The sequence below is a fragment of the Watersipora subatra genome, chromosome 5 (assembly GCF_963576615.1).
Source record: "Watersipora subatra chromosome 5, tzWatSuba1.1, whole genome shotgun sequence".
NCBI classification, from domain to species: Eukaryota; Metazoa; Bryozoa; class Gymnolaemata; order Cheilostomatida; family Watersiporidae; genus Watersipora; species Watersipora subatra.
Window position 1 is genome coordinate 17,261,832 of NC_088712.1, and position 72,089 is coordinate 17,333,920.

General features: G+C 32.4%; 2 protein-coding genes across 2 annotated transcripts; both read right to left on the reverse strand.

Moving 5' to 3' along the window:
• Positions 1 to 12,023: 12,023 nt before the first annotated feature.
• LOC137397148 (clumping factor B-like) lies at positions 12,024 to 13,013 on the reverse strand. The gene is made up of 2 exons (XM_068083437.1): positions 13,004 to 13,013; positions 12,024 to 12,556 (listed from the first exon to the last, which is right to left on the reverse strand). The coding sequence occupies exons 1-2, from the start codon at positions 13,011 to 13,013 to the stop codon at positions 12,024 to 12,026; spliced, it is 543 nt and encodes a 180-aa protein (XP_067939538.1).
• Positions 13,014 to 13,640: 627 nt separating this feature from the next.
• LOC137396491 (microfibril-associated glycoprotein 4-like) lies at positions 13,641 to 19,565 on the reverse strand. Its single transcript, XM_068082786.1, has 5 exons — positions 19,139 to 19,565; positions 18,403 to 18,621; positions 17,108 to 17,244; positions 15,468 to 15,594; positions 13,641 to 14,405 (listed from the first exon to the last, which is right to left on the reverse strand). Exons 1-5 carry the CDS (start codon positions 19,557 to 19,559, stop codon positions 14,272 to 14,274), a joined length of 1,038 nt encoding a protein of 345 aa, XP_067938887.1. The 5' UTR covers positions 19,560 to 19,565; the 3' UTR covers positions 13,641 to 14,271.
• Between the last annotated feature and the right edge of the window lie 52,524 nt (positions 19,566 to 72,089).

Genomic DNA, 72,089 nt, shown 5'->3' on the forward strand with positions numbered 1-72,089 from the left:
TTTGCTAAATTGCAACAAATAATCAAACATTTAATAAACGCCTGCAGGTGCTAGGTATAGGAGATATAAGTTTAGTTTACCACAAAGTGTTTTAGCAACATATGATTTTTAGCCTAGGGCAATCAATGCTGACCATGAAAGTAGCTCAGCCACATATACACACCTTCGTCTTTATGAATAAGAAGCAGAGGTCTGGCCTATTAATATCTGCTGTCTAATAGTCTATAGTTGTATGCTGTCTATAGTTTTATGGTTGTCATTTTAATATAGCAATTATCATATGTGTGCGCAAACAGTTTCACAGGTAAACATGAACTGTTTCCATTATTGCTACCTGCTGTCAATTTACCTACTTAGAGCATGACTGAGTTGAAGATTAATAAGAGTAAATTTTAAAAAAATTTAAGCAATTTAAAAAAATACCAAGTTTGATAACAAGTAGGTGAGAGTGTTAGAAATCCTCTTCAATACTTCAGTGATCATGGGCAAGTATAAAGTCTGAATCTAGCATCAGAATAAAGCACAATATAGTTCATCAAAACATATTTTAGCCAATATTGAATAAATGATGTACTCAAAAGCAAACCATTTGTAAAAATTGAATTGGTGAATAATTATATCAGCAAATAAGCAAAAAAGGGCGGATGACTCTAATGTTAACGAATGAAAAAGAAATATAACAGGTTGAGAGTTTTGTTATGTGGTGTGGCATTCAGCTTTCAGTCACACAGCTTTTGAAAATGCGTAAGAGACTTTCTTTCAATCAATGTGCATAATGAAAAAGTCAAGCAGGGTTCATTCACAGCAGATAAGTGTATGCATGCCAATAAATCATGAAAAGATTTAGCTTGAGATCTCAAAAGCTACTCAATATTTGTAGGCTACTGAGATTGGCTCATGAGGCTTATACGTGAGAGCTTGCTGTATAACAAAAACAATGGATTTAGGCAAAAAAGGTTTTATTGTAATGGTACACGGGTCACCTTAAAATATTTGAAGAATTACTCTAGTTAGACAATCCTTCATCAAATATAGTTGTTTACATGAGCAGATAACTCCAGACAAACATTTTTTAGTACAGTAAAACTCCTTACCAATTTTCTTCAGTTTTTTTTGCTGCTGTTGGAAATTTTGTCTCTGTGATGCAGATGGCAATCAGCAAACATGCGTCGAAATGCAAATAATGCGAAAGAATGCGTCGAAAAAGCAAATTATTGCTTGCAATTTTACAAAACAACAACATTTTAAATAAATTTAGACTAGCTTCAACGACTTCATATAACATAATTGCTTCATAGAAAAAATTGTAAAGGCAAATTTATTAAGGCCCTTGCCATAATTTTTCAGCAACTAATCTTGAGTGAGTTGTCAGTTGTAGGGAATATAATTTCAACTCACAAATGAGACAATGACATCAGACAACATATGAAACAGAGAATTAGAGTTATATCCAGACTCTTTGATCTTAGGTTACATCACATGACCAGACATGATAGTCAACACCTACTAAGCTTGCACATGTGCTAGGCATCAGACTTATAAATTTTGTTTACATCATTAAAACTTTCACTGAAAATTAAAGTTACACCGAGACTCCATGACTTAAGTTAAATTAATAGGTTTTCATTGCATTGGTAGACAAATTCTCATAAAATTACTCTGCATGTCGTGTATTAATGAAGGCGTTATGGAAAGATAACTCAAAGTTTATGAACAGAATTTTACGATGTACCACACAGCATTAAGGAATAAATAGTATTAAATATTTTATCATGCATACAGCATTATATCATGCCTACATATGAAAAATAAAAAATTATCTCAAGACAGCCAGTGTGAGATGAGAAAACACATAAACTCATTGAGTTATTATATTCAATAAATAAGTCATTCAGCTGTCTCATAACTGTTTACACATGTACTCCATGTTTATTCAAGCAAGAAAAGAGGTAAACCCATGCACAAATAAGCTTTAAGTAAAAATATTTGAGGTTAGATCTAACCTTGGTTAGATCTCCTTTTATAAAATATGATTGTTTAATTTAGTACACATAGATAACTTGACAGATATCTCTTAACAATTATTTTTGATTACAATAAAAAAATTTTGCAATTTTCTTCGTAGAAATTCCTTGCTCATATAAAAGAAATTCTGACAGGTTTTTGCAGATTATTGCACCTGAGCAACTATTGAAAATGCAAACTTTCGCATGCCTTCTCACAACATACCAAAAATATAAAATTAAGGAATGATCCAAAGGCTATAACACATAGATATATAATGCAACAAAATAAGTATTAACAATACATAATTAATAGTTAGTTATTTTTAAAAACTTTACATGCAGTAGTTTATAGGAAGCTATCAAGAGCTACTTTGTTTACAGTTACACTGGAGGCAGCCATTATTTATGAACTGATAATTGGCTCTTAAAAGGAGATTTTTTTTCTTTTGAAAAAAAGTTTTTTTTCTGATCAAAATGAGCTGTTTGTGATCTTTACTGGTTTGCTCAAAGATTTAAGGGTAAAACAACTCCAAGACAGTGAATACATTGCTAGGTCATGATTAAGTCAACAGGTAAGAATTAGGAACAATAGTATCACATTCTATTTCTAAGTTCTAGAACAATTTGACATCATATAAAATGTAACTAAAGGTGAAAACTTTGAACTTATTTTATGTAGGTGCCTTAGATTCTGTATGCATACTTTAGAAGAGTTCATTTGTAGAACTGTTAGAAGTAATTATTTTAAAATGATTGTTGCAGTATGCATATAATATAAATTTTTTTAGTTCTACGCATATCCGTAAACTTGGAGTTATCTCGTACATGCCACTGTCCGAGATAGATGATAGACGCGGTCACATATATCTCATATATCCTTCTATAAATGCTTTGTAAAAACACCAAGAACTAATTAAATATCAAATTTTAACGTACACAAATTGATTTGGCATGTAGAAAGCGTGCAAAGTTTACAATATACTTGAAGATTTCGAGCTATGGCTTTTAACAATGCTTTGCTTATCAGTTCTGTAAAGGAAAGTATAAGTTTTTAAATGACAATTTTAAGGTTTATGCAATCAGAACCTGAATGCCTCACAGGTACTGAATAGTGTATGACTGCATATGTGGTATAAAAGCTCCTTAAATGTAGTGATAGTGTGTTTCAACATACCTACAAGCAAAGAGGAAAGCATTCAATGCTAGCACCAGCTGAAGGAGCCAAATAAGTAGATTTCTTCAAAAAATACCCTTAAAATTACTTCATTGCGTTTCAGCTATCTTGTAAGTATTACAAAAGAATGCGAATAATAAAGCGAGAACAATCAAACCCATGCTTATGTACATTTCATCAAACTAACTTTCTAAATTTGTAATGTTCAACTCGCAAAGTTTTCAAATATTTCAGATTTTTTCACTGAAAATGCTGAAGCTACTAAAATCTAAAAAATAAATGAAACAAGATATATTTAATTCACATTTATTCCTTAATTAACTTGAACTAACTTTAATGGAAAATTAGTTTAGATTTGCAAAGTAAGGCTAAGTAATCGTCTGTACTCAGTTGAAGCAATCAAACATGGCTTCATAGAAAGTCAGTAAATAATTTTTGAAAACCAATTTCTGCACCCACAACAAGAATCATACCCTAGATCATCAAGCTTCGCATTAACAATTTTAAACAAACAAAATCTGACTCTTTGTTAATGTGTCCCATACAACAACTAAGCAAATATCGAGACGAACTTACGGATAACCTTTCAAAGGTTTAATTGACTTCACTGAGGTTTAAATTAGGACCTGTAGTATCCAAAACACAAATCGCGTCAAAAACCGTCAAGATTTGAATTACGTAAACTAAAATCTACTTTCTTGGTAGTGTCTCCCTAAAAACAATAAAGCATAATTTAAAACCATCTTCCAGAGAGTTTTTTAAATTATTTTTGACCTAATCGAGATTTAACCAAGGACCTCTCGCACTCAAAATATCTAACTATCATGCTACTAATAAATGCAAACAGATTTTCACGTTTTAGCAATATCTCCAAAGTGGCAAGGCGTATATTGAAACACACTGTCAGATTGTTTTTTAAGAATTTTGGCAGGCTAAACAAGATTTGAAGCCACAACCTCTCGCACCCTAATTACGGACCAAATTTTTAGGCTATCAAACCAATAATGAGGTAATAACCAATGACTGATTAAAATGTTAACATATTGTTTTTGCACAAACTATTTCATTTGCAAAAGCAAACACTGTGTCCATCGATCTGTGTCAACTAAATCCAAAAGCGTTGGAAAAAATGTCATGCACGGGTAGTGAATACACAGCTTTTTGCGTATAGAAAATTACAAATAACATCTCGTTCAAATGGTGTGTTTATTTTAGGTTCAACATGGTATTAAAAACTACCGGCAAAGCAATTTACATTAATTGACACGCTATGGCCTAAATAGATAACTATCTGGGTATCTTCCTAATGCAACAATATTTCCACACTACATTTAGTTCCATTGTAAAACTATCACAGATAATAACACAAAACTTTTTTGTTCGCATTTCTGTGTGCCCTAAAGAGTTTATCACAACAGAGTTGCAATCATGAATTTGAGAAAAACCTTTAGAAAACAGATGCAATTCTAATAATTCATTCGTGGGAAGATAACTGCTAATCTGACTTTTTCGAAACTTTTTTAAATTACTAGCGATACTTTGAAAACTCGGTTACCGTAACACATTGTGACTTTGGAACATTCTGCAGTCTGCGATGAACAAACTCTTTATTTATAGAAGCTCTGTTTATAATCAGAATTTCCTCTCATATTGTTTAATATTGATTCAAACTGTTTGACTGATTTTGAAAGTTATATTATAATTTTATTTGTACAACTCCTTTCGAGCTCTGACTTTTAATCGTGTGAACAGGGCAAATTTCTAGCTATAATTTACAATGGATCTTTATTCAGCAGAGTATATAGCAGTCAGGTTTGGCCAGAAAGTAAAAGTAACATTTTGAAAACAACAATAGTTTGTATTAATTTTGTGTTTCAATCTATAAAGCAATATAAATAATTATAAAATGATCAAATAATTAAATTGGAATTATGCAATTTTTCTATGTTATTTTAGGTCTAGGAGTAAGGTGGCCAAAAGCTTTTGTGCAATTATAAAACTTAAAATGGGTGAGATACATTGCGTTGTAAAACGAGGTGTTAACTAAAACTGCAATACGTTGGACGACTTACGGTGAAGAGATCTTTGCAGTTTTTCGTAGCATTCATTTTCAATTACATCTGCGCAAATCCATCAAAAAACCTTTTGTATTATCTAAAATCGTTAGGTGGTTCATAAAAAATGGGTGAAAAGTCTTAGAGTAGCCAAGTGGCTTGTTTTCATGCCTAATTTTAGACAATAATGTAAGCAAACATCACAGTTGACAGTGAGTTTGGCTTATCTTTTGCGGCACCTACAAATCATCTGAAAAACTTTTTCCTTTTGATGTAAGTAATATTAGTCGAATGTCTCGAGCTGAGGCATTCATTGAAAATTGCAAGTTAAAACCGCACTAATTAGAACCCAGTTTATTCATCGTTTATATTCATTACACACATTGTCAAGCTTTGAAAAGCCATTAACTGCACTAATTCACAAATAATTATTCAGATGACCGGGTGAGGTTTGTCTGGTTAAATCTAGAATGCTAACAATTTGTCTTTTGCAGCAAAGAATTTTGTATGCAGTAACAAAGGATGTGTCCATCAATCTATTCGAACTAATTCCACAAGCGTCGGAAAAAAATATTTCCATGCATGGGTATTGAACACCCAGCTTTATCTTATAGAAATATAATAATATCAACTTGTTAATATGGTGTATTTATTCTAACTGCACAATTTTATTAAAATTATTGGTAAAATAATTTATATTAGTTGACACACTCTGGCCAAACTTGATTATTATCTGGGTATGTTCCTAATGCTAAGATTTTTCAACATGAAGCTTTGTTCAATGTTAAATATGCGATAGAAAATCTCACATAAATGTTGTATTCACATTTCAGTGTGCCTTATAGGGTTCATCACAACATAGTTGCATTCATGAATTTGAGGTAACATTTAGAAAATGTGGATGCAATTTTAATATTTTATTCATGGGAAGATAACTGCTAATTTGACTTTTTCGAAATTTTTATAAAATTATTACAAATACATGTACTTTGAAAACTCGGTTACTGAAATGCAATTAGATTTTAAAATATCCTGCAGTCTGTGATAACCAAGTTATTTACAAAAACTCTGTTTATAATCACATTTTTCCCTCATACCTTTAAAAATTGATTCAAACTCTATACCTGACTTCTAAAAATATCCTTTGATTTCATTTATACAACTTTTGTGGGTTTCTGATTTTGACCCTGGGAACATGGCAAATTTCAAGCTATAGTTTAAGATGGATCTTTATCAGTGGAGTATATACCAATTAGGTTAGGCCAAAAGGTGAAAAACATTTCAATAACAACAATAGTTTTTATTAATATTGCGTTTCATTCTATACGCAATATAATTATTTATAAAATGATTAAATAATTTATATGGAATTATGCCATTTTGTACTATATTTTTGTTCTAGGAGTAAGGCGGCCAAAAGCTTTTGTGCAGTAGTAAAACTTGAAATCGGTCAGATACATCGCATTGCAAAATGAGGCGGTAACTAAACCTGCAATACAGTGGACGATTTATTGTGAAGAGATCTTTTTAGTTATTGGTAGCATACATTTTCAAATCCTTCTGCGAGATTCCATCTAAAACACTTTGTCTTATTTCAAATTGCTAATTGGTTCATAAAGAATGGGCAAAAAATTGCAGAGTAGCGGAGAGACTCGTTCTTATTCCTAACTTTAGACAATAATTTAAGCAGACACCAGAGAAGACAATGAGTTTGGCTAATCTTTAGCGGCACCTACAAGTCGTCTGAAAAACCTTCCCCTTTCGATGTAAGCAATACGACTCGAATGTTCAGAGCTCAGGCTTTCATTGAAAGTTGTAAGTTTAAACCGCACTAAACAAAACCCAGTTTATTCATCGTTTATATCCACTACACACATTGTCAAGCTTTGAAAAGCCGTTATTGGCAGTGATTCACAAATAATTATCCAGATGAATGAGGAAGTTTTTCTAGCTAAAATTAAAATGCTAACAGTTTTTTTATCGCAGCGAATAACTTTGTTTGCAGTAGCAAAGGCTGCTTCCATCAATCTTCGCGAACTAATTCCAAAAGCGTTATAAAAATTATTGCCATGCATGGGTATTGAACACACAGATTTATACATATTGATAATTACAAATAGCATCTTGGTAAAACGGTGTGTTTGTTTTAGGTGCAACATGATATCAAAATTACCGCTAAGGTAATTTACATTAATTGACACGCTATGGCCCAACTTGATTACTGTCTGGGCATCTTCTTAATGCAACAATATTTTAACACTACAAATAGTTCAATTTTAAACATATCATAGATAATAACGCAAAAATGTTTTATTCACCTTTCTGAGTGCCCTGAAGGGTTTATCACAACAGAGTCGCATTTATGATTTTGAAGTAACTTTTAGAAAACAAGGATGCAATTTAAATATTTCATTCATGACAAGATTAATGCTAATCAGACTTTTTCGAAAGTTTATAATATTACTACAAATATTTTGAAAACTCGGTTAACTGAAACACATTGTGATTTTGAAACACTCCGCAGTCTGCGATGAACCAACTCTTTATTTTCAAAAGCTCTGTTTGTAATCGCATTTTCTTCTCTTTTTTAACCCTTTAGCGACCGCGGGCTTACGGCTGGAAATTCCCCAGCGTACCAGTGCATTTACTATAGCGATTTGAGCCTTCGACACCACTGCGTAAAAACTGCATCAATTTTCTTCAAACTTGAGGTAGTTACATAAATTAACATGCATCCGAATCCTGAGAAATTTCTCTACAAGCTGATACTTTTTTAATGTAGTTAGCTTGCATTTGCTTACCTGCAAGAGTCGCAATTCGTTGAAGCTACGAGTTTTTTGTGTTAGTACGTCATTTTTAATTGTATTTTATATTCACTGAAAGCAATTGGCAATGTGGTATAAATAATTCTTGCATGGATTCATATGTTCACAACAATTTGCAAAAAAATTTAGTCGTCCAAGAGCATTGAAAGCGGAGTTATGAGCTCCGATGTATAGCGGGAGCGCCATTGGAAAAGCTCGAGACGCCATGTCCATAAGCGGCGCAAGACAGTCATCCGACAAGGTTGCTCCAACTTTCGTGCAAATTGGCACAAAAGTGCAAATGAATATGCATCTGCAAGCTGAGACATTTTCCTGCAGAATGAGATTTTTTCCTCCACACAGTTTGCAAAAACTTTGCAGCTAGACATTTATATATGCGCAGTTACAATTTTTTGCTCTGAATTTTTATGCATTTCTTGAGACTAGATTTATGTAAAGAATTTGCATCTAAAGTCATTGCACAGATTCATGTGTGCTGCAGCAAAGATTAACTGGATGTGTGCAAGAAGAATTGAGCCGTGAGCCTATATTCACACATTTGGTGAAGCAGCAAAAGACAGGAAGCAACATTTATGAGCAGAAACAGCAAATCATGGACTGCTAGATTGCAGAACAATATGAGAACTGAACTATTTGATTAGACTGCTGCTCTGAAGATGGCAGTGTGGAACAAATACAGCACATCAATGCACAAATAATACAATAGATTAGCAAATGTATGTACAAAAGCTAGCAATACAAATCAGTGAAGCATTTGCAAAAACTAAATAAAATACCATTTGTAAATAAATTTAGCTAGCATGGTAAGGATCAAAACATGACTCGCACAGAGATATTCCAAAAGTGACTCCGCTGCCAGTGCATTCAGCTTGCTCATCGACAATGTATACAGACAATTGGTGCACATAGCCAGAGACAGCAACGGAAAACAAATAACATAATTCCAAATTTAGATCTTTTAGATGGAATATGCTGTCTGAAGTTGAGCCAGCCTTTCCATGCCAACAAGCTTTCATCTACAAATATAAATTTATCAGATAGAAAAACAGGATAGAACCAGTCACATGTCATGGCAAAAACATTTTTTAATTTGAACAATTTATTGCCAGCAGGGTCTTCAAAATTGTCAATAAAGTGTAAACTTGCTTCTAATTTTCTTTCAATTTATAAACTGATTAAAAATCAGCATAGATAATAAAGGAATGTGGACCAGTAAGGCAATAGAGTAGGCTTTTTGAAAATACCTATATGCAAAACTAAACAAGCAACTCGCCAAATATTTATCATCAACAGGCTCCGAAGCATCGCAATGTTTTTGAAGGCCATATTTATTCGTTTCGTTAAATAAAACATTTATCATGGCCGATGTTTAAAAAGCTTTGAATAATAAAAACACTTACCTGTTTAAGAATTCAAACTTGTACTCCTGCCAGGCTGTCAGCAAAATGTAATTCTTTTGGTTTTAAATCAGCTCGCCATTATTCGCCGTTTCAATGCCGGCCGTTTCAGTCTCACTTTCGCAATCCAATTCACTCTGTTGATTTTCTTTTTTACTTTCATCGTCTTCCTCACATTCTTCTGGTCTAAAATCCTCTTCTTCACTTTCAAACCAGTTGGTATCTTCTTGTAAACGAATCTTTTTAGCAGCGCCTCAAATATCGCGTCCGCTCATGATGATCAGCTTTCCATAAAGAACGTTCAACTTCTAACAACGTGTTCATTTTGCACATGCGTAGAAGGGACTAATTATTGCTTCAAAATAGTAGTGTGATATCTTTTAAAACTCCTAAAAATATTAATTAAAAATTTTAGTGCCGTTTTTAAAATAAATAAATGAATTTAAAAAATACGTATCGAAGACTCAGATCTGACGGGCAATTACGGGTTTGGTACGCTGAGACTGCGCTCTCAGCCCGTCAGATTACGGGAACGGTATTCAAAAGGTTAAGTATTGATTCAAACTGTGCCTACAACTGACTTTTAAAAAGTATCTTTTAAATTCATTTGTACAACTTTTTTTCTACTCTGACTTTTGAACGTGTGAAAAGGGCGAATTGCAAGCTATAGTTTTCTATGGCTCCTCACTCAGTATATACCAATTAAGTTTGGCCAAAAAGTGAACAATGCTTTTCAAAAACAAGAGTCCTTTGTATTACTATTGCGTTTAATTCAATAATGCAATAGAATTTATAATACTATGATCAAACAACTAAATTAGAACTATGCCATTTTGTATTTTATTTCACTTCTAGGAGTAAAGTGGCCAAAAGTTTTTTTGCAACATTTGGTAACACTTGAAACGGATCAGATACATTGCATTGTAAAACGACGCGGTAACTAAAACTGCAATACAGTGGACAATTTAGTGTGAAGAGATCTTTGCAGTTTTCGGTAGCATACACTTCCAGATCCATCTGCGAAATTCCATCTAAAACACTTTGTCTTATTTCAAATCCTTAATCGGTTCATAAAGAATGGGCGAAAAATCACATAGTAGCAGAGAGGCTCGTTTTGATTCCTAAATTAAACAATAATTTAAGCAGACATCAGAGAAGACAATGAGTTTGGCTAATCTTTAGCGGCACCCACAAGTCGTCTGAAAAAATTTCTCTTCATTAAGTAAGCAATACGACTTTCGAATGTCTCGAGCTGAGGCTTTCACTGAAAGTTGTAAGTTTAAACCGCACTAAACAGAACCCAGTTTATTCATCGTTTATATCCACTACAGTCATTGTCAAGCTTTGAAAAACCGTTTCTTGCATTTATACATAAATAATTATCCAAATAATTGGGGAAAGTTTGTCTGGTTACGAAGAACTTTGTTTGCAGTAACAAAGACTATTCCATCAATCTTTGCGAACTATTTCCCAAAGTGTTAGAAAAAATATTGCCATGCATGGGTATTGAACACACAGCTTTATGCAGATAGAAAATTACAAATAGCATCTCGGTAAAACGGTGTGCTTATTCTAGGTGCAACATGATATCAAAAAATACCGCCAATGTAATTTACATTAATTGACACGCTATGGCCCAACTTGATTGCTATCTGGGTATCTTCCTAATGCAACAATATTTCAACACTACGACTAGGTCTATGTCAAACATATCGCAGATAATAGCACAAAACAATTTTATTCGCATTTCTGTGTGCCCTAAAAAGTTTATTACAACAGAGTTTGTAATTTGTAGTTTGTACAAAAGTTTATTACAATATATGATTTTGAAGTAACTTTTAGAAAACATGGATGCAATTTTAATATTTCATTCATGACAAGATAAATTCTAATCAGACTTTTTCAAAAGTTTATAAAATTACTACAAATATTTTGAAAACTCGGTTAATTGAAGCACAATGTGATTTTGAAATACTCGGCAGTCTGCAATGACCAAACTCTTTATTTTCAAAAGCTCTGTTTATAATCGCATTTTCCTCTCATATTTTTATATATTGATTCAAACTGTGCCTACAACTGTCTTTTAAAAAGTACATTTTAATCATTTATACAAATTTTTTTCTACTCTGACTTTTGAACGTGTTAACCAATTAAGTTAGGCCAAAAGAGTCTCAGACTGAGTCTAAGTCTGAGTGTGGGTCTGTGTCTGAGTCACAGTCTGAGTCTGCGTCACAGTCTGAGTTTGAGTCACAGTCTGAGTCACAGTCCGAGTCTGAGTCACAGTCTGAGTCACAGTCTGAGTCTGAGTCACGGTCTGAGTCACAGTCTGAGTCTGCGTCACAGTCTGAGTTTGAGTCACAGTCTGAGTATGAGTCACAGTCTGAGTTTGAGTCACAGTCTGAGTCTGAGTCACAGTCTGAGTCACAGTCTGAGTCACGGTCTGAGTCACAGTCTGAGTCACTGTCTGAGTCACAGTCTAAGTCATAGTCTGAGTCACAGTCTGAGTCACAGTCACAGTCTGAGTCCCAGTCTGAGTCACAGTCTGAGTCACAGTCACAGTCTGAGTCTCACTCTGAGTCAAAGTCATAGTCTGAGTCACAGTCTGAGTCACAGTCACAGTCTGAGTCACAGTCTGAGTCACAGTCACAGTCTGAGTCCCTGTCTGAGTCACAGTCTGAGTCTGAGTCACATTCTGAGTCACAGTCACAGTCTGAGTCACAGTCTGGGTCACAGTCACAGTCTGAGTCCCAGTCTGAGTCACAGTCTGAGCCTGAGTCGCAGTCCGAGTCACAGTCTGAGTCACAGTCTGAGTCACAGCCTGAGTCACAGTCTGAGTCACAGTCTGAGTCACGGTCTGAGTCACAGTCTGAGTTACTGTCTGAGCCACAATTTGAGTCACGGTCTGAGTCACAGTCTGAGTCACTGTCTGAGCCACAATTTGAGTCACAGTCATAGTCTGAGTCACAGTCTAAGTCACAGTCTGAGTCACTGTCTGAGTCACAGTCTGAGTCACAGTCTGAGTCACAGTCTGAGTCACTGTCTGAGTCACAGTCTAATTCACAGTCTAAGTCACAGTCTAAGACACAGCCTAAGTCATAGTCTAAGTCACAGTGATTAAGCAATCACAGTTTTTTAACTTCATGCATACATGTAGTTTCCAAATTATCCAATGATTCTCATTGTGCACTTTTACAGCCCTGGAGCTTCATAAACTGCTGATTTGCGAATTTTCAAGAATCTTTCTCTACAAAATTGGTTACTCTAAATACAGACAAATTATCAATTACCAATATTTTTATTTTAAACATACATACTAATCTATACAAATACACGAGTGCTACTGGTGTCCTTTAGAAGCATCTATAAACTCTTTTGAGTAATTTTTAAGATTGCTACATCTACACTAATATTTGGTTGTGTTGTCACAACAGATATCAAAACTGTCCCTCAAAATGATTTAGCCTGTGTGGTGGCAGGTTCTTAGCACATCCACTCTTTCCCATCATGAGCTAGTAATTTGACAGGCAGCACCTAGTAAATTAATTACTCGCATCCATTTCATTACTGTAGGTCTAACATTTATCATGTCAGAATCTATAATATAATACTACACTAACTAGTATCATTATAATTTATTTATTAAAAAACCATCAATCTGAGAGTGTTCATGCACCATCATTACTTCAGCAACAATTTTCAACCAAATACATAGTTAGTTTAAACAAAGAAAGATCATTGCCATATGATTTAATCATAGTCAGCAATTGAAATGGTTGAAATCATAAACTATCCACAAAATTTGACTACTTTATTCAAGATTACTATATTTTAAAATTTAATATAGGAGTGGATTTGAAAGGCTATATGTGCTCATATGTGTGTTAATTTAGCTGTGACAGATATTGCCTGATTTCGTGAATATACTTATGTTTGTTGATGTTTGTTAGGCTGCATATGCAATATTCGTCAAACTTTTTGCCAGACGTAAGAAAAATTACTTGTAACTGCCTCATTTCTACAATCAGCAACATATTTGATTTCTTATATTTACTTATGATTACTTTGTGCTAAAATGTTTATATTATAAAAACTTCCTCAAAATAAGCGTGCAAAGTTCTCAAACTGATGAAAGTATTATAGCTAACAACAGAACATAAAGAGCAATGTTATTTGTTAGTAAACAATGAAATGCAAAAGGGTATATATATATATATTTGCAATAAATGACATAGCACAAAAAGTGACTACTTGGGTTTTGAACTGTTATAAACTAGCACATAATTGCATTATCAATCAACCAATCAAAGACTAAAGAAGTGACTACAGAAGTGACCAAAGCAGTTTTTTCTCAATCTCACACCATAATCATTAAGTTTATAATTATCATTTATTCAACCAAACACATATATCTTAATATTGTCATTGTTTACATGCACTTATTTGAAATTTGAAGGAAACATTAACCCCGCCATCTGTAATAAATTCAGCAAAAATCTACTTATTCTCCCAACCATTATCAATTGAGTAATCAAAGACTAAATATGTGACTACAGAAGTGTCCAAAGTTGTTTTATATCAGTCTCACCCAGTAATCATTATATTCGTAATAATCATTCATTCAGAAAAAAACACAGAAATCTTAAAATTGTCTTCTTTTACACGCGCTCATTTGAAATTTTAGGCCGAAATTAACCCTGCCATTTGTGATAAATTAAGCAAAATTCCACTTTTTATCTCAACAAAGGCAATAGATCCTTATTTATGGTATTTTTAAGAAGGGTTTCTGCTGGACTATAGAGAATGTTGGCAGATCATTTAATTTCTAGTGACTCTCATCACTGACTCTGTGAAGTGGTTTGATGGGCTCCACCACATTATTCCTCCATTGTTACTAGCACCATAAACTCCATTCAGTAATGAATAGTGACAGGTTTTGAACCACCAGCCACCTAAAATACATTCATGATGAAATACCACAAAATTTGATACATTTATGATTTTAAACTGGTTGAAGAAATGATATTAACAGAATTAAAATATTGTATGATTTCTCTATCTTTGTGTACTTTTTACTGCTTTAAACTTGTAGTCTATATGAACATTTTAAGTATCTTCTCTAACACTAATTATATTATTATTGTATTTTGAACTGTCTAAGTTCATATTTTGAAACCGCATAGAGAATTTTACACTGAGTGTTAAAAAGAGTGAAAAGTTTAACATAGATGTCTTTTGGTTCTGTTGAGCAGTGCATAATTTTGCAAAGTTAGCACAAGATAAGGAAAAATCACTAAACAAAGAAAACCGATATAATAATAAAACATTTGTGCGTTCAGCTAGTAGTGATTTGTATGTGAAATAAGTTTATTATAATTTTATTGTGTATGATGAGCACATTCTACTAGAGTATTATTGTACCTTCTGCACATTCTGCTTGGTAAATTAGAATGACAAACTCACTAGTAGACTAACTTAAACAACATCTTTTTTATTACATAGATTCTTGACAGACATGTGTTTTTGGCAATCATAACAACTTGATGAGTTTTGCATTATTGGCTATAAATCATGGCATATTTTGTATTATCGCATATTGAATCTATAATGTGTACAGCTCTAAAAACGCACTTTCTCAACTACATTCAATGGGATACAAGTTTTATGCTGTTATTCAGTTTTCTGGTCTTTAGCTGATTGAGTTAATTGCCCATATTTACTTTACGGGGGGTTGTGGTGATAAACAAAGTTAGACCGATGTGGAAGAATTTAATAAAGACGATTTATCTTTATAGAGCCTTTGGTGGAGCAAAGGCATCAGCTAAATGTTTACTTACTAGCTGTTAGTAAATGATGGTTTAAAGGTTAACTATTCATTTATTTTTCAAATAATTATAAATAACAATTTAGTTTAATGCCAGTGGTAAAATATTTTATACGCAACAGATAATCTAAAATGCAGTAGAAAAAAGTTCAACAACTAACTGACAGCTCTCACACTAAAACATCTATACCTTTATAACCTTGAGCGCAGTTGCCTCCATTGGTGTCTTGATCACGGTCCGTAGTGCTGAACTTCATCCCATTATGGTAGTCCAGACCAGAGCTATCTAAACTCCCACGATAGCCATCATTACTAATCTGTTAGTAAAGAGATGTGTAAATTGTATAATAAATAATAGGAATAATGTATTACAAGTGTCTGTGTTGCTATTAAGTTATGGAAAGAAACCAAAGAACTTCTTAGATTAATAAATTTGAGTTGAGCTAAACTACCATCATTATATGACTCCAAATACATGCCAGCACTAACATTCCTAAGGAGGTCAATATCTAAGACAACGACAGTAGTCAAGAAATATATGTGCTATAAACTCTATAGACAATAACAAAGAAAGTGTATAATGTACATTCTTCTTATGAGTGACTGATAAAAAACTACTAAAGTTTTAGTATGCATTCCAAAATTGCGCAAAACCTTTCAACAAAGTTCACAAAAGCTGCTAATTTTTTCATAGTTCACCAATAGCAACAATCTTTAAGTAGAGTAACAGATTATCAAGAAATTTTTGCAAAGATTGGTGATCACAAAAAATTGGAAGCTTCATTGTGGGCTGATTAAACTGCTTGTGACATCAAAGTTTTGTTTCCAACTAACCTAAAGAAACATGTTGCAATTTGGTACTCAGGAATTTCTAAAAAGGTTTTGGTAATATTAAACTTTTCACAAACAGCTTTAGTTATATCAAACAAGAGTTTCTTGGCCTGACTAGATGTTTGAAAATATTATTTACTGAAATCAACTAGTAAATTAACATTTGATATTTTGCCAAACATTTATTATTTTGAATGAAACTTGATACCTGCTTGTACAAATTTTTGAATGAAAATATCTGCTCAGACAAACCTCTGGCAAGTTATCATTGGGTAACATGAAAATCCCAATTTTAGTGGGTCTTCCTTTTGAAATTAAATTAATAATGCATATAGGAAGTAGTTCAGTGATTGCCAACAATATTGCTCTTCTTTGTATAACCACTGGTGATCCAAATATTCTTGTAAACATAGTAGTAATATGATATAGCATTAGTATTATTAGTAAATTTTGGAGGTTTGAATAAAAAAAACTTGAAATAAACTTTTTAAACAAAAATATCTGTTCATGCAAATCATTCACACAAAAGCAATTGTTCAATGGCTACCTTGCAGAGCATAATTTTAGGGTATCTTCCTTTCAGAATGAAGCGATTAATCCATATAAGAAAGAATAAAATGACTGCCACAAAACTGTGGTCCTTTTCGGACTGTTGTCTATCTAATCAACTTTTAACTATAACAGTACTAACATAGATAATTAGTAGTATTAGTAGATCTTTGAACTTTGCATAAATAGAACTTTTAATAGATATTTAAATTATTGTGTTTGACGATATAGTATTTCAAGTGATTTAAGTAGACACCATCTTTGGTAATACTATTTGTCAGAGTACTATCTTTAGTCCTTAATGAAAAATTTAAAAAAACTCGTAAAACTGTATGAATCTTAAATTTTTTTCCATACTTTAAAGAATTATCATAGCTATAAGCAGTTTTTAAAATTTCCGCAATTTGAACACAAACAATTCATATCATCTAAAAGTATATAAGTACTTACTGCTAATCTATAACCATCTGCTAAGCCATTTATATAAAAACTTGGCCATATTCCAGACTCTGTGGTTCTATTAGCAGCTCTGAGAAAAATGGACAGCTTGGTGTTCGATCTGGTCAAAGCATGGATTTTATCTAACCCTGAAAAAATTTAAATAATATATATTAAAAAGGAAACAAAAAATGTAGATATTTTTCCCCTTATTTGTTAATTTTGGTGCAATTTTAGGCTGCTCAACCAGTCTGAATGTCACACTATTTCTATAACAACCAATACTATGCAATGTCATCGATCAAAGAATTAAATACACTAATATAAAATGTAAACCTATATAAATATTAATGCAGTACATTTAGCAATGTGTGTTTATGATGTACGTACGAAGTAAATAAGGTCACACTTCACCAACCTTAATACCTAAATTTCTTTCAAAATGTATTTCTTATGTAATAAATTGTTAAAAATAAAGTTTTATTTTAAATTTTAAGATTTTACATGCCAATTTCACAGCACTGTTCTACCACAGTTCAAATGCCAATTTCACAGCACTGTTCTACCACAGTTCAAATGCCAATTTTACAGCACTGTTCTACCACAGTTCAAATGCCAATTTCACAGCACTGTTCTACCACAGTTCAAATGCCAATTTCACAGCACTGTTCTACCACAGTTCAAATGCCAATTTCACAGCACTGTTCTACCACTGTTCAAATGCCAATTTCACAGCACTGTTCTACCACAGTTCAAATGCCAATTTCACAGCACTGTTCTACCACAGTTCAAATGCCAATTTCACAGCACTGTTCTACCACAGTTCAAATACCAATTTCACAGCACTGTTCTACCACAGTTCAAATGCCAATTTCACAGCACTGTTCTACCACTGTTCAAATGCCAATTTCACAGCACTGTTTTACCACAGTTCAAATGCCAATTTCACAGCACTGTTCTACCACAGTTCAAATGCCAATTTCACAGCACTGTTCTACCACAGTTCAAATGTTCAAATAATGGCGCCAGCTCAATAAATTTCTATCATATAAGGCAAATATTCAAAAGACAATGTTTTACTGGCAAATTTTGAATAATATTTTTTGTTCTGATAGTTGTCAACTAAGTAATCTGTATATTTTCATTATTGTTAATTCCTTTTTCTGTTAATGAGCAAAAATATCATTTGACACAGTCAACTGAAATTGTGAACGTATGATCAAATCTTGACTATGAGATTACTTTTAGTTAGTAAATGAAATGTTAGGCATTTTAAATTTTGACCAAGAATGTTTTTTCAAACTTACCTAACCAATGTTCTCCATCTATATTACCAAATCCAGCTTGGTAATCTGTCCAGTTTTGATGAAAATCAACTGATCCATTTACTCTTTTTTGAAACACAGTCCATCCATGGCCATCAATAAAGTCACACCAGACAGGAAATGGTTCACCATCTGTATGAGGTGGATTGACTTGATAAACTCCAGGACATCTATTTCCTTGCTCATACAACTCTTGACAGTCTGTATTAACAAGAAATTTGAGTTTGCTAAAAACAACTTTGCAGATGGCTTTCTATAGATTGGAATATAAACCTTTTTTGTTTTTTGGATTAAATAGTGATAGTGCTTTCCAGTCTTTGTTAACCAATAATGTTAGATAAAACTATTAGTTTAGCTCTCAGGATATTAAGGATTAATTTAATCCAAATTTCTTAAATATTTTAATATTTAGATTACAGTTAAAGTTTTTTAAAATGGCATTTCTGTACTGAAATATTGAACGAGTTAAAATGTTACATACTTATGACATAAATATGTCCATAATCTTTGAAGTAGATGAAATAAGGTAATTTTTTTTAATTTACAGTTTTTTGGTGCCTGAAAAGTTTACAAAAAAGATATTTTTCAAAAATTATAGATGCATTACAAGAGCACTTGATGGAATTCTCTAAGTGTATAAAGATCCCTTTATTAAAAAACCACTACTATACCAGTTTGATTATGGCTGATGACAGTTAAAATATAAAATAAGCTTTACCTTGAGGTGTTGGCATCTCACTAGTCACAGACTGGTCATTTGTTGGTTCATCTGTTGTAAGTTGTTCGCTTGTTGGTTGTGTTGAAGCCGCTTCTTCTGTTGCTAGACTTTGGCTTGAAGAAGGCAGGGTAGTCTCACTTCCAGCAGTAGTTCGAACTGTGAGGCACTTAGCCAAGCTATTTAGCAGCTCGCTATGAACCTCTTCGCTGACTTCAAAATGAAATGGAAAAGCGCTGTCATTGTAAATGCCATGATTGGCCTCTAAGATTGTTGGACACTCATTTTGCAAAAGTTGACGAGCTGCAGAAATACTTTGTCGCAATCGAAAAAATGTTTGTCCATTCTCGTTCACCCCAATGAGCCACGCATCAGCGACAGAAGTTAAAATAATGAGTAACGCAAGACTTGATAAAAAGGCCATTTTGGAAAGCTTGGCTCAGAATGAAGGAATCACCGATTGAACATTATTATATAGATTCCTTGTTAAGCCCTGCCCACATTCTTAGACTTTGTTCTAAGCATCACATTTATTCCACTATACATGTAGATCCAGCTTTAACAACTCACAAAGTGTGCAAAAGCTTAAGCTATGCTTTTGCTAGCCAATCAGATTGACCATACTTAGAAAGCTTCCAGGTTTTATAGTTGATGAAACGCAGTTTCTTAACCATATGTGGCAAAATAAAATCTGAGTTTAGTGAAACATCATTCAATAAAACTGCTGCAAGCGTAATGACAACTTGTGAAGTGATTAAAACATTTTAATATTAAAATATTTCACAAGATTATGTAGTGAAAAAGTAGCGGAAAATGACTTTTTCTGACCAAGTATAGGATTGCTAGACATATAAAGACTTCTAAGTTTATAAATATAAACCTGTAAAACTATTTTCTCACTAAGGGACACTTTGAACTTTCATTAAAACTAGAATGTTTGGATTAGTTGTCACTGAGTGCAAAACTCAAGCTGGATGCTCAACAAACATCAAACCGTTGCTTCTACTAGGAAAGATAAAAAGTTATAAATGTTTGTAGAGAAGTCAGTATTTAGGCCTTTTCAAACTGACATCAGGGCACTAACCACTTTAATTCATTTTGTAATTTCTATTAGTTACAACTAACTAATATTTTTGAGCTCACAAAATTAGACGTACAAGAAAGTCAGCAAAAGGTGCAACTATATGTACTTTGTAAAACTTAAAAACCATGAAGTGCTTGTCACATTGCAGAACCAATAAGTATAAAGCTTGAGACTAAAAATCCTTATGTGCAAATAACAGGTCAAAAGGGGAACTACTCGCAAGGTTTAGAAAGGCTACTATCCAAATGTCTTTTATTGACATTTTGCTAATAGCTTTGTAACAAACACTATGTTCATAGATTAAAAAAGATTGACCTAAATTTGTGCAATTGATGGACTGACAACAGCAATGCAATTTTTTTGGTTTATTATACTTTCTACTAGCTAAAAACCAATGGGCATGAATTATGACAAACAATTTGATTTGAAATTGGAGCAAAGTTCAATGAAGGGTCATCCTTCAGTGTAATTGTTGATTGAGAAATACCACACAACAGCCTAAAAAGAAAACTGTTGACAAGATTTGATAGTTTTAGCAGCACAGCTAACTTGAGTATGCCAAAATCACACCAAAACAAGGATGTTGAAAATGAAGAGAACACTCATGGCATATGACAATAACATTTTAAACTAAACTTAGATTTCTAAAAAGTAGACCAACTTCCTCATGCAGGATGATATCATGCAGATCACAAACCCATCCATTATTAAAGCTTTGTAAAGCATATGGTTGGTTGACCTGCGCATGCAGTAAGAGTCATAAAATATCTTTGTATTGGCTGTTTTTTAACTGGTTTGATAATCAAGAAAATTGCTTGATTTTTTCATAAAAACTAAACAGATCAATGAGTCTGTGTATGAAAGTCTTGAAATACTTGCTATATATTTAGGCAACAATGTAACACAGAAAATGACTGATTTATGATAACAATTGCGTTTGTGCGTGTGTTTAGATTGAAATATTTTGCTAAAAGTGAACATGTTGCACACAACAAAAAAGACTCAAGTACAAGTTTATTAAACTAAGGACATAAATGGAATTATGAAAACAGGTTTTATGAGCAGCTAAAAGTACAAGCTAATGTGTTTTCATAATTGTCCAGTCATTATTATTGGAACATGTACCATTAAAAAATATTTATGTCTTTGTTTTAAATTCAAATAAAATTGTAAAAGTCACACTTTCGTCCAATTTTTAGGTTATACCAAACAATGTTTTACACTGATTAGTCACTAGTCAAGCAAAGTGGTGACTGTGTTAGTTGTAAGAGTTGCCTGCTCTATAGAAATTATTCAAGGAAAATCAACTCATCTGTGTTTATCTGATATTCAGTTTATACATACCTTTGTGGTTAGTTCTAAGACAAAAGCTCTTCATTAGAGTAAGTGCAGAGATATATATTGCATAATTGACTCTGTTTAAAAACAATCCAAGTTTGTTTCTTGGAATGGGTCTTGAGGTTTACAAGAAGCCTTCGCTCCAACTTTTCAAAACTCTTTCGTAAATAATTTTTCACATTATTCTGTAGCATACTCTGTAGACACTATTCAAGGTAATTCAACTCCTCTGTGTTTATCCAATATTCTAGCTTCTACACACATGTGTTCTTAGTTCTGAGACAAAAGCTCTTTATTAGAGTATGTGCAGAAATATATATTGCATGATTGGCTGTCAGGGCTGTCACTTAAGACTTGCATGTTCAGTTCAAAAAGGTGCATCAACGACACATTACCAAAACAGTGGCAACAAAAAAATGCATTTCATTGATGTGAGTGTGTGTGTGTGTGCGTGCGTGCGTGCGTGCGTGCGTGCGTGCGTGCGTGTGTGTGTGTGTGTGTGTGTGTGTGTGTGCACATGTGTGCATGTGTGCATGTGTGCATGTGCACCTGTGTGTGCCTGTGTGTGCCTGTGTGTGCGCATGTGTAGGCGTGTGTGTGAGTGCATGAGTGCGTGCATGCGTGTGTGCATGTGTGCTTGTGTGTGCCTGTGTGTGTTTGTGAGAGCGTGTGCATGCAGATCATTAGTCAAATAACTATTGAATAATACACAAATAACCTTTTGCTTGAAAATTGTTTCTATTTAAAAACAATAGCCTAAAATTTACAAGATTTTAAAGGTTCAAAGAGACTATCAATCAAATTTTATTTTTTGTAAAAATAAATTTTGTAGTGGTTTTGTTGTAAAAATATTTCTTCAGAACAAAATACGTTGATATTTATTGGTGAGATTGATGGGCTTACAGCTACGCCAAAAAACTTTATGGAAGCATATTTTTCACTAGCTAAAAACAATGAGTGGTAGATTCTGGCAGACAGATAGATTCAACATCAGACCGAGGTTCACTAAAGGGTCAGCCGTTTGGCTAAATCTAGATCGAGAAACAGCAAACATCAGCCTAAACAAGGCTGTTGTCAAAGAGATTTGATAGTTTTAGCAGCTAAAACGAGTATGTCAGTTTTTACACCAAAACAGGGATGTTTGAAGAGAGAGCAAATGCATATCTCATGACCAAAAGTTTTTACACTAATCTACCGAAGCCAAACTTCCTCATACATGGTGATATCATGGCTTTCTCCAAGTCATCCATTATGCATGTTATATGAAGCAATATTATTCTTGAAAAATTGGTCCTAGTAGAAAGCTGCAGCAATAGTCATAAAAAATCTTGTCATATTTGTTCTTATCATATTGTACACACAATATAGACATTTACCAGAGTTTTGACAGCCAATTTCAAATGTTGGAATTATTTTGCTTCTTGAAAATTAGCATAAGATAAAATACTTCAAGAAATATATCTATCAGATTACCTCAATACTCAGGATTCAATTGAAATGTAAATATTGAGAAAAACTAAAAACAATCTAAAGATTATTTTTAGTTTGAACCATTAAACGGAAAATGCAATAGCTATTTGCAAAACCTTAAAATCCTTGAAACTATTATAATTTTAAACCTTCCCTATACATTTAGATTATGTATACATCAAATCTAACTCTCCATCAGTCACAGTAATAGAATAGGTTGTAGCTCATAACATTAGTTTACCGAAAGCAGAAGAACCAGTTTGTGTTTAAGGAAGAACATGTGTGCTTGTAAACGGCGTATTGTGTGCAAAGATGTCTAATGTCTAAGCTGACTAAAGAAAATGTTGATCATCAAGTGAATGTCATGAAAACTTTGCTGAATGTTTAAGCTCCATTGAGAAGATATCAATATAATAATTGTATATTAGCAAATATATTCAATGATTTGTGATAGCAATAGCATTTGTGCCCTTGTCTGAATGGTCCTATTTTGCTCAAAGAAGACATTTTGCTCACAACAACATAAAAATACAGGTATTTTAAACTGAAGTTTTGCGGTTGAAAATTTTTGCTGACTAATGAAAATGTTGATCATCAAGTGAATGTCTTGAAGGTTTTGCTGAATGTTTAAGCTCCATTGAGGAGGTATCAATATAATATTTGTATATGAGCAAATACAGGCATTTGCAAAAGTTTAAGACAACCCTTGATTTCTCCGAAAAATTAAGATTTTCGGTATTACACCAAAATTTTTCTTTTTTGTTTACGCTATGATACAAGTTAAAGAATACATAGGCTATACTGTGCAACAGTTACTACAAATGCTGCTAATGTCAATATTTTGTATGTCGTCCCTCGTTTTCTATTACATCTTTAAGTCTCCTTGGCATGCTCTCAATAAGTTTTTTACAATAGTCATCGGTGATCTCAGTTATCAAACTGTCTTAATTGCTTCATATACAGCTTAATCATTTGGGGTTGCTCTTTTGCCTATTTGTCCTTGACTTTGCATCACAGATTCTCAATTAAGTTGAGATCTGGGCTGTTAGATGGCCAAGCAAGAACTTTGACTTTAATCTTTTTCAGATAATCTATCACCAACCTATTCAATCTGTGGCAAGGTGCTCCATCGTGCATAAAGACAATGCGTTCACGCACTTCATATATAAAGCTATTATATTGTGTTCAAAAAGTTTTTTTTCCTTCTCACCGTTCTTAGTGATGTTTTTATCTAAAAAGTACCAGCCTGCAGTCTCTTTGACAAACATCGTCTTCCATGCTATATGACTCGGTGAATGTTTTATTCTTATGACAGCTTTATCCGTTCTCAAAGCAAGTTACTACTGGTCTACAAACGTGTCTCTTGCATAATTTAAACTACAACAAATTGAACTTATCTTAGAATAACATGTTTGACCAGTTTTGAATCGTCCAGTGGCTATATCTCTTGGTTACAAATATTTTGGCTCTAGCAGTCGGTGTCAAGGCCTGTTTTTACTCATTTTCACCATGTTGTTTAAACTGATATATGCCACCAAACTGAGCCAAAAATTAAGTAAAGCATTAATCTTTATGCTTGGCAATAATGAACCGACTTAAGGAGCGACTGATAGGGTTACAAGAACAACTGAGGAGATTAATTGAAGTCAGAAGCTAGTAACATCATTTGATAGAAAATTTCTTCAAATTCACCAAGTGGTTTTAAACTTTTGCGAATTACTGTATATCCAATGATTTGTGATAGCAATAGCATTTTTGCCCTTGTTTGAATGGTCCTATTTTGTTCAAGTACATAAATACTTTGGATTAATGACACAAATGAAGCTAGAAAAAAGATTAAGACATTCTTAAGTATGGAAGAGAGCAATCTGAAGTATGTTACTGACAATTGCAGTTGATACTGCTGATTTCTATATGAATCGTGCAAGTGAGAAAACCTGTTTAATGGATAAGTAGCTGTTGGTGTGAAGTTCTGTCGGTGTGAAGTAAGGTTATCTATTGAGTGCCATTTTGAAAACTGATAGACTGTGTTACCAATTTTTTCAGCAAATCACAGAAGCACAGGATCAATCTCTGTCCATTAAAATTAAGACTCACACATTCATTTCAAAATAGTGTATCGATGACACATCAAAATAGGAGCTACAAACAACATGACTTTCATTATGTGTACGCAGATCCTTAGTCATATACAATGTAACTATTGTACCCTGATAAGAAAGTTCATGGCTTGATAAAAATCTTTTAATGAGGAAAAATAGGCCAACATGTAGAAGATTTCAAAAAACTCATTCAAATGTTTTTTTATAAACATTTTTGTAGTATTTTTGCAGTAAAAGTTGTTTTTCAGAACATAAAATCGCTGACATAATATGTCAGCGATTTTCTGTTTGTACTGTTTGTATGTTGAAATTACAAGATAGAGAGAATACCTATATTTGGTGATTGGTATTTTAAGGCATGTTTACAAACATCTTCCAAATTATTTACATTGTGATCCATTGGGGAGGAATAGATATATGTTCGAATTATAGCAATATATATTAATACATATATATGTATACAATATAATACAATATTTCTATTGTATTATATCTCTCGATTTGTTATAGCATTAGCATTTGTGTCCTTGTTTGGATTGTCCTATTTTGCTCAGATAAAACATTTTACAAACAACAACATAAGTATACAGGTATTTTAAACTCAGTTTTAGTTGTTGGAGTAAAGATCTATTAATCAGGTGTAAAGAGCCGATTTTGGGCATTATCAGTTTGCACCATCAGCTATCTCAACAAATTTCAGCATCAGTTCTATTTTTATATTTATTTACTGAGACCAGAATGTCCATTTAAAACAGGTAAATCGACGACACATTGCCAACGTGCCGTTTGAGCTGTTTCAATGTGTGTGTTTGGTGCAGTTTAGTGCAGTCTGATGTGCGTGTGTGTGCGTGCACGCGTGTGTGCAAAATGTTTGTAAAATCTAAACAATTTTTGTAATCATTTGCAACAGAATCTAGAATGATAAGCAAACATGCAAGACAGATTTTTTCAATTTGGCTCTAAATTTTAGCAAAGTTTTTGTATAGTGTTCTGAAAATAATTAGGCATAAAGAATTATCTTGCAGACTATGTTTTCATCTGCATTATTCCACTGGAAAATAATAGTTTTTGCCTACTGTTTGAATAGATCATTGGCTTTTTGTTGTCATCAATTGGATGATGATCTGTCTCTGTGACAAAACTAGAAATATTCAAAGGAAGATTCATAGATGCTATTTCTAGTTAGACCCCTTTGCAAATAAGAACAAAAACCTATCATAAATAATATTGCAAATTACTAGATAATTACACAAGACACTGAGTAAAGCTTGACAAACAATGTTAAAATGTTCGTACCTGGTCTATAAATAAAACATCAAAACTCAACTATTCTTACAAAGGTATTAATATTTCGTTACCATTGTTAAAGTGAATTATACATGTTTTGTGGAGTGGATAACCTGCATAGTGCTAGCTAGCATGTCATCTGTGTTATTGCGTATCTTTGTAAAACATTATCTGTGTTAAAACATGCTTTTGCATGCTCTGAAGTCAAATAGGATGTGCAAGTCACAGAAAAATAGTTCATAAGTTTTTTTTTTCAAATTGAACAGAATCCATACCAATTTCATGTTTGAAGTACAACATAATGACACAAATTTTAATACGTGTAATGGGAGATGCAAGCGTAAACTCTATTAACGTGACAGAAAGTGATCATCACCAAATCGATACATCTGTCTGCCAGTAACTGGCACATTATCAATTTGCACAGTGGATATGCACAGAGGCAATGACACCTGTAGAGAACTTTTAAACGATATACTCGAGTTACTAGAGATTTTATTATGTATAAACTATAGAATATGCTTCAGAAGCAACCCATTGATTGTTGCAAACCCATATGTTTTTAAACATGTACAATTACATGTAAATTGCTTTAAAAGTTTTTGCCACATTCATAAGCTCAATTTAGCGACATGTTTTCAGCGTGTTATCATAAAAAATCCTGATGGTGTTAAGATCTTCTGGTGTTATATTCAAGCATTTCGAAATGAGGTTTAATTACCAAAATTTAGCCAATTACATGGCGAATGGTGATATTGTAGATAATAACTAAATAAAATCAACTAATTGCCAAATCGATATGCTTTAGACCAAATATTCGTCCCTTCTATAGTAAGCAGTCATTAGGTAAAAAAATTCATAATAATGTAAGCTGCGTGAAGAACCCCCTGTTAGGTATTAATTTTCGAGCAGAAGTGTTATTTGGCAAAAAAGAAGGAATACACAACTGTCTTCATATCATTGCCATTCAGTAAAGCTCTACTATATGCAGTTGCATCCACTGTGATGGTACATGTATACACTTCTTCATCAATCAAACCTTCTTGATCGACTTGAACAGAAATGATTATTCGAATATATTCGAGTAATAATAATTATGAAATATTGCGCTGAAAATTAATAGTTGTTGATAATATGCTTATTTTTCATTGGAACGAAACCTTTGTCCTATTTATTGAACCAGCTACGAATATTTCAGGATAATAGTTAATACACTACACTTACAAGTACAAAAAAGTTGGATAGTGAAATACGACTTTTTTCACCACGCAAGTGCATGCAAAAAACAAAGCAGAAGATTGTTTTAGCGCTAAGGGATTTCTGAGAAGACATACTTGATGCTACCTTTCAAGTTTTTCGGAAATGTCAACTTGTCATAAGAAGCATGTCAAAAACTACATTAGTATGTAACCTTCTGGATCAACAGTAACAAAATTTTTTAAAGACTTGTAGAAAGAAGGACAGTTATTAAGTCAATTCAGATGAGTGCCATTATGTTCAGACGTAAACAAATTAATTGGGGACGATGATAAAGTTGTGGGTACTTTCAAATTATTTCACAAAGTTGTATCTGAAAATAGTTTAGCAAAGCTATTTTTACCGAACTGTTGAAGAATAACATATTGACGGATTGAGAAGATAAGTATTTATTTCCACTTAACCCAAACATGTAAAATAAAATAAACAAGCATGAATTTCTCACTGATCTCAACTCACTTACAATAGGTAATTAGGGGAAAAGTTAACTTTTTAGCAGGTTCAAGTTACCTCAATTATTTTTTTAATATTGTCCTAGACTCCAAACTGATATCAACAATTATAGTTAAACAGCATTTGTGCACTGTTTTATATCTTTTAAAATTAATCGTTCCAAACCTTAATGGTCTTGCTCAGCTAATGAGTGTTTAAAAATAACAGTTAGGTACAAAATTTAAAATATCAAGTATAACATTATAATATATCATTAATTTTGAAAAATTAAGTTACTCATTGTACTGCCGAGAAATCAACTGTAGGCATGAAACCGTTTCACTCCTTGTATGGCTGTAAAATTAAAATGTTAAGATATTTCTGCTGTTTTATACCGCCTGCCATATGCGTTGTCTAATAGTTATTCATAGTTTAGAGAGCAAAAAAAATTTTATGGTAACATATATGCTATTAAATATTTTTAAAGGCTAGTTATGGACCGGACTCTTTCCGTGACTAATCCAACGGTGATGTCATAATTAAAAGATTGAACCTTAATGGTTCTAATTGGGCTGCAGCTTTGAACCTTGAGGTAAAGTCTAGTGAGCAGAACCAAAACTACTTGTTCATATATATGTATACATACTGTAAGTATAATTTTTTTGATTTCAGCAACAAGCCCAGCCATAAATGTAAGATTAGACAACTGAGTGTACCCCTTGTCTGTGTACATGCACTGGTTTTGTTGTATTGAAGCATCATAAAGTTTAGCCAAAATATGTTAATATTTCCTTGTAGAAATGGTATGAGAACATGACCATGGTTTTAAAATGTTTCAAATGATTTTTCTTCAAAGGCATGGCTACAACTAGCTTTTAGTTCCTGTTGCGATGGACATATTTATTTTTAGGGTGAATGTAGGCTGAATTGAAAGTGGCAGGATCGGTTGGCAAACATCCATAATGATGACTCACTAGACATGTTTATTTGGTACAAGCCAAAGCAAGTGAGCTGATGTTTCTGACACGTATACGCATTCAAAATCAGGAGAAAGGTTTAAAAGGTCAAGTCAAAGGCCATCATTGCCCACAGTTTGATTACTGCTTCAGACTCACTGTTCATCAGGCCATAACATCATGTGGTTTGAGTGACTCAATACTCTTGGCAGTGAAGCAAAAATGCCTGACTAAAGTTTAAATGTTTTGATAGATGAGGAACAATCTGCAGCAATGTGGCAAATCTATTAGGTGTAGATTTGTTATTATATGGAATAAAGGCCAACAGCCTCACACGTGATGTTATAAAAATGATAAGCGAGTCTACGTCCATGTCATATTTGTTAGGCGGATAATCAATCATCATATGCTCGCTAGCCTAAACTCGGAGTAGGCGTTGCCAAGGGTCTATGTAATCTTTACTCCTATATCAAACACAAAACCAGATAAAACAAAATTATCAATTTCAACACCAAAGTAAATTTAGGAGCTTTCAGCTGCTTCTGATGAGTGAATGTGAGACATAATCATTGAGTAAACAATAATACCAAAGAAAAATATTATTAAAAATACATCGAAGTTATATTATTGTTGAAAGCGTCAAAACAATCACTCATGTTAAATCTAATCAGTTGGAAAAAAGCTGATTTTGCAAGCTGTTAATAGACTATAACAGCCATTGACCTTAGGAAATATATTTACTTGTGCAACTAGCCTGTGCCATGTCTTGCAACTCAGAGTGTCAATAGTAAAAAGAATGATTAATCAATATATTACATACACTATAACAAATTAAGATGTGTTTTAGCTATTCAGTTAAACAGCTATTGTCTGAAGAGGCCAGGTCAACTAAAAAAATGTACAAATGCGCTGTTTCAATTTTTGATCCGTATGTACATACTTTTCACAATTGTCAAGCTTTTGGGTGCACTTGATTGAAAAGGCAAGTTTCAACACCAATAAAATACATGTTATCCCTATTGATAGTTATCTGTTAGGTACACCTGCCTATCTGATAGGCACAACTTATTAACAATAATTACACAAAACAAGTACATAAACAATGCGTGTGACAAAAGTTATAAATTATTTGTAGACTAAGGATTGCTTGATTTCTTCTGTTTTAGTTAACAAAAATCATTCAACCAACATCCTTAACCAATTATTACCAAATTTTACAAATAACAACTAATTATTTGCTATGGCAAGTTTGCTACAGAGGGTGTTATAGAAAGTTCAACAAAGTAGTAAACAATGGATATATTAAAAATGACAAATCACAAAAATAAAGAAAATAAATCCTAGAAAGGAAGAGTGTGCACTTCAGTATATGTTTATCAGCAGTTAATATGTACAGAGAAAAACACAAACCTTACTAAAGAGTTTGCAGGATCAACTAAATTCAGTGTAGCTAAAATTATCAACACAGTATGAACAGCAATGAACAATAAATTAAAATACTACGAAAGCTTTTGAAACCTTTTTTAAAATGTACCTGTTATTGTGAAAGTATATCTTATTGAAGAACACTGAATTATACCAGGATATTTTTTTTCTCTTTATGATGAAGTTAGCAAAACTTCCAAAATTATAAGTGTTAAGAACTCAGCAAGATTTAAGCTTTAGACTAAAGAAATTGCCATAAACTGTCATAGAAACCTCTATGCGTATCAGCATTCTAAAAACAAACCAATATAACTCTATAAATTTTTTTCATGTTTAGATACAATTTTTTTGTTGCCACTAGCTACTGATGATACTATATACAGTAGCAATGTATCAGAGGCTAATAAGTCCTCAAGCATATTTTATAATAGCAAAAACTGTAAAGTAGAAACCATTATACACTACCGTGTTGTTCATTTTACTGTAAGACATCTTTTTTAACATATTCATTTATAGTATATTAATGAAATATGTTAACAAACTACCTTTACGTTTGAAAAAGAAAGTCATCACCAAAAATTCTAGAATAAACTCATATCTGTGCAAATAATATAAAATTATAGTTCAATAGAATCAGAGTTATAAAGCATTCTCATGTTTCTTAAACAGATGAGCTATAACAACTACCAAAGCACGTATTTGTTACCTAATCTAATTAAAATCCTGTAAATCAAGTCATTTTTACCTGCGTTTTACTTTTTACTTGAGCTATCAATAGAAAATGAGTGACAGCGTTGAGCAGGAGTTCAATCTCTAATCAGTCTCCTACAGTAAATGATCACAGGATATCATTGCAATTACACCATCCAAGATTCTCATTTTATGGCGAGCAGTTCTAATACACTACAGCGGGTCCTACCACACAAAGTTGTCCTCAGAATAGGCACTTTTAAAATCACTGTTGTCACTTTTGAAATCACTGTCGTCACTTTTAAAATCACTGTCACCTTTTTCAAGTTAGTAACCAAAACAACTTCTTTCTTCACATTCGTTCTTTTAATACAAATATCCATTTTGGTGGCACTGGGTTGCGTTAAAAACCTGAAACTTGCTCAGTTTGAACTTCTGCTAACCAAAAACATGGCTCAACCAATGACCTTCACAAACTCATTAGTGATGTTTGGGAACGTTGCTGATTACTCCGCAAAGAGTGACGGCTGTCTTAGGTTTTTAGAGCTACATTTCTTGTACTGAAAATAGACCGAGATTGTCTTTAATAATCACTGTCAGTTACAGGCTTGGAAATGGATTTGCTGTCAATGTCGTGGCATTTCATTGCTGTTTACTTTAATGACCTGGCAGTCTATAAATGCTGGGCCAGATGCTTCAAACCAAAACTAGTGAAGTTTTGTTTGAACACGTTGATTTATGGACAAATAATAAGTTAGTAAAGGTACGGCTATACGTAACAAATTTTCTGTTGGTTCTAACCGAAATCACAAAATGATTGAAACACACAGAATTATTCTGTGCTGCTAGAATCGTGTTAGCGAGCACGATTTCAGCAGCTTTTGCAATTGGTATAGTCCAAGAAACGTATAATGACACACAATAACAATATAAGTGCAATTCAACATAGTACACGCGATGCAACAGCTTAGATTGCGTTATTGTATGTTTTTATTGTTTGGAGGCTATAGCTACAAATTGTTTACTTTTTAATTACATTTCCTTTTTAGCTGCAAAATGTTGCCATTTTTAGTGCAATCAAGTCGGTTGCATCGTATTTGCTATGGTGAATTTCCGTAATATTTTTCTGTGTGCCGCATTATGGTCTCGGACTACATATATCTTAAAATTTGCTAGAGTCGTGCTCGCTAGCCAACAATAGCGCAACTTAAACAGTCACATCATGTGTTCTATGTTGAATTGCTTTCGTACTTTTATTGTGTGCCGCGATACATGTCTTGAACTATACTAATTGCTAAAGCTGCTAGCATCGTGTTCGCTATTAATTTGTTTAATCTAGTTAATTAGTTAAAAGCGTTTTGTCGACGAACTCGGTGGGCATGCACAGCTCAAATAATTCTGTGGATTTCGACCGAATAATTCTGCGTTTTTCGTGATTTTGGCCAGAACTCAGAACCAACGAAAAATTCGTTACGTGTAGCCGCACCTTTAGTAATCCTACTTACACAATCACTATGTTTCTATGGTGTGCAGTACTGCGATGCAGCCCACTCCAAAATCAAGGGGATTGTACGTTTCCATGCTGCGCAGTGGTTTTCAGCAAATTAGCCAGATAAGAGAAATTGTATAAATAGAATCGCCTGATGGAGAAATAGAATCGATCACAGATACCGAACGTCAGAAACGGTCTTTTTATGCTTCTGTCGTCATTATACTTTTATTTACGATACACATTTACAAGGTTTTACAAACCTTAACACAAATTTTACAAAGCAATATATTTTTAACAAGTATTTTTAAGTACTATAATATTTAAAAGTTAATTTAGAACTTGTCACCTTTTTTCAAAAGTATTGGCATCGATAACCAACTCTAGGAAAGTAATCACCTCATCAACCTTGTGGGTGCAGACCATAATTAAATTTAGGTGAAAGAAGATCGGAAGAATAGAAAAAAAACAAGATTAGCTGGATAACCTTTGTACTAGTTTATGGCCCTCGAAGAATCCGTCTCCATGGCAAGAGAGCTATGCGCAGCCACTGCGCAATCGCTGTTTCCTTGATGCGAATTTGCACTGGCTTCGCACTGATCAGTGTACAGTGATTTCAGTGCGAAGACGCTGTTTCCATGATTCAGAGATAGCACAACTCCGAAGCACTGCGCATCATGTAAACATAGTGATTCATCAACACCTCTTCACCTACATTGATAAATGGTCATCTCGTCTGCCACTTTTTAAGTATCCCTGTCGTCGGATCGTCAGAATGGTCACAAAACATGAGAGGACCCCCACTACAACCGCGTCTACTCTCTTATAATTCATGACATCATAAATATGTCATAACGGTAATACATCAGAGAGTCTATGAACATAAATATGACCTTACAGAAACATTTATGAGGGTCGATCAGAATAGTTATTAGTTATAGTTTCTTATATTATAGTGAGCAGTCGTAATACACTACATAAGCGTCTACTCTTTTTTAGTTCATGTTTAGATATTATAAAGATGTGGTGTATGTAATGGCAATAAAACGTCACAGATTCTGTGCATTTAAATATGAGCTTACCCAAAAAAACTTAAGTCGATTTAATCAGAACACGTCAATATTTTTTATCATTTGCGACTGTTTTTGCTGCTTGAGGTGGACTCGCTGCAGAATGTTTCAGGATTAAAATCGACAAAACATGTTTGCAATTAAAATATTCACATGCGCTACCCAACAATTTTACCAAAATGAAGAATAACTGAACATAATTATAGCAACCACCTGTGACAATCTCAAGTATGAGTGCAAGCACATTGGTTACTATGATAAGAGCTATTTCAGGCTGTCTGAAACATCAGTTAGATGTTGGGAGACAAGGCTACATGGCACTCGATTCAAACCCCCGCAATTAGCTTACTTGCCAGGCACACTGCAACCAGGGCTACTCGACTAGCTTAATGGAATCTGAAATAATACTCATTTTAACAATAGATTTTTTATTAGTTCTGACAGCCCAACTACTTCACAGAATTCTAGAATAGTTGTACAGCTACTTATTACACCTTATAAACTCTCATGACGCATCATATTGACAAGTACTAGTAAGTAATAATGATAGATGAAAACGAGCTTGTTGTGACCCTAACAAACTTTGAAGCTTGACATGCCATTAAAAAGTAATTGGCATACCATTTTTGGCATGCGTTTTTAGGTTATGATTTCTTAATCTGAGTTATTACATTGTTCTAAATGTTTTAGCATTGTAGCTAAAACAGACATAACAAGTTTTACACTAAACTTGCATGTTTGTTGCATGAGGTAGGAAGGAGGAGAAGATAAGAAGAGGAACATAAAGAGATACACAGCGATATACCAAATACATTATCAACCAAGCTTATTTATGAAAATGAAGTTCAAACTTGCCCATGTAGAATGATATCACTCATATTAGCAAGCCCTCTAGTGTGTCAGCTTTGTAGAGACATGGACTTACTGTGTCTACATGAAACTACTGCTTTTACTACCTGCTGACAGGTAGAAACATAAAGTAGACAACAACTAAAACTGTACAGTATTCAATATTTCAGAGTACTAAAAGAGAAAAGCAACTTTTTTAGCTCAACCAATACAGAATTAGGCGCAGTTATGCTTTTTCTTTTCAATGAGTTTGAGAGATAACTCTGAGTTTACTAGGTAAAAGGCAGGCTAAAATGTTTAAGGCAAATAATTTAAAAAATCTGATGCATTGCTTAAGGTTTTTTGGCACAAACAAAAATATGTCTGAAGTAGAATAAAACTCGTTAGCAATGATGGAATTAAAATTCATGTACCTGATTAGAATGTTTTTGGCCATTAAACAAATTATGGAAAGGTTCAAAATGCAACAAAATTGGTTCCATGAAAGGTATAGATTTCATGCTAAATCGATATACATGTGTAGTCAGCTAGTACTATTTAAAATTCTACACTTGTATATTATATGTGGGCATTTGCTGGTTAATCAGCACGATAATCCCCCCTTACTTGACAGCACACCCTAAAGAGTATTTGCCCGTCATACACATTATGATGAGTGCATTTTCTGTAGCCTAATGACTTTCAAATAGGCAGATAGGATAGTAGGTGTCTATAACTGAACCATTGCTGTTAGAGTCAGCGCATTGTGACTTTTTGCTACGGAGTAATAGCTTTGCCTGTAGCATAATTTGTATTGTGCAAGTAAATTTGTGGTCAAGTCCAAATCCAAAGTCAAACATCAATTGTCCACGGATATCCAAAGAGCTGGAAGTTTAGTGGAACTCAACTTAGTACTGCTACAAAAAATGGTTTGCTTATCCATATACATGAATATGTAATATATGTTGTATACTACATTCATAAGTCTATAGAAATAATTTTACATAAAGGTTTATATATATAAAGGCATATAAAGATGTATGGGTGGGAATGTCTAAGCATGGCTATCCTACCGTGCCAGGGATGAGGGAGTTTGACAAGTTCCTATATACAGTTCAGACATTACCTGTCAGCTTTGCTTCATTTGACTTGTGTTCTGCCTTTATCGAGGCAAACCAAATTTAATTTGTAATTGTTACTGCCTCCCTCACTCAAACGACTACTGGAATTCTACATGCTCGTATATACCAATACTTTTCAGTTTCCTTCTCTGTATATTATACATGTAAATACACTGCATAATATACAAGGACGTATAACAATACATAATAATAATAATATAATTGTAAATGTAGGCATATATATAGGTGTATGCACATAGGTTGCAGCTTATTTTTAAGTTTTCTATTGACTTTGATGTTATATGGTTTAGAATGTATATATGTTTGTTCATATGTATGTTATAGAATAAGAAAATGATCTAGTTCTATACCAGCTAAAAAATTATTCCATTTCTGTAAACAATGGACCAACTGCAGATACATCTACTTATTTTTTGACACCAGAATTGTTAGTTTGTTGTCAGATGGCTGCTGTCTCTATGTTCACAAAATCACTAGTTTTTTGCATCCCATTATGCCACAGAAAGCCATCGAACTTGTTGTCTCTACTTGTCAAATAATCTGTTGCTAGCAATTGTATTGACAGCATTTAGCTAGTTATATCTACTAATTAAATCAGTAAGCATATGGTCTAAAGACACCCTATTCTCCCTTAACCCGTTAATGGCTAGATTTTTTTACACTCTTTAAAATATTCGCTATCATAGATATATAATATATTCTCTATGATGGACATCTCGTATTTGATGATGCTACATTTGCAAATATTCTGTGAAATCGATTGACTTTGTCCAACTGCATTGTTAAAAACATAATGAAATAGAAATGATAATAACCTGGTCGTACACCATGAAGATAATATGTTACAGTTTCTATTATAAATATTGACAACAAGAAATTATTATGGTTAATATTACTGGGTACACTGATATTAGTGATAGCTTGTAGTTCAATAGATAGTAGTCGCTAGTAGACAGACTAACCTGCTGCATTTTATGATTGGCTGCCGCACAGTCTATTTCTCTTGTCTTTTGTTAATCATGCAAATTGACTAACCTACAATTCATTACTGTTGTCTATGTACCCAATAATATTAGCCATATGCAAAATAGGCAAATTAAATATTCCATGGTGAATTTGAGCATAGGTTGCAACAGGTCGAGCAGGTTAAACATAGGAACCAAACCAAACTGTAGATAAATTTGTGGTTTGTGATGAAGCTATTTACAACAAACTATTGAAGAGTAAAAAATGTTGTATCAGAATGAGACACCAAGTTTGTTCTAATTATTTGTCACTTGAAAATATGCTATACTTTTTAGCTGATTGGTTAAACAGAGCAGGTGAATCTAGAATCTTATAATGACTTCCAATACATGTCAATATTACTGTCATATTTTATTAAAACAAAAATCATCTTAAAAAGCCTAATGGTGACTGCCTTGATTATGGTTGGGAACAATTTTTCCTATCTCAGATTAGATATCTCGATTCTTTAACTTTTGTAAAAAATTTGCAAAAAAATTTAATTCATGTTATTTGGTTCAGCTATCAGAGGCAATAGATAGTTGTTACCTAACTTAAAGGTATCGCCACCCATGTCAAAAGGGAATTCTTGGCTGGAATTCATGTATGGAATTCTTGGCCAAAAGTGCGAAATATACAAAAAGTACAAAAATAATCATTTAAAAATCTCAGAATTGACAAAATTGTACATTTACATCAAAATTATCAACAAAACTCTTCCAACTTTTACAACTAGCTGAAAAACTTATTAGGAAGCATATTTTTAACAGTTTCCACAAATTTTTTATTCTTAAACAGATACAGTGACACACATAAACAGTACAAACTTAATACAACATTGTAAATATGATACATTTAATTAGATGTCTCAAGAAATGGCAAGTCTCTTATCTCCCGAAGTGATTAAAATTCATTCTACTACCAATTGAGGATTATGTGTTGATACGTGTGTGTATTACCTTTGCACAAACCATAAGGAATAGTGAACCAAAATAATTCTATCAGGAGTGTATGTGGTAATAATTCTCAATTGTTTGTAAATTATTGATTAAACAATTTCTTTTTCTAAGTCACAAAATCATACTACCAACTATCTAACAAAAATAATGTTACAAATAGTAACAAATTTCTATAGCAAGTTCAACGAAGTAGTAGGCAACAGAGATGTAAACAATTGCAAAACATAAAATAAAGGAAAGTTAACCCTAAAATGGAAGAGTGTGTATGACATTTTAGTTTACATTTATCAGCAGTTAATGTGTATAATAGAGCAGAACACAAGCCTTACCAAAGAGGTTAGGAGTCAGCTTACTTTAGTGTAAAAATATCAGTAGTGTATAAACAGCAATGAAAAATAAAGTAAAACAGTAAAAAAGCTAGTTTTAAAACACATTTTTAAATGTAGCTATTTTTGTGAATGTGTATTTTATTGGTCAAAACTTAATTTTAACAAGACAATTTTTTTATTTAATGAAAACTCAGCAAAGTTTCAAAAATTCTAATAGTGTAGAGATTTAAGCCTTTAAAGTTTTACGAGAAACAAACTGGCTTAACTCTTTTGCTGAAATGCTAATTTCGTTCTTTTGAGCAAATTAATTCAAATGATTTTCAAAAAGTTTTTAATTACTGCTAGTATTTAAGCAATATCTTGAGAATAAATACAGAAATTGTTTCGCTGTTAAATTACTGCTGCTTGCGTACCAAATAATTTTACCTAAAAACAATTTAAATGTGACACAGTTGATCTTGACATGAGTTGTTGCTTATTTATGACAACTAAACAGAAACTGTAAACATAAAACCTATTTGAGATTTTTATTGAAGCTAATAATACAAAACTGTCTGAATAAGAGGCTATGTTTCTTTTGACTAATTGGCAATTGATTTCTGCTAAATTTCCCAACTGACTGGTAAAGAAGCAAGTATATCTATAGGATTTCAGAATGACCTCCACAGAATATCAATTTTAATATTTCATTGTTATTTAAACATGAAATGGTCTCAAAATGACTGCATAGTAATTGGTCTGTTAATTTTGAAGAGAAAACTGCCTCTACATCTCTTATCTCATGTTAGATAACTCGATTCTTTGGCTTGTGTAAAAAAATAAAAGCGTATAGTTCATACTTACCAGTTGAGCTACTAAATGCTGTAGATAGCTAGTTGGTACCTAACCAAAAATTGCGGCCACACATGCGAAAAAGTTTAGAATTCGTGGCAGAAATTACCAAGTATACAAAAACACAGAAAGCGTTGAGCAGAACAAAACACATACCTCGCTAAAGGGTGTATAGTGCTGACAGAATAAAGAGAAGATGACATTATCAGTGCATTACTAGCTACTACTAATATATTACGATTTCTAACAGTGCATTACAAATGTCTGTTGTTCAAAATTTCTAAATGATTTTAATAAATAATTTTAGAGAAAAGGCCACAATTTAGGACCCAAAATAAGTTGTCTTTTCGTGTTTGTTATAGAAGTTAATAAAACTCGTACTATAATATTGCTGTAGTAACAGGTAACTAGTAAACAAAAAATATTGTAGTTTTGAGTTTTTAACAAGTTTTTAAGGCAAAATGAGGCCCGTCCTTTGACTTTCATATGGGTCAGTATACACAAATTTAGTCCAAAAAATTCATGTCACAACTTTCAAGGAAAGACAACTTTGATGAATAGCTCAGTAGCCTATAATTTTTGCTATTCATAATAGTGAATTTATTGTAGAAAATAATCATTTGCATCTTATTTTATTTACTGATAGTTAAAGAATAGGCACCAATACTGTAACACACTACCTGTACTATGTGGTTCATTTTAGTGCCTAAGGCCGGTTTCAAGGCATTCGACACAAATTGTACAATGAGTTCAAGTATTATATTTGTCTGCAGTGGTCTACTACTATGAAATGTGAATGTTGCTAAAAACACAAACTGCATCAATTCACTGCTTTATGAATTGTATGTGTTCACCGATTAATTTTTTTCTTACTGTTCACTGTGGTTCGTTTAATATATTGGTAAATTCTTGTATCGAAGCAGTTAATAGTTTTGAAATAAAAAAGGTTACATGTAGTATATTTTGGGTGCGATTAAATTTCTAATTTGCGATTTGCAGTAAATGCATGTATAGAAACCTTTTAAAGCTTTAGGGCATTGTCCAATCATTCAGATGTACACAATGGAAAAACAGTAAACGAACTTGGAATATTGTTGCTACTTTGGTCACAGATCCAATCTAACTGTGTTGGTTTTTATAACATAATACTGTAGTTGTGTCAGTTTTTGAATTATACACTCAATGGTACTCTGTTATTAGTGTGAGCAACACTGACACTTTTTCCTGGGTCAAAATTATTTGCCTCTTCATTCCTCCTTTCAAGAAGACTTTTTAAAATCGATATTCATAATATAGAGTATAGAGTTTATGTTAGGTAGAAACAGAGACTATAATTGAATTATTTGCAATCCTTAAGTTCATAAAAATTACACAAATTGTATTTATTACCACATTTCACTAGTCAATGAGCAACTGCACACATGATGCATGAATTCAAAGAATGGGCATGTATCAATGATAATTGGTTTTAACTTCAGCTGTATCTGTTATAACTAACCAAGTTATTTTTGTTCACCTACATGTAGTTCATAAATATTAAAAATAGCAGTGTGTACAGTGATATGTGCTTTGTGAAAAATGATGATTCTGACATTTGTGTCATTTTGGTCAATAGATAATAAAACAGGTCTAATATGAAATACTCCTATGTAGAAATAACAGGCCAGTGTGTAGAAGATTTCAAAGGTTCAAAGACATCATTCAAAGCTTATTTTATAAGCATTTTTGTAGTAACTGCTGCTCTGCAATAACTTCATTAATTCAGGACATATATAACGACTAGCATATCTTGGTAACATTGATCGGCTGACCGCTACACCGAATTGACATCAGGGAGCCATATTTACTACTAGTTAAAACAATAGGTGATAAATTCTTGCAGACAGATTGATTCAACGTCAGAACATGGTTTGCTAAAGGGTCAACTTGGAGATTAAATGTGGTTTGAGAAATATCACAAATTAGCCTTAGCAAGCTTACTTTAGAATAGATTTGATAGTTTTAGTGGCTGAGATTAATATGTCAGTTTTTACCCAAAAATAAGGATTTTAAAAAAATGATGAATAGCTTATGGCAATAACATTTCTTAATGAAAAACAAAATTTGAAATAGACAATCTTTTATATACTCGCTGGTATTAAGGCTATTGGCAAGCCATCAATTATGTAAGTGTTACACAGCCATACAAATCTTAACAGGCCAGGCAATGATAGTCATAAAACATCTATGTTATGCTTTTCTCTAATGAAATTGCGCATGAAATAGAGAAAATTATCAGATTTTTTACTATCAAAATCAGGCTTAGGAATATTTTTTTCTATTTGCTTGAGAATCAGCAACAAGTAAAGCATTTCAAAAATATGTCTATTACAATACCACAAATATTGGAGTAAATTAAAGCGTTAGTATTGAGAAGGGTAAACCAAAGATTATTTTTGTTCAAACCAATAAACAGAGAATGCAATAGCTACCGAGAAAGCTCTCAAACCATTGTAACTGTCATGATCATAGGCCTTACCAGTATGTCTAGATTATTATATTATCTGCACATCCGGTTTAGCACTAAATATGTCTCAATTATACTGTAAAGGAGGTTGTAGCTCATAACATTAAGTAAACACAGACTAACTGACTAGCTTGTAATAAAAAGCTCAAATATTTTTAATTTTGAAGGAAGACGATTCTGGTGCTGGTGCTTTTTTATGCTGTAATTACAAGATAGAGAAGATACTTTAAATAAATATTTGGTATATTATGACATGTTTATACGCATAGTCTAAATTTTTCACATTGTAATTGAACAAGTAGACACTGTAAATGATGCATCGTGTTAAAAGTCAACTGACCAATGAAGTTTTTTGTCCAACAAGTGAAGTTTTTGTAACTTTTAGATGATTTTTAAACGCTGCTAGAGAAGTGTCGTTATAATCCTTGTAATGTAACAAAGATCATCAATGATTTGTAATATCAATAGTTTGGTGCACCCGTTTAGATTGTTATATTTTAATCAGAGAAAACATGTTACACGCTGCATAAATATACATGTACACAAGTACTCTAAAGCTAATTGTGGTTGTTCATGTAAATGTCTGGTCATCATGTGTGGAGGGGAAATATTGGGCACTATTGTCTCACACCATCAAGCATCTCAGTTAAACTTAGCATTGGTTATATATTTCTATTTCTACATGCTGAGACCAATATGTTAATTTCGTAAAGGTCAATTGATGAAGCCTTGCCAATGAGTCGGTTAAGCTATTTCATCGGTGTGTGCGTCTGTGCGAGCGTGTGCGATGTGCGGTGTGCAGTGTGCGGTGTGTGTGTGTGTGCGGTGTGTGTGTGTGCTTGGTGCCTTGCTGTGCAGTGTGGGTGTGCGTGCGGGCGTGTGCATGTGTGACACGGTTTGGCACAGTTTGTGTATGTGTGGTGCGACGATGTGTGGTGTGACGGTGTGTGGTGTGACGATGTGTGTGTGTGCGTGCGTGCGTGTGTGTGTGTGCATGACTGTTTGCGCGTAGCCAAACCTTAACCATATCTGTATTCTACATTATATAGAGTATGCTGGACTTGATATACTAACTTCATTCATTTTGATGAATTTTAAACATTGATTAGGAATTTAAAGTTTTTTTCAGAAGCCTTATACTATAATAACTAAACTGAAGTTAATTCTAAAAACTTGAAATACCCTGAACACTTTTTGTAACTGCTTTTAACAAGACTTAGGACAGTAAAAAAACAAACATAGCACATTTTTGCAAATTAGCCCTATTTTTAAGCAAAGTTTTGTATTTGTGCCGAAAAGATTTTAGGCATGAACAATTATTTTGAAGAAGGTGATTTCGTTAGCATATATTTCACTAAAAACTAGTCTATGCCTACTCTTTCAAATAATTATTTGCTTCTAGCTGACATGTAGATGCGCCAAATAAATGATAATTATTTTTTGTCGTATTAAAAGAAATATTTAAGTGGGTAGGTTTGAATGTGTTATCTCCAGTTAGAACCTATTGCAAATATGAATAAAAACCAATCAGAGCTAATACTGTTGCTCACTAGAAAACTATTGTAGTAATGACATTGAACAAAGCTAGAAAAGCAACTTTAAAATGTTTGTACTGATTTAGAAACACGCCATCAGAACTGAAGCATTCTGAAAAAGGTATAATAATATTTAGTTAGCCTTTCTAAAGTGTTGTATGTTTGTTTGTAAAGTAAAAAACTTGAATAATTTTAACTCGAGCTTGTCAATAGTGCTATTGCTAAGTGAACATTATTTTTATGGTCTGAGATCAAATATGATGCGCTGTCACAAATGAATCACCGTTAGTTTTTTTCAAAATCACACATTATCCACATCATTTTCATGTTTAAAGTACATCAGATTTGCGCAATTTTTTGTGTCTGTAATAAAAGATGCAAGCAGATACTATATTAATGTGACAGGAAGTGATCATCACTACTTTGGTGCATTTGACGGCCAGTAACTAGCAAATTATTAATTTGTACAGAGGGCAGAAAACTAAGTTTTTCGGATGGAAAATTGTCGTTTGATGGCGATGACCACAGTAGCAAGTTTTTTTTTTAAAAAGGTGTTGGTAGAAATTTCATTATGTGTAAACTATAATATGTTGCAGAAAAAAACCATTGAATATCACAAGCAAAAATATTTTGCAACATGTACATTTATATAAAATTGATATGAAAAGTGTTTACCACATTTATGTGATTTTTTAATAAGATATATTTAGTGTGTTATCATATAAAACTGCAAGTGTTACATCCTTTAAGTGTTATAAACAAGCATTGTTAATATTATGATCAATTGCAAAATATTAAACGATAACAAAAAAAATTGATAATGTTAAGAATAATTATGGAGAATCAACCAATCATCGAACCCATAAGTTTTAGACAAATTTTCTCCGGCTGTATAGCAAACCGACTCGAACTAAAAATATCAGTATTTGGTGAACCATACAAAGAAGACCTTCACTGCTATCACTTTTTGAGTGGAAATAATAATAACCAAAAAATAAATGATTAGCGTAATGTCTTGGTACCATAGACATTTAATAATGTTCTACTCACGGCAGTTGTATCCACTATGTCGGTACATGCATACGCTTTTTCATCAGGCACCATTTCTTCACTGACAACCTGAAATGCCACAGTGTGTTCACTTTTCACTCCCATAGCGATACTGTGTACCTAAGAAAAATTGCTGAAAGATTGTGTTGTTGGCCTTTATAAATTGTTAAAAGATAGAAACTCCATATGATATGATACTTTGTCATAGCATGAAATGTTTGTCCTATTTTTGAACCAGATGAAAACCTTTCGTAGTAATATTTAACACACTAAACTTACAAGTTTAAATATTTCTATTGTGAAATATGGCTCGTTGGAACAAATGAATACATACACAACTATAAAATAACAGATGTGTTTAGCGGTATAGGCTTTCTGAGTGAATGGTGTTACCTTAAAAGCTTTTATAGACGGTCACACTGCTATAACAAGTATGCCAACATAATTAGTATGTCAACTGTTGAATCAACATTAGGAAATATTATAAAAAGAGAAAAAGACAGCAAATGCAATTACGGACAGTTATTAAGTCAACTAGGGTGACTGTTATTATGTTTATGGGTAAAACATAAGATGTTGAGGATGGAACAATGTGTGTATATTTAAATCAATTTGCAAAGTTGTCTGTAGAAAAAGTTTCTCAAAACTATTTTTTAAACTGTTGAAGAATAAAATAATGAACGATGTAAAATATAGTTGTTTTGTTCTATTTATCCCAATTCAGTAAAACTGACAAAACATGTAAAACGTCTCCCACTTACCTCCAATCAACTTGCAATAGGAAATCAGTGATAAGGTTAATTTAAAAAAATCTCTTTCAGAATAACTCAATTCTGTTTTAGTATTGTTTAAGACAGAGCAGTAATATTAACAAAAAATAAACAGCATGTGTGCACTGTTTCATTTTCTTCAAAATAAATGGTCTATAGCTTTAAAAGTCATGTCGAGCTAATGAGTGCTTAAATGTAGCTGTCTGATGGATAATTTAAAAATTCAAGTCTAGCAGAAATTCAGTCAAAATATACCACTTATACTACTGACAACAAATATACTGACAGCATGAAACTGTTTGATCCTTGGGAGGACTATCAATTCAAAAATAGGTAAGATTTTTTGCTGTTTTATCCTGCATGCCTTATGCGATGCCTGATGGTTATTCATAATTTAATGATTATTATAGGGATCATGTTTGATATAAAATTTATTCACAATATTCTTATGAGCCAGGCTGTTTCAATGACCAATCATTAGATATTTGGCAATTAAAAGTTTCGAACCGAGTTTTCTTCCAGCTCTCATCAAATCTGTATTTGAAAAAACTGTATAGTCTTCATTCGGCTGCGTGATTAAACTTTGAGGTGCAGTCTAGGTAACAGAACAGAAGTTGGCCCCTTGTCCGTATGTACATGTATGCCTTTATGACTATTTTTGCTACTTCAGCCATGCGCAATAAGTACAGTCATAAGTACAAGGGTACAAACGACTGTCATTCTTCTCATGATTTTTGCTAGGTAACATCATTACCTTTGAGCAAAACATGCAAATATTTTTTTGTAGAAATGATATGAGGTTTTGATCATGAATTAGGATGTTTAAAAAAACTGTCTTTCAAAAGCATAACTACCACTAGTCCGTAGTTCATTGCTTGTTGAACGATATTTTAGGGTGAATCAAGGCTGAGTTGAAATTGGCAGAGTTGGTTGGCTAACATCCACGCTAATGACTCACTGGAAAGGTTTACTAGCTACAAAACGAAACAAGCGAGATGGTATTTTGGACATATACACCATTTAAAATTAGGACAAAGGTCTGAAAAGTGTCAAGTCAAAGGTCATCTTGGCTTTTAGTTTGATTATTGCTTCATAATAACCGTTCATACGCCCAAAAAGACACATAATTTGCGTGACTTGATAGTCTTGGCAGCAAGTCAACCAAATGTTCTACTAAAGTTTAAATGTTTTGATAGGGGAACAATCCACAATATGGGAAATGCATTAAGAAATGATCTGCTTTTTTAAAGAATAAAGGTCAAAACCCTCATGCGTAATGGAATCCAGAAGATCAGTGAGCCATCACCCATATCAACTTTATCAAGGCACATAATCAATAATCAAATGCTTGTTAGTATCAACTAGTAGTAGGCACACCAAGGGTCCGTGTAATGTTCACTCTCATATTGAGCACAAAGCAAACAAACTCTGTCAGACATGATAAATGGAAAAACAATATTACAAAAGAACAGAAGCATTAAAAATAATCTTAACCAATATTATTGATAGAAAGGCTTACGGCAAAGACTTGTGGTAATTATAATCAGTAAAAAAAAAACAAAGCTGCTTGGTCAAGCTTTCAATAGATTAGAGCAGCCATTAAGCTAAGGAAATACATTTACTAGTTTAACTAGCCTATGACATGACTTACAACTCAGAGTTTCAATAATGAAATGAATGGTCAATCATAAAATTATAGAAACTAGAACAAAGTATATCACCTGTTTTCTGTTAATCAGTTAAACGGTTATTCTCAAAAGAGGGCCAGTTACCTAGAACATAATATTTTCATTAATGATATCTCAGTTTCTGGTCTGCGTGTAACTTTCCATAATCATCAAGCTTATAGGTGCATATGATTAAAAAGGCAAGCATTAGCACTACTAAAATACATTTTCGCGCCGACAAATGATTATCTGCTTGATACACCTGTCTATCATATAGGCATAACTTATTAACAGAGTGATTATACCAAATAATTTAATTTGGAGTGCATGAGGTAATAATTCTAAATCTCTTGTAGTTATTGGCTTACCCAATATTTTCTATTTTATGTTAATAAAATTAAACGACCAACTAACCTAACAAAGTATTAATATTAACAAATATGGCAAATAACAACTAATTTTCATAGCAAGCTTAACAGAGTAGTAAGCAAAAGAGATTTAAACTTTCTTTATATTTATAATGTGCAACTAACAGTTGCACATTATAAAAATAAAAAAAGTGCATCGTATAATAGAAGAGTGTGCACTTTAATTCTGTGTACATTTATCAGCAGGTAATGTGTTCAGAGCAGAACACAAGTCCTTGCTAAAAGGTTTGCAAAATCAACAAAATTCAGTGTAGCTAAAATTATCACCAGCGTATTAACAGCTATGAAAAATACATTAAAACAGTAAAAAGCTAGCAAATTTTGTTTTCAAATTTAATTGTTACTGTGAAATATATCTTATTGGAGAACACTAAACTGATTATGGAAACTGGTGTGTATCAGCATGCTAGAACTTAAACATTCAAATTTTAAAAAGTTTTCTTTAAGGGAAAGCATACAATATATTTTTTTATGTTTTCCATTGTTACGGTTTTACCAAATTCAGTAGTAAAGTCCCAGAGAGTAATTACTCCTAAGGATTTTTTCTAAATGCAAAAGACATAAAATATGAAACATTACACACTATCGTATAGTTCCTTTTAGTGCCGGACATATTTTTAGCATGTTAATCTAAAGTTAATTTATAAAATATGTTAATAAACTATGTTTGTGTTTTGACAGAAACATCACCAAATATATTAGTATAAACTCATATCTGTTTAAATAATACCTATTTATAGTTCATTAGGATGAGACTTAGTAATATTATGTGTTTTCTAATAGACCTGAGCTGCCACAACATCTTAAATACATATTTGTTACCTAATCTAATTGAAATCCTGTACAGCAAGCCATAATTACCTGTGTTTTACTTTTACTTGAGCTATCAATAGAAAATGAGTGACTGCATTGAACATGAGTTCAATCTCTAATCAGCCTCCTAAATGATCACATGGTATCATTGTAATTACACCATCCAAGATTCTCATGTTATGGCGAACAGTTCTAATATACTACAACCGCGTCTACTCGATTATAAATCATGACATCATAAATACTGTATGTTGTAACTGTAATAAATCAGAGAGTCTATAAACTTAAAGATGAGCTGACAAAAATTTAGTAGGTTTGATCAGAATAATTATACATGTTGGTATTTTAAGATTATTCACAACTGTTTTTGCTGTTTGAGGTGGTCTCACTTCATGACGTCTCAGATTAAACTCGACAAAGTTTGATAGCAATTAAAATGCTCATGTTCGCTACCCTACCGCTTTACAAAATTGAAGAATATTTGTACATAAAACTATTACATGTGACAATTTCCTACAGCACATGGAATTTTCAGCATATTTGTGACCACGTAAAAGCCATTTTCGGCAGTCTGAAATCACAGTTTGATGTTTGAAAAACAGACTCCATGGCACTTGATTTAAACTCTCACATTCAGTATATTTGTTAAGCACGCTGCAATCTGCTCTACTCCACTAGCTCAATGTATTCTGGAATAAAACTCATATCAATGCTGGACTTTTCACTATGGCTGACAGCTCAACTACCTCATTGCACTTTAGAATAATTTTACAGATAGTTAGCAAACCTGATATACTTTCATAACTGCTCCAGCTACCAAGGTACTAGTAAGTAATAATTGTAGATGATAATATATATGAAAAAAAATACATATATATGGAATATGATTTGCATGCCATGCCATGTGTGGCATGCGTGTTTAGGTTGTATTTTCTTAGATTAAGTTATTACAGCATTCTAATTGTTTTAACATTGTAGCTAAAACCGACATGCCATGTTTTACTCTACAATTGAGACAATCGAGGAACTGAATTAGATACATAGCAATATAATACATATGACAAAAATCAAACTGACTTCTAAAATGAGGGTCTAACTTATCCATAGATGATGATATCATTGATATCAGCAAACAGGCAAGTGGTTTAGCTTAATGAAAACATAAGATCAGTTGGAAACTGCTGACAGGTAGAAAAAAAAACAGTAGGCTCTATCAATAGACTCCATAGTATTCACTTTGTTACGATACGCAAAAAGACAAAATTAAATTGTTCTAGCTCAAGCAGTGCAGATTTAGCATCAACTATGCTTTTCTTTTGAAAGAGTTCGAGGCCAAAACTGCTAGTTCGCTTGGAAATGGACAAGCAAAAATGTTCTAGGCAAATCATTTAAAAATCCAATGCAGTGCTCAAGGTTATGTGGCACATTCAAAAAATACTTCTAAAGTAGACTAAAACTGGTTAGTAATGATGGAACTAAAATTCACTTACCTGATTATAATGTTTCTAGCCATGGATATTGGTAATAGATAGGTTTGAGTGCAGCAAACACATTTCTCCAAAATGCATAGATATTACGCTTGATCAATACATATGTATGTAGTCACCTAGTACGATTTAAAATGGTATACTTGTATCTTGTATGTTGGTATTTGCTTGTTAATCAGCCAAACATACTTTGTTCACATAACAGTGCATGCCACGGAGAATTGACCTGTCATAAACATTATGATGAGTGCAATCTCTGTAGCCTTATGACTTTGAAATCAAACCACAGGATAGTGGGTGCCCATAACTGAACCAATACAACTAGATTAGGTGCATGGCCAACTTTTGCTAAGGAGTGATAGCTTCTTGTTATAGAATTGGTGTAGTGCAAGAAAAATTTTGGGTAAGTCTAAAGTTGTTTTCAGATATCAAAATAGCTGAAAGTTTAGCCCCGCTAAAGTTAGCACTGCTACAAAAAACTGTTTTGATAATTCATGTTCATAAAATATGTATGATAATTTAAATGCATAATTATATATAAATATTGTAATACAAATAAATAAAAATGTATAAAGGTGTAAATGTATGTTTATACAGTATTGGTAATAATATATAAATATTGCATATTACTAATAATATTACTGGGTAATGTTACTGGATACACCAACAGTAGCGATAGATGATAGGCCAGCCAACTTGCTAGGAGTATCCAAAGACAGGGGAAATAAGTAGTACAGCAGCCAATTATGTCTGAACAAGTAAATAGTGAACGTAATATTAAGAACTTTTGCAATTTGTTCAATATTTAACAGATATAGCGACACACATGAAAAATACCCATGCAATTTAACATAGTATATATGATGTGATCAATTAGATTGTGCTAAAGAAGTCAACTCTTGTTTATCAGCTGCATCAAATTTACTTTGTTTCTACTATCAAACAGTAAAATAAATTTTAGTTTTGGTGGCAAAAATAAAATTTAATGTTATATGTTTTACAAATTCTTGATAACATAACTCTCCCTGCCACAATTGGACTAATCATACAACAAAACATCTTAACGAAGAATTAACACACCACATATTTTCTTACTACCTTATAGCTACAAAATAAATGTGCTAATAAGTAATGGAAATACAAGCTAGATTGTTGGTTAAATGCAAGTTTTGATTACAGCAGTGTGCACAGTGTGTAATAGTAAGTATGTCGGCGGATACTATGTACAGAATAAAGCATGTACTTCGGTAGAGAACTTGTAGAGTTGACAGAAAAAAGTGTATGTGACATTATTATCAGTATGTCATCTGTTACTACTAAAACATTATGCATGCTAACAGGGCATTACAAACATCAATTGCTCAAAATGTACTGACAGTCTCATAAGCATTCTAGACTTGCCAGTTTGGGACCAAAAAGAAGTTGTTTTCTCATGTTGTTTGATTACAGTTAGTAAAACTCTAGTGATGATTTCACTATAGTTATAGGTAAATTGTAAATGGGTACAGCTAATAGTTTAGATTTTTCAACTTATTTCAAAAGTTTGCTGAAAAAAGAGAACAGTAATCTGACCTCTACCTGCTTCAATACACTGAAACTTAGTCCAAAAAATGTTGTTATATCACAAAATTCTTGCTACGGGAAGACAACTTCTGATGAGCAGTTCAGTAGCATACAACTTGCTCTTCATAGTGGTGCAACTATTGCAAAAAATATAATCTGTAATTTTTTTTTTTAATAGCACTCATGAAATAAACACTATTACCAACTATTATGTTGTTCGTTTTAGTGTCTGAAGGACATTTTCATGGCGTCTCCACAAAACTGTAAAAAGTTGTAGTATCGTATTTGTCAGCGATGAAATAATACTATGAAAAGGCAATGCTGCTAAATACACCAACAGTGTAATTTCACTGCTTGGTTAAATGTCTGTGTCTGCGTTTAACTTTTTCTTATTACCGTCTTTAGTTTTTTACTGTTCTTAGTGTTTTGTTTGTTATAATCAAAAATTCCTTTCAGATATTATTTAAAAGGTTGGACTTGGAATAAAAAAGCTAAATTTTGTTGGTTTTGGATGCTATAAAAATCTTTCATTGAGAGTTATAGTATCTAAGTTATTGTAAGCATTGAATTCTTTAGGTCACTCGTTAATCATCCAGTGATGCAAAACAGACATCCGCAGTAAACAAATTTTGGAATTAATATGCTAAATTGTTGCTAATTTAACCTCAGCTTTACTCTAACAGTGTTTATTCTATTATGATATTATACTGCATCTGTGTCATTTGCTATATCATTAGGTCATTGGTATTTAGTTAATAGTGTAAACAATGCTGTCACTTAATCAAATGAAAAAATTATTTGTATTTTATTTCTTCCTTAGCACACTTTCTAAAATCAATATTCATCAAACAGGGTGTCTATTTACTGTTATGTAAGAACATAAACTATAATTGTACAATTTGCATTCACTAAGGTCATTAAAAGTAAACAAATGGTGTATATGGATACATTTCAGTAGTTGAAAAAGAATTGGTTCATATCCTGCATAATTTTAAACTGGAATCTTTTTACGTGAATAATTTTTTGTACTTCCAAGCGCTACTGACATGAAAATGGGTTTTAGACCATTCTGGGGGAGACTTTATAATTCTTCTGATTATTTTATGTCTATCATGCAAGAAAAAATTAGGTTATCCTTGCCTACAACGATCGGTCATGTAAAAACTACCAAAGCTATGTATTATAAAGATGGATTGAAAGGCAGAATAATACCCGTTGTCATATCGTGCTGTACAACTAAGTTATCAATCGACACCACAATGAGCTACAGTATACTTTCTATCACAACGAGAGGCAGCACCGAGCATACCTTTAGCTGATGCTTAAAGACTGTGTGAGAACATTTATTAGCTTCACAATTATTGATAGCTTCCTTTTTCTAGTTTTTCACTTGACTCAATCATTCAACTCTCTAACATTTTTACCATTATAAAGATATTTGACATTATTACATGATCAAACACATTAAATATCATTGAATAACTTAAATAGCTTAAAGACCTTAAAGCACATATACACAAGCAGTAGCTATTATTGACACACATTATCAAGATAATTGCAAGTAATGGTATAACACAATTCAACATTAAAACAATCAAAAAACTTGCAAAAAAATTTAACCGTCAACTGACATGTAGGAAATAGACATTTAGCAATGAAACATATGTCTGCAGTAATAAACTTGCTGATTTTATGCAATACTTTGATAAAGCAGTGCCTATAATTGCATGGTACATTTATTCACCCGCACTCGTATTATTCCTTAAAATTTTGAAACACTGGTATGTTGCAATAGCAAAACTTCTAAAAAAATTTCAAAAATAGTATCAATAAAGCTACAGACATGTTTTATGAGGTGCCGAATGTACAGGCTAATGTTTTTGTAATTGATCAGTCATTGTCTTTGTAGTAAGTAGTGTAAAAAGAACATAACTTTTTAATTTAAAACTTTTAACTATATTTTTTTTCTGAAAATGTGAAATTAACAGCTTTGTCAATTTTTCAAGTGAGGCCAAACCTTGTTTTACACTTATTAGCTACTAGATAAGAGAGTTGGTGACCTTGTTTGCAGTAAGAGTTGTCTATGCAATGAATATTTTTCCAGGCAAATTAACTCGCTTGTGCTTAACATTGTTCAGTTTCTGCATACCTTTTTTTAATTCTAGCACAAAAGCTCTTTATCAGAGTAAGTGCAAAACTATATATTGCATAATTGATTATGTCTAAAGTAAATCTGAATTTATTTTTGAAACAAATCGTAAGATTAACAAATAACTGTTGATTTTAAATATATATATATATATGTTTCAGATTTAGTCATTTGTCTGTTTGTTACCTGTTGGAATATCTGTTTGTCAGGCTATAGTTATTCATGTTTTTTTAGTTGAAAGCTCACATCTTGCTTGATTTGAACTCACAATAATTGCAACCGTAGGTGTGCTATCCAATTGTCTAACCACCAGTCCACGAATACTTTTATGATTCAAAGTTATTACTGAATACTTTATACCCTTTTTACTGATTTCATATGCTAAATGACATATTAATTAAAACTCTATTAACTACATAAAACACATTAGGGTTTTATGGAATTATGAATTGAAACTTTATAAATTGTAGTAACTTTACGAAACAAGATGCTGTTTTGTGAGTTTGTGATTTTTTTGTGAGGTTCAGTTGCCTAACCAGTCAAGGCCAATACATTTTATGAAGGCAATTGTATTGTTTTGATTAGGAATAGCTTTTAAATTTTCCCCATTCAGCAAAACAAAGAGAGTCTGATATCACATTTTTACATTTGTTCTATTATTGAGAGGTACCAGTATAATCATACTCAAAGTTTTGATGGATATCTTCTGCTTGAGCAGTACCCTTTTTTATAAGACGAACACCCACACGCTTCGCTGCAACAAATTGTTATTATTAATTCAACAAATTTAGGATTTTTATTTTGTTTTATCAGTTGTTAATATTGGTATTTTCACCAAATCATAATTTACCCGTATTTTAATCGTAGAAAAACCAAAATTATTTAGCAATTACTTGTTAATTATTTCACATTTACATTTTAATATTTTTAAATGTAAACTTAGTTGGTTTTTTTGTTTATTAATATATTTAAATTATCCTCATGATATGAAGTTTGTCAGTTACAGTGGTCTGACAAAGTTTGAAAATCTTTACAGTTGTTCAATTTCTTTTCTTAGTTAGTTTAACCGGCACAAAACACTTTGTCCATCATATGAAATTTGAAGGTTAAAATATTAATGGTTGTTATATGTTGAATAAAAATAATTTTACTGTGCAAAGACTTTCATTTCCGGACAACAACGAGCATTCATCTAGCTTCTTCATAAAGGTCTTTACACATTAATTCAAATTTTATTAACTGAGTAGTTTAATTACAAGTCATACATTTCTAATAAAGTTTAAACAGAAAGCCATTTGTTATGACTGAATGATTTATTGAAAGCGGCTTACAAAGCAGCTCCTATTCCTTGAGAACTTATCTATCATTACAAATAAATGGACAGAATATAGAAATTGACAGCTCATTTCTGAGGTAAATTCAATTTTGTATATTCGAGTTGCTGTTTGATCATCAACAGTACTTTCACCAAACTGGTGTTACTCAAAAGTATTCATAATAATTTTCAGATAGTGTTCTAAGACCGATGGATCAACTCAATCTAAATTGCTTTTATTACTCATCAGTTTGCACTGTTTTAGTCAGAATTTTTTTTACAGATGGCTCTACTATTACTAATGTATTCACAGACATGGCTAATAATATGTAAACTTGCAGTAAATCAATAGGGTTTGTGTAAAATAAATCAAAATTATTATTACCTTTGCAAGGCTGAAGCCATTATATGTTGATTACAATATTTATCAGCCTTGGTGTGGTCATGACAACAGATATTAAAACATATTTTCAGCAATATATTTAATCTGTGTGTTGGCAGGATTTAAAACATCCACTCTTTCAATAAACAACTTTTTATTATGACTGACAGCTCAACTACCTCATTGAATTTAAGAACAGTTGTACAGATTCTTCTTACACCTGATGTACTCTCATGACTCCTCAAGTTTATTTTTACTGTTTCTAACCGAAATGAGCCACCACAACTACCGAGACCCGTTTTTGTTGCCTAATTCAATTAAAATACTGTGCCATTGGCCATTTTGAGCCTTTCTTTTTTATTAAAGTCATCAATGTAAAAAAGAGCGACAGCGTTGAAAAAGAGGTCCATTTCTAATCTGCCTACTAAATGATCACATGATATTATAGCGATTACACCATCAAAGATTGTCATATTACAGTGAGCAGCTCTAATACACTACGCTGTGTCTACTCTATTACAATTTGTGTTAAGACATCATAGATATTTTGTAACTGTAATTATACAACAGAGAGTCCCTGAACTTAAGATGAGCCCACAAAAAATTTTTTTGTTGGATTTGATCAGAAAATGTTGATATTTTCCTATCATTTGCAATTGTTTTTTGCTGTTTTAGAGGGTATCATTTCAGGAGGTTGTAAGAGCAAACTTGACAAAACTTGATCACAACAAAAATGCTTATATGCACTTTCTCACAACCTTACCAAATTGAAAAATAAATGTACAAATAGCTCTTGCGTGTGAAATTCTCCCACAGCACTTGCTGCTGCCAATTTATCAGTTACTATAATAAAAAATATTTCCAGCAGTTTTAAACCTTGGTTAGATGTTGGAAAAAAGACTGCATTGCACTCGATTCAAACTCCAACATTCAGTTTACTTGCTAGGCAGGCTGTAACCTGTGCTACTTCACTACCTTAATGCATTTACAAATAATTGTACAGATACTTATTGCACCAGATATACTTTCATAGCTCATCAGAATGCCAGGTACTAGTAAGTAATAATGGTAGATAAAAATGAGTTTGCTGTGACCCTAACAAACTTTGAAATTTGACATGTCTTTGTACTTTTTTTTCGCATGGCAGGTGAAACAGCGTGTTTAGGTTGTGGTTTCCTAATCTAAGTGAATAGATTGTTATAGATGTTTTAGCATTGTAGCTAAAACCGACATGAAAAGTTTTTACCCAATTTTGGTTGTTTGGTGAACAGGGAGAAATGCACAGCAAGATACCAAATACTTGATAAACCAGACCATTTTTTTAGATTGTGGCTCAAACTTGCCCATGCATGATGATATCATTGATTTCAGTCTTTGAGTGTGTTAGCTTTGTAGAAACATAGAATTAGTTGGCAACTGGTGACAGGTGGGAACAAACCATAGATATAATCAGAAAACTGCATAGTATTTACTGCTTCATAGCACAAAAAGAGAAACTCTGAATGGTTCAGAGTTCACCTTAATGGTTTTTAACTCAACCAATGCAGAATTAGGAGAAATTAAGCTTTTTATATTGAATGAGTTTGAGAAAAAACTGCAAGTTCAATTGGAAATAGACAGGCTAAAATGTTTTAGAGAAACATGCTTTAAACATCATCTGCTCAGAGGTTTGTGGGATATCAAAACAATAGTTCTGCAGTTGACTAAATCTCATTAGCAAGGATGGAATAAAAAGTTGCGTACCTGATTATAATGTTTCTGGCCATGGATCTTGGTAATGGAAATGTTCTGAGAGCAATATGTAACGATATCCTAAAAAGCGTAGATTCCACGCTAGATCAGTATTATTAGATGTACATGTATGTAGTTACCTAGTACATTTTAAATTACTACACTCAGGTTTTCTATGTGGCTATAGGCTTGTTCATCAGCCAAACAGTCTTCTTTCACTTGACAGCTCTTGCCACAGAGTATTGGCTTGTCGTACATATGATGAGTGCAATCTCTGTAGCCTAATGACTTTTAGAAAGGACCACAAAATAGTTGGTGCCCATAACGGAACCATTACTGCTAGATTCAGTGCATGACCGTTTTTTGCTAAGGAATGATTGCTTCTTGTTACATAATTTGTGTAGTGCAAAAAAACCTGTCAGTGAGTCAAAATTTGTCGACAGATTTAAAAAACTGGAAGTCTAGCGTAACTAAATTTAACACTGCTACAAAAACTGTTTTAATAATTTATATACAGATTCATGTTAAGTATATATATAATAAATTAAATGTATAATTTTATACATATATTTTGCCATAAATATATATTAAAATGTATATAAAGATATATATTATTGTTAATAACATATAAATATTATACTGTACCTTCGAAACAACTTTAATCTTAAGTTTAACAGTCAATCCATCACTTGTAGACATGAGAACAAATTGTTATGATTTGTTTTGAAAGATCAATTCTCTTGGAGTGATCATGTTGACACTATTTGTAGTAAGGTCACAAAGTCATTGACTCTGTTCCAGTTTTCAAGGCCATACATGAACTTAAAATCTGCTATCGCATTTTATTATCAGTTTTTATTTTTCCATATTATTTATGGTATCCACATTTATTATAATCTAGCTGCAAGATATGTCCCTAATGATTTACATTGTTGCAAAAAAAGAGCATTTAGACTCATTGCAAATCTACATCATATTCCTGTATATATTATTCCAGCGAATGATCTTTCCAAATCCCTGCATCTTCTTACTCTGCCTATGCTAAATAGTCATTTTACTTCAATTCAATGTTTCAAGATTTTACATGGTTTGTTTCCTCGTTTTTTTCATGACAGTTACCGGTTCCAAACATATTTCAACTTACGTAATCAGAACAAATTTCATACAATCACTAACAATTATTTTTAAAACATCATTACCTGCTGCGTTAACAATCTTCCACCTAATATTCGTTCTCTTAGCAGAGAAAGGTATTTAAACACTATTTGTCAAACTATTTGTTCAATTTTTATGGCAAACTTTTCCTTTTTTCCATTTTTCTGGTTGTTGTGTCATTATTGTTGTATGGCCTAATTGGAAAAAAAAACATTTATAATTGTGAAATGAAATAATTGCCAATAAAGTACTATATATACATATAATTATTAATATACATATATATATATATATGTAAATAATATATATATATATATATATATATATATATATATATATATATATATATATATATATATATATATATATATATATATATATATATATATATATATATATACATGTATATCTACATGAAATAGATTCAACACTATAAATAGCAAAATATATAGGCTACTGAGCAATGCATATGAAGTTGTCTTCCCTTGGAACAGACTTGAAACACAATTTTTGAAGTAAATTTCAGTGTAATCAGACACATAGTGATCAGACAATTGCTCTCTTCTCGCAGTGGTATTTTGAACCCTGTGAGAAAATCAGAACTATTATATTTTACTATTTCACATTAACCTATTACCACAGAAATAATATAGTCAGAGTTTTACTAACTTTTTTCAAACAGCATGAGAAGACAACTTCTTTTACAGCCTTTTGTGACTTTTGCTCTAAAAAGATTTATTAAATTTTTTTATGAATTCGGAACCAATTGATATTTGCAATGCACTGTCAGAGTTTGTAATATATTATTAGTAGCTGGTGAGGCACCGGTAATAACGCCACCCAACATTTATTCTTTCAACTCTGCATACCCTTTATTAAGGGATGTGTTCTATACATAGTAACTGCTGATCTACTTACTATTACAGAATCTGCACACTTTTGCATTCTAACTTTTGATTTATTCTAGAATCTAAACTATGTTTCTATAAAGTATTAGTCCATTGATTTTGTAGTAAACAGAAAGTTGGCAACTATAGAGTGCGTAAATACTTTGTTATGATATTTTGTTGTATGATTGTGGCACTTATAACAGGAAAAGTTATGCCATAAATGACCTACAAAACATATAACCAAGAATTATTGCCTTTCGTATCCCCAACCTATTGCTCTTCAGTTTGAGAGTAAATAGCCAAAACAACGTAAACAGAAGGCAACTGGTTAAAAATGTGCCATCTCTAGCGCCATCAAACTAATTGCACCATATTTCCTACGATAAAACAATCTTATTACATCATTACATTACATCTGTTTTTATGTTTCTATGAATTATGTTAGTAATGTTTTTGCGTGTCGCTTTATCTGGCTCAAACAAAGCAAATTGGAAAAGCGGTTAAAGTTCTGCTTGGTAATAATTCGTTCACCCAATTGAAAGAGTTTCGTCAATAATTTTGGTGTACATGTACAACTTAGACATTTCTGAGAGTTTCGGACAAATATTTCCGTGTTTTTCGTATATTCCAAGATTTCAGCTCACGGTTCCAAACTTTTCAATATGTGCGGCTGTACCTATGGTTTAGCTAGCAATTGGTTATCTATAGCATTTGATAGCTGCACCAAAAATATGAATTTGATGCTTTTGCTATTGTTTATCAAAACCTTTTTGAGCTAACCTATTTAAGGATTAACAACTGCTATAAATTAATAATAATAATAGATATCATTATAAGATCCTAAATAGGCTCGTACCGTTTTTAATCAGTTTGTAAATTTATTAGCTGTTCAAGCAACAGAAAGTTTAAACAAACTTGGTGTTTTATTCTGGTACAACCATTTTTTTTCTTTTCAATAGTTTTATGTAATTAGCTTCATCACAAATCATTAATACACCTACAGTTTTTGTTTAATTACCATAAATAACTAACAACTTATGTGCAAAATAACTGTTGCACATTTAATTTGCCTATGGTTAATATTACTGAGGCTCTGAGCATAGCAACTGCTATTGTAGGCTAGCCAATTTAACGACTTACAAATGACAAATAATAGGCAGTACAGCAGCCAATCATAAAATGTGATAGGTCAGCCTTGCTACTGACTACCAGCAGACTGGTTGTCACTTTGCATAATTTCTTTTCCTCTCTTAGTAACTTTTCAGCAGCATGAATTGTTGCAATAGATAGTCAATTTTAAAAAAAAGTTTGTTGTACAAGTCAATTCATTCAACAAGTTGACAACCAGCCTGTTTTTAGTCAGTAGACAGGCTGATTTACCTCGTTTCATGATTGGCTGCTGCACTGCCTAATTTTCTTGTCTTTCGTTGGTCTTTGCAAATTGGCCGGCCTACCAGCTAGTAGTAACGTCAGTGTACATAGTAATATAATCAAAATTATTTTCAGTGCCAAAATTTATAAAATACATGTATATTGTAACAGCTTTTCTTTATGATGTACTACTAGATTATTTTCCTTTATATTGTTTTATTTTTAAGTAATTCACTTCACCAAAATCAATCAATCTTACAAAATAAATGCAAATATTACACTACCATATATATGATATTGATCCTACATGATATGTTATATTTGATACAGTAACAATTATTTTACTGAATATACGAAAACATAGCCAAAATTGAATTAGGGAAAACTGGTTTTTTAAGATAGTGTGCTTTCTACTTATTTCTGTAGATATAATTTTGTCAACAAAGTTGCTAGTAACAGTTTATTTCAGAAGCAGATACAACGAGTTTAATGCCTTTAGGTGGCAGAACGGGCAACTTTCCTTTGTAAAGATGGTGTAGAGTTTGAAGAATAATAGGTAGGTGGTGTTATTAACAGCCCCTCTCTAGCTAGTACTAATATAAAATGATGACAAACACTAACAATGCATTACAAACATCAATTGTCCAAAATTTATAAATAGTTATAATAAACATTCTAAAGCACAGGCCAGAGCATGAGACCCCATAAGAAGTCGTCTTCTCCTACTGTGTAAATGAAGTTAGTAAAACTCTAGGAAATTTTTGCTGGAGGAATAGGTTAATATTAAATAGTAAGAGCTAATAGTTCTGAGTCTCAAACAGGTTTTAGAAACTTACTGAAAAACCACAACAATTATCTGATCTTTATGTGCCTGATCACACTGAAGTTTAGTCCAAAAATTTTGTGTCAAAATTCTGTGCTAAGGGAAGACAACCTCTTATGACCAGCTCAGCAGTTTATATATTGTCCTATCCATTGCATTGTAGCTATAGTGAAAATAATCATTTTCAAGTTGTTTTATTTACCGAAAAACATGTAATAGAAACCATTGCAAACTAATAAGTTTTTCATTTTATTGTGTCATACACAAATTCATAGCATCCCCTAAAAATCTCCCACAGAGTTCAGGCATCATATTTTCCTGCGATGAAACAATACTATGAAATGCTAAGGATACTAAATTCACAAAGAGTGTAATTTTGCTGTTTTATCAAATGTCTGTGTTCATTTTTTAATTTTGCTATTTCTGTTCACAGTGTTTCAAATGATATTATTAAAAATTCTGTATGTATGTTATCTAAATAGTTGATACTTTTGAAAAGAAAAAGCTAATTTTTTACTATTTTTTGGATACCATGATAGTACTAAATAGTGAGTTGAAGTGATTGCTTTTATGGAATCATTAAAAGCTTTAGGTTGCTCTCCAAGCTATCAGTTGTCCACAACATATAGCAAAGGTAAACAAACTTTAAATTAATATGTTAGACTGTGGCTACTTTGGCCACGGCTTTACTCTATCTGTGTTTATTTTATTACAACCTTGTATGCAATTGTGTCACTTTGTATATAATACAATCAGTTGCATTATGTCAGTAGTCTAAGCAATAAGGAAACTTATTCAAGGGCCAAAAGTCTTTGTCTCTTATTTCTTCTTGCCCAGCACACTTTATACCATTAATATTCATTATAAAGAGTATAGAAGTTACTGTTAGTTAAGAACATAGTCTGTAATTAAACAATTTTCGTTCAATAAGCTCAATATTGGAACACAAATAATTTGATTTGCTACTTTTCGGTAGGTAAAGATCCATGTTGTATGTCATGCAATATTTCAAACTAGATTCTCTTCTCTTGAATCATTTTCAGTCCTTTAAAACGCTACTGACTAGAAAAGGAGTTGTAAACAAATCTGAAGGAGGCATTTTTTGTCTACTGAGTATTTTATGTCTACGATGCTAGAAAAACTAGGTGATTATTGCCTAAAACGATTAGCCACGTATAAGTGACTCAATTCATGTATTATTAAGATTTTTCAGGAGATAGAGGCTTACACGTTGTCACCTCAGGCTCTCTTACTAAGTTATCAATCACCACCACAAGGAACTACCGTACACTTTATATACCAGTAAGAGGTAGTACTCAGCATGCATGTAGCTTATGGTTAGTGTCTCTGATATGAATTTTACTAGCTCCAAGATGAATAATAACCTCCTTTTTCTAGTTTACCACCTAAATTAATCATTAAACTTTCTAACAATTTTAACACTATACAAAGGATTGATATTATTACATAAACAAATGAATCAAGTATCTCTATAGCTTGAATAACCAAATAACCTTACATTTTAAACATTCAAAATATAATTTATTGTTCACACCCATTACCAAGACAGTCGCAAGTAATGGTATAGAAAAATTTAACGTAAACACAGTCTAAAAACTTGCAAAAAGATTTGTTCATTAACTGATAGGTAGACACTAGGCTATTAATATTGAAGCAAGTGCCTGCAGTGATGAACATATCATATTCATGCATTAATTTGATGAAGCATTGTCTATAGTTAGGTAGTTTTTATAATTGCCTGTACCCCTATACACTTCCCTTTGGTATGAAAAATTTGAAAGCATTGATATGTTGTAATTGTGAAACTTACAATACGATCTCAAAAATTATAGAAATAGAGCGTCAGACCAGTTTCATGAGGTGGCAGATGTACAGGCTAATGTTCTTGTAAATGATTGGTAATTATTATTGTAACGAATATCCTAAGAAGAAATTTATAACTTTGTTTTTATTTGATTTGGGACATGTGAAAGTCACACTTTACTTTGGTTTTAAAGTGATGCGAAACATTGTCTTACACTGATCAGGCACTAGATAAGAAAAATGATGACCCTTTTTTGCTGTAGGAGTTGTCTACTCTATAAAAATTATTCAAGGAAAATAAACTCATCTGCGCTTATTCATTGTTTTGTTTCGGTATGCATTTGTTTTAATTCTAGCACAAAAACTCTATATTAGAGTGAGGGCTGCACATATATTGCATGATTGACTACGTGTGAAGAAAATCAAAATTTATTTTTGAAATAGATCATGAGAATAACAACGAGCTATTCATTTCAATTTTATATAGTTATTATAAAGATATTTTCACATTATTTAAAAAATGTATTACTTGAGTAGTTTAATTATTAGTAACATATTTCTAGTAACAATAAAATAAATTGCCATTCGTTATGATTTGATGATGTACTGAGAGCAGCTTACAAAGCAGCTTGACAAGTTTGTCAAGAACTTATCTATCATTACAAGTAAACCTACAAAATACATAATTGGGAAACCTGAGATGGATAAGTACGGTTACTAAAGTAGTCATATAATTCCTAAATATTTTAATTATTGTCATTTGTCAATCTCATAACCTTTCAGATAACTAAGCTGCTGATTTACTGACATTCTATGAATATCCCCTAAAGATATTTGTGTGTTTACATGCAGTCAAGTCAGAAATTACCAATAATAACCATCTTTACACAAACATTCTAATGTTCATGGATCTGTGAGTCTTCCTGGTGTCACCTACAAGTATCCATGCAGATAATGTTTAAAGTTGCCATATCTATGAGAATGCAAAGTTATCCTCTAACGCCTAGACTGATGGATCCCTCGACCTAAATTGCTTTATTACTAATCAATTTGTATTGTTTCTGTTTGAAATTTCTATAGATGGTTGAACTATTGCTATAGCATTCACAGACACAGCTCATAATATATAGACTAGTAAAAAATCAAAAAGATTAGTGGAAAATGAATTAAATTCATCATAACTTTTGTAAGGCTGAAAGTATTCTATGTTGATCACAATATAGCAGAATTTGTGTTGTCGTGACAATATATATTAAAACAGACACTCAACATTGTGTTTAGCTCCTGTGTTGTCGTGACAATATATATTAAAACAGACACTCAACATTGTGTTTAGCTCATGTGTTGTCGTGACAATATATATTAAAACAGACACTCAACATTGTGTTTAGCTCCTGTGTTGTCGTGACAATATATATTAAAACAGACACTCAACATTGTGTTTAGCTCCTGTGTTGTCGTGACAATATATATTAAAACAGACACTCAACATTGTGTTTAGCTCCTGTGTTGTCGTGACAATATATATTAAAACAGACACTCAACATTGTGTTTAGCTCCTGTGTTGTCGTGACAATATATATTAAAACAGACACTCAACATTGTGTTTAGCTCCTGTGTTGTCGTGACAATATATATTAAAACAGACACTCAACATTGTGTTTAGCTCCTGTGTTGGAAGGACTTAGATACTCCACTCTTTTTAATGATAAACTTTTCATGTCTGACATCTCAACTACATCATAGAATTTTGAAAAAATTGTGGTAACACTTGTTACACCTGAGATACTCTTATGGCAAATCAGACAGCCAAGGTAAGTTAGAATATTTGAGAAAGCTAAGCTTTTTGTAATTGTAGCAACCTTCTAAGCTCGGCATGTTATTGAAAATTACCTGGCAATCGCATACTTAAACCATGGAACCCTGAGCGTTTTTGACAATGTGTTTTGGTTGCTCTTGGAAATTTGTCCAACAATCTAAAGTTTTTAAACTTTTACAAAACATACTTAAATGTGCACATAATGCAGTGATATTTGGCAAAACACTAGTGAAAAAGTCAAGCAAACCACAGCAAATGTCATCAAACAGAAAAAAAACAGTGCTTCACCATTGTTGGGGCTAAAACTCTAAAAGTTCGAACAATGTTAAAAAACCTGTAAAAGCATTTAAAATACTATCATTTCTATAGGGCACAAATTTATCATCATTTCATGACACAAGCTATTCTAAAAATATGTAATTAATATTATAAAATTCTTGAATTGCATCACAATCATTTATTACTTATCAACAAACGAGCTGTACCAAGTTTTTTGAGACATCATCCGAAAATAATTTGTTATTATAACGGGGAATAGATAAATATATGTAAAAACTGTTACAAATGAAGGTGACGTTTCTGGTCTAACATCTTGTGCAAGAATTAATTTGTTTGATTTATTTTGTTACTTATAAACAGCTTTTGTAAACAAAGCTATGTGAAAACTGGAAAACTGGCCATAAGGGTTTAAAGGGTTAAGTTTCCAGCCTCTGATATAAATGATTATATGGTTCCATAGATTTTAATGTTGTAACTAGGACAAATCTGCAAAGTCTCATATAAAAATCTGGATGCCTGATGAACAAAAGAAGATGCACTATAAATATATCAAGTACAATAAAAATGTTGTTTTTAAATGCGGTTGAAAGATCCTTATGTGTGACAACATCATAAGCACTAGCAAACCATCAAATGTGACAGCTTTACAAAAAGGAGTTTGCTTGAAAAATGTTTTATAGGAAAAAAGAGGCAGTAGACATCACTAAAAGTTTTTTTAATATATACTCTTACATGCTTCACAAAAAAGAAAATTAAATTGTTTTAGCCCTGTCAAGGAAGATATTTCATATTTATTATTTTTGTGCAGTAATCTGAAAAAATATATTTAGCTATTTACTTTTGCAATAGTAGTCCTAAAAACGAAAATGTATGGTTTTTGGTTTTGAGTTTCTTTAGCGTGGAATATTACAATGTTTTTATGGTTTTTAAGTCATGGCTGGCCTCTGATCTTTGGGTTCAATCTCTTCCAAAACTAATTTTGGATGTAGCCCAAACAGAATTTCTGCCCCACAAAAGTCAGACTGTTGTTACAAAGCAAAATTGAATGAACAAATCAATCAATGTGTGGTAGACTGTGTGTACCAAGTCGAGCCTAGACGAGATGAGCTAAGCTAAGTCAAGTCAAGTCCAGCCAAGTGAAACGGGAGGCGAGCCTCCTGCTATATAAGAGCGCGCCATTCGAATAAGAAGGCAGAGCTGATCTGTGCCTCTTATATGACTTGTTGCATGCTATTCTTGTAACCACTGTATACTAAGCAGATATAGTATATGTGTTAACTCTTGCATTGAGTCCTGTACATTGGAGCAGTAAAGGGCAGCACCAAAAACTTTTACAAATGTAATTAGGAATTTATTATACTTTCTCGTGAAATTGTCTTATGACAGCATGGCACTGTTGCCATTAAGGAGCCCAGTATCAATGTTCACAGCAAGTAGTACTAAAAGTGCTTGGCTTGCATCTGTCGGTAGGTAATAATCTTGATATAATCAATGATAACAGGCCAGTGATTTGTCAACAAATGTCTGTGGAAACTATTTTCTTAAAAAGGCCAAAATATCAATTATTCTGGCAATACTCTGCTAGCCCCAGCAAAAATAACAAACTGCTTGGGTACCTACTTGCAGTCCTATTATGTATGGACTTCCTAGCTTCAATGAGTGTGTCTATTAGACTTATAGTGACATATCTTTATGCTGGAAAAGAGTTTGAATAACTTCCTTCTCTCATGGCTTCATGGCTTCTTCATTTGCTACCTCTTTGAGTGAATTCCGTTTCTTGTGTATTTTCTTCTACATGAGTTGATCTTCAGTCTGCAGACTGTTTTCTACCGGCTCCTTTTTGCGATCTCGGTATTCTATGAGCCTCCTTCTGGTCTGGCTCATTTTCTCTGCACCTTTATTTGCTGTCTGGTTTGTAGCCAGCTTTTTTTTATACTAATTATTTAATCATTACCGAGTCTCATTGCCTGAGCTTATTCTTGCAATTATTTCAATGTTCTAGTAATGCCTATTTTTAGAGTTGTTTATGTTAGCCTGCATTCATATCTGGCACATTATATCTGACATTTGAAATCTAACATCTGATGAAATTTGATGACGATTGGATGCGCATAATTTAAATTGAGTCAATACATTGTAGAAAATGACCATAACTTGAAAACCATCAGTAGATGAATGGTAAAATGAATTTTGGCTATAATCCTTATCTGGAGACAGTTCTAATTATTTTTATGTATGTGTAAAAATCTCAGAGCATGTGTGTTTGTTATTCTGTGACTCTGTGATTCAACATTTCTAGCTGAAGCTATTAAACGGTTGGATTGAAAAGCATGCTATGTTCTGAATTTGAACTCTCAGGTTAGTAACCACTAGTTTGAAATCATGTGTATAACCCCTGAGCTACATAGTCCTTACAGTTATATTGCACTTACCACATATTGTGTACTATTTTCTTGATTGCAAACACAATCGATGCCATTTTACTTGCTATGGTAAAAAATATTAGCAAATGGATAGGTGATAAAGTTTTAGTTAATTGTTTAGCAAAATACATACAAAAGCCTACTTCAAGTATGCGTTTAGCTAGCTAAATTTATTTGAAATTTTTACTGCCCTATGCACATTTGTGCAAAATTTTTGTTGACCGCAGCATGCGCATTCTTGCGAATGTTCCGGCAGCTGTGTAGTAACTTCATCTCACTATTCGTTGACCACATAACCAACAGTATTAAGTACTTTTATGGTATTGACAGTGTATTGCAAAAATCTCTCTATAGAATCAACCTAATATAGTGTAGCTATTTAAATTTGTTGCTTGGAGATTTCCAACTCAAAAACATGTGGTTTTAGTTTTCTGACGTTCAAACTATTCGGTGTTATTATGGCTTTCGTAAATACTTCCTGAATTATAAAATAGATGAATACTTATGTTGATAACATTATAACCGATTAATATGTATATTCAGAGTTTAATGATTACACAGATAATTAAATTCGCAGAACTGACACAGATGGTGGTGAAAGTAATAGTTTTGTAAGAGTAAGGAGCATTGTAAGAAACTTTTTTAGCTTTTTAACAATCACAGCTTCACATAGCTTTATCAATTTACAAAATATAGATACATCGGATCGTTTTGCATAGCATGTTTGTTAACATGTTGGCAAAATGAATACATGACCAAAATATTCTTGATAAAGTTTGAAGTTAAAAAATATTGTATACATATCATAGAGGAAAATCTGAAATTTTTGGTAAAATGGCTGGCAGTAGATCGTTAGCTAAATTTGTACATGGATGACAGTGAAAGGGTTAAATAAGATTCAGCGTTTATACTACATGTCTGTCTAGAAGGTGAGAACTAAAACATGAAAAGGTATAATATAAAATTTTCTTGCAGATAACAACCACAAAATGCATTAAATTTATTGAAGGTAACTAGAGCTACTGATTTTAACATATTATTATACCATTATTTTTCATTGTTGATGATTTTGATGATATGTACTAGAAACTCCTCTGTCATACAACCCACGACCAAAGTGATAATGGAAAAAAGAAAAGGTACTGCTGGTTGTTGAAAAAAGTTGTTGTCAGCAGGAATTGACAGACTATAGGGTAAATAGCAGTCGTTCTAGATGATATAAAATAAATTTGAGGGATCACAACTTCAAAAAGGTGCAACTAACAATTTATTTGGAGGTAAAGCTGGGTTGAAACCATGTATATGAGGATTGGTTAATTGTTGATATTACATTTTTATTAGGTAGTGTAATATAAATAGATATATAAAGGTGAAAAGTTCTATTTTAAAAATGTAAGTATAGAAAAATGTTAGGAATGTTGTGAATAGAATGTATATTGGGAATGTAAAGTTGTACATTCAGTAAAAAAATGAAATAATGGTATATGGTATAGAACTATGTTGTAAATACATTTATGTGTAGGCCCTATATAAGTACATGTAAATTATCTTGTATACGAACTAATAACAAAGGAAGTATATAATAATAGAAGTATAGAAAAGAAGACATATAAAGTGTTTACAAAATTTTAATACAGAAAAAAAAGAAATAGTTTTGCTAGTAAGTGCAGTGTTCTGTTAAAAGTCGCGCAGTCTAGTCTCTTTTACGTTGTAGGATTAGGTCATCAATAGCTAATCGACTGATGGGCTCCCTAGCAAAGTTTTTAACAAGTAATTCATTAATGTATCGAACGAGAGAGAGAGAGAGAGAGAGAGAGAGAGAGAGAGAGAGAGAGAGAGAGAGAGAGAGAGAGAGAGAAAGAGAGGGGGAAGAGTATAGTTCATATCCTAAAAATTTTGTGTCCTGTTACAACGGTACAATATTGATAGTTAGTTTGTGTGAGCCGATGAATAGTAACTTTAAGATCTTGAAATTGGATTTTACTGAAGGTGCGCAAAGTTTTCAGTTTCCCTAATAATAGCTAAAAGTATAGTTCAGTAAAATCTAATCTCAAGATCTTAAAGTTACTAGTCTCAATATTTGATCACAGTAACAGAAAACGAACTATTTCCAATATAAAATTTCTTCCAAGAGAGAGAGAGCGATAAACAATATTCCAGCGGTAGTTTTGGCCATAGACTAGTGAAATGCGCATGTTTTTGTCGTAAAATGTGCACCGCTTTATGGGTCTACTATCTGTCACACGGCTTTGTAGGCGTTTTGTTGAACCGCTATAATTTTAATTAAAAAGGCTTGTCAGGTTTTATTGGTGATTTTAGGCCGAATTAATCTTTCTAGTTATGTATTATCCGATCAGGTGGGTAGGGTTTCGGATATTGTCGACACTTCAAAGACTTGGTAACATATATAAATAAGTTTATATGTGTTTTGTATCATTATTTTACTTAAAAGACTCCACAGAAAAAAAAATTAATTTTTTCGAAGGGATTTCACTACAAGGGTTTGGGTCTGGCCGTTGCAGATTACTTTTCGGGAGTTGTGTCCACCAATGCATTTATCATAAAGCTTTCAAACACTCGCTTGGCTTGTGTTTGGTCGTGGGTAAATTATTGCATTGGATAATTACAATAAATTATTGTACCACTCTATATGTTTATACGATGTTTGCGCATTTTGGTGCTCATGCTAAAATGTACCTAAATCATATAATTGTATACCAAATGAATTTTCTCTGTATAAGCTGCAAAACAGACTATATTCACCCATTACTAGCTAATTATTTCACATTTACACACTTTCACAGCTTTGTTTTTTCCTAATTTAATTAGACAAAACATTTATTTTATGATATGAAATTTAAAAATTAAAATTCTGTTAAAAAATTTTCAAACCCTCACAGTTGATTTCTTTTTCTCCTAATTAGTTTTTACTGCACAAAAACACTTGTCTCACTATCTGAAGTTTAAAAGTTAGAATGGTAAATGGTTTATATACAGTATGTTATATAAAGATAAGGTTTGTTTTGTTCAATTACTTCTTATTACCTGGGCAGCGTCGCATGTTTAGTTAGTCTTACAAATAACAAAAGTGATATTGACAATTTATGCTTTGCATTTTATCTACATGTATACCATCGCAAAAATAGTTTTTTTATGAAAAACCATATCATGATTTAACGAAGGCATTTGGTCTATAACACAGGGCGTCATAGGCTATATCTATAGTATATAAAGTGTTGTAAATATTCGCTTTGTTCATGACTGGTTGAAGGTTCGATCTATATATTTCCCTCATTGTTCTTAACACTTTGTATATTACCTTTTGGTAGTTTTTGTAAAATATTGCTCGCCTCCTTATATCAGGTGATAATCAATTGATAATCGTAATAGTTTATCATATGGCCATACATCAACCATGCTTGTTAATGTCACAGATTTTCTCATCTCTATAGCTGTAATGGTTAGGTGGCTTTTGCTTGATACTTTCATTTGTATAGTAATTGTCATGCAGTGTCTACTACGCTGTTACGAACAGTATGGGAATGTCATAGCTTTAAACTTATCAGTTTTCAATGTTTCCCACGCTGTCATGGCAATGCTTTGAACTCTGGCTAATTCTTAGCATAGCAGTTTTTCAAATCTTTATTTCAATTTTACAATTCTTGTTATGACAATTTTTGCCTAACTGCAGCTTTTGATACACTGTTTGCAGCAGACTCTAACTCCCAATGTTTCTAACTCTGACAGCACAACCAATGCAGAAAAGGTGCAATTCTTTTTTCTGGTGAATGAGTTGGATTCGAAAGAACTATAAAAATATTTACTGTGCAAGTTTACTAATGTAACAATTAAACAGGTCAATTATTTTATACTATCCGCTTCAAAATTGCATTAATTAGTGATATATAAGAATGACACATAAACTCAATTGTATATGTTTTGCTAAAACAGACATCAAATTCACATACCTGGTTAGAAAGTTGTTGATCATCAATATTAGTTATGGATTCCTTCAGAGTGCAGCAAATCAGATCCATCGAATGACCAATGATTTCACGCTAGATCAATATAAATTTATTTAGCCATTCAGCATTTTTTTGGCATTTGCTAATTTTTATGACATTTAGTTTTGTACAAAGCAATGAAAATTATGTAAGATTATATATGAACCATATGAGCCAATACAATTATATATTTCTGTAAGCTCCCTTTACTACTTTGCTAAAGTTTAGTTCAAATTCTATTAAATGGGTGGAAAACTTTCTTTCTCAACGAAAGCAAGTCACCATTATTGGAAAATCTGTCTCTGATGAACTAAGCATTACATGTGGTGTTCCCCAGGGATCCATACTTGGCCCTACACTTTTTTTAATTTATATTAACGATTTACCAAACATTTTAACAGTTTTTACTCCCATTTTGTATGACGATGATACAAACTTATTTTTAGAATCTAAAGACTTAGATGAGCAAATTTCTGCAGTAAATAATGAACTGAATGAAATCCAAAAATGGTGTACTATGAACAAACTAACATTAAATGTAGACAAAATAAACTTTATGAATAGTAACTTTAAGATCTTGAAATTGGATTTTACTGAAGGTGTGCAAAGTTTTCAGTTTCCCTAATAATAGCTAAAAGTATAGTTCAGTAAAATCTAATCTCAAGATCTTAAAGTTACTAGTCTCAATATTTTATCGCAGTAACAGAAAACGAACTATTTCCAATATAAAATTTCTTCCAAGAGAGAGAGCGATAAATAATATTCCAGCGGTAGTTTTGGCCATAGACTAGTGAAATGTGCATGATTTTGTCGTAAAATGTGCACCGCTTTATGGGTCTACTATCTGTCACACGGCTTTGTAGGCGTTTTGTTGAACCGTTATAATTTTAATTAAAAAGGCTTGTCAGGTTTTATTGGCGATTTTAGGCCGAATTAATCTTTCTAGTTAAGTATTATCCGATCACATGGGTAGGGTTTCGGATATTGTCGACACTTCAAAGACTTGGTAACATATATAAATAAGTTTATATGTGTTTTGTATCATTATTTTACTTAAAGGACTCCAAAGAAAAAAAATTTAATTTTTTCGAAGGGATTTCACTGCAAGGGTTTGGGTCTGGCCATTGCAGATTACGTTCGGGAGTTGTGTCCACCAATGCATTTATCATAAAGCTTTCAAACACTCGCTTGGCTTGTGTTTGGTCGTGGGTAAATTATTGCATTGGATAATTACAATAAATTATTGTACCACTCTATATGTTTACACGATGTTTGC

Coding starts and splice junctions, on each gene's coding strand:
- LOC137396491 (XM_068082786.1), bottom strand. CDS start 19,559: ATGGCCTTTTTATCAAGTCTTGCGTTACTCATTATTTTAACTTCTGTC. Junction 18,622..19,138: donor TGAGATGCCAACACCTCAAG/GTAAAGCTTATT, acceptor TTGTTAATACAG/ACTGTCAAGAGTTGTATGAG. Junction 14,406..15,467: donor CTGCGCTCAAGGTTATAAAG/GTATAGATGTTT, acceptor AATGTATTTTAG/GTGGCTGGTGGTTCAAAACC.